The 72,089-nt window shown below is 37.2% G+C and overlaps 1 protein-coding gene across 1 annotated transcript; it reads right to left on the bottom strand.

Moving 5' to 3' along the window:
* Positions 1-38,762: 38,762 nt before the first annotated feature.
* LOC127085259 (transcription factor PIF4) lies at positions 38,763-41,723 on the bottom strand. The gene is made up of 8 exons (XM_051025789.1): positions 41,546-41,723; positions 40,936-41,047; positions 40,048-40,846; positions 39,857-39,955; positions 39,700-39,765; positions 39,554-39,619; positions 39,171-39,467; positions 38,763-39,067 (listed from the first exon to the last, which is right to left on the bottom strand). The coding sequence occupies exons 2-8, from the start codon at positions 41,007-41,009 to the stop codon at positions 38,804-38,806; spliced, it is 1,665 nt and encodes a 554-aa protein (XP_050881746.1). The 5' UTR covers positions 41,010-41,047; positions 41,546-41,723; the 3' UTR covers positions 38,763-38,803.
* Between the last annotated feature and the right edge of the window lie 30,366 nt (positions 41,724-72,089).

The following is a 72,089-nucleotide window of genomic DNA, read 5'->3' as shown; positions in this document are numbered from 1 at the left end:
TTTCCCTTTTAGCTCTCGAATCTCTTCTAGTCTCTTGTTCAGCTCGTACTGATTTTGGAGAAGGGTAACTTCTAGCTGCTTGGTGCGGCTTTGCTCCTCCTTCAACTCTTTCTTGCAAGCTCCTAGCAAACTTTGGAGTTTCTTGGTTTGTTCCATGTGTTCAAGCTCCGCTTTGCTAGCTCGGTATTGAGTCTCGGCTAACTGCTTCTTTTTGGCTATCAGACTGGCATAAATCCCTTTGAGTGTGTCACCCACTTTGAGTCACCTGAATACCTCATCATCTTCTTGACAAACTCTATCTCTCTTCTGATTCAGATTGAACTTCAAGGTTTCTTTCTCCAAAGAGATCTTACCAAGCCTAGATTTGAGATCAGCATTCTCTTTCTCTAGGGTCTTGATAACCTTCTTCAATTCATCGACTTCAGAATTTTGATGGTTCACTGGTTCAAGAGGCTCGACGTTCATGGACGGTTCGGGTGGGAACGACAACAAAATCTCACTGACTCTGTCTTTGACCCAACTGGTGTAAGCTTCCTTGGCGATGTAATTCTTATTACCCATCTATGCTCTTCCTTGAGGACAAATTGCTCCCCAAGCCTTGACAATCTTCTTGATTAGTTCTGGCTCTTCGACCCCTTCATATAAGACAAAACCTTCTACACTCTTGAGATCAGGCTTGTCCACCATAGGGTATCCCAGTTGTCGTAGCGCTAACCTCGGGTTATAGTTGATTCCTCCTTTTGTACCAAGAAGAGGTGCATTAGGAAAATCCCCACATTTGAGTATAAGCTTGACACCGTTGTAGACTCGAGAATACCAAGAAATGTCTTTGGTGTTTAAGGACATGATCCGCTGGGACAACTTCAAGTTGTCTTTGTTCTCAACAAAAGGGCCTTTGCTAGGTAGATGAGAAATAAACCATCTATACAACAAATGGGTACAGCAGACGATAGTCCCTTTCTTCTTCTGAGTCCTTACATGGATGGAGTAGTAAGTATCAGCAAGAAGAGTAGGAATAGGATTCTGAGTCAGGAAGATATGAATAGCAGGCAAGTCTACGAATTCCTCCATATTCGGAAACAATACGATCCCATAGATAAGTAGAGGTAGATTGGCGTTGAAGGTCGTCCAACTCCCAACTTCGGAGAAGGCAATAGCTTTGTCCACTAGAAACTTAGAGGTGAAGCCGTGAATTCCACCCTTAGGCTTCAAGTTCAGTTCTACTTCCTTCTTTTCTATGTGTAGAGCTTTAGAAAGGTCTTGATATTTAGGAAGTTCCTTAGTGAGAATGTAGGGCACTTGGTTCTTGATCCTAATACCCAGAATATGTGAGTACTCTTCCAATGTAGGCACCAACTAGTAATCTTGGAAAGTAAAGCAACTCAGTGGGGGATCGTAGAATTGCACTAGAGTGTGCACAACAGTGATGTTGACTTCAGTGTTTAGAACGCCCAAAAGGTTGCCATAAGCCTCCTTGTAATCATCTTTGTGCCCCAGATCTAAACGTGCCCCAAGTCCTCTCAAGACAGCCAACTGAGGTTCCACAAACTTGTAATTATGGATGTTCTTCCTCTCGGGATTCATGCTTCGCTTTGGATGCTTGGTAAATAAACTGGACTCTTGGATTCCTGGAAAAGACATGCATATGCAAAAATTTGGTCATGACGAATGATAATGTAATGATGAGATGATATAAGTCACATGGATTCAAAACTCTGGTATGTCTTGAACAATCTGTATGTGCCACATCTTGCAAGTTCAAAGGTTCGACGTAACATGAGTATCAAGGTAGGTAGAGTCTATGGTTTCATGCAATAAAACCCATATCCCCCTTACAGGTGTGGACTATGCTCCAAGGTGGTCCCTAGAAGGTCTCCCAGAGTCATCGACTCAAAATAGAAATACCCTGCTGTAGAGAATACTCACAGGACAAAAGTACTTCCAATTGAATCTAGTCTGGGTGTGGTTCTCGTGACAACCCAATGCACGAAACGCAGGCGTACACGACTATCCACGAGTCTAACCTATGTGTATACTAAGCTCGATTACAGAGCTTTCCTCTTATGTAGTCTAGCCCATCCCAACAACAACATAACAAATATGTAATATAAAGCGAGTAAGAAACGCGATAAATAAAAGCGAGTAAATCTATAAAGATGAACACCTAAAACTAGCGAGGGAACCACCTAAACTAGGCTCGACTCCTTTTAGCGACTAGGAAGCACTCCAAGTAGCAAAGTGTCCCCAACAAAGTCGCCAGCTGAACCTAGCAGAAATATACTCGAATGTATGGCACGCTCGAACATACAACAGAGTCGCCATCGAACTTTATTTATCCCCAAAGGGAAGGGAAAACATCGATAAAACCCGAAGGAAAGAGATATACTGGGTAAGGAAGTCGGTTATGTAAGGGGAAGGTATTAGCACCCCTAAACATCCATGGTACTCCATGGGAACCGTTTTGATTGGTCTCGCTCAAATATGTGTTATCTGAAGATTACTCGCAAAAGAATGGGAAAAGGAAGAGAAATAGATAAAGTGCTCGGTGAGGATTAGGGCCCTCATGCCTACGTATCCTCATAGTGCAATGAGGAATTCAGAGCTCCGTAGTTCAAAGAACTAGTGGTGGGAGATGAAAATAATTGTGATCAAGGTATGGTCTGAACCAAAGAATAGTGTTGTTTGAGCTCTAACAAGGGGGGAAAACGTGAACCCAAGAGTAAACAAGTATGAACCAACAAGTGAGGGTCTACAGCGTAATATCATTGTATTGGAACAACCAAAAAATAATAAATTAGGTGTTTGGGTTAAGGTCCAAATAGCTCTTAGTTCACAAGGAGGTACAAGATGGAGCACAAAGGTATATTGTATTTGGCTCAAAGATAAGGGTGTATCACGTGGAGTGAATGAAGGTAGAATATGAGTGTATTATGGAGTGAACGGAATAAAGTGACCGAAGTCACAAAATAGAATATTTGGTGATAAGTGACTGAAGAGGTATTGTTTGAAACCAAAAGGCGAAAGTGTATTGGAATCCATAAGAGAAATGAGATTCTACCATAGAGGGAAACAACTTTAACCGCTACAGGGTGTTAGCTAAAAAGAAGGAATTAAATGTTTGGGTTACGGGCCAAACAACTCTTGATAGAAATGCAGACTATTTGTTAGGCGTCCTAAAAGGGTGTATATGGAATCCCAAAGAAAGTATATTTCAATGTCAAAGAGACAGTATGTCACTGGGTGAATGGTTTATGATCGAATGATAGATAATGAGTAGTGAAAGATATGAATGGTGCCCCAAGGAGAAGGAGGAATAATTAGAAGTATGCTCGCCAAGGATTTGCATCCTCATGCCTACGTATTCTCATTGTGCAATGAGAAAGTCAGAGCAATCGTAGTTCGAAACTACGAGAATAGAGAGAGAGAGAGAGAGAGAGAGAGAGAGAGAGAGAGAGAGAGAGAGAGAGAGAAAGAGAGAGAGATAGAGAGAGAGAGAGAGAGAGAGAGAGAGAGATTTGTCTAAGCAACGGGGACTCACAAGACAAGCACTTTTTTAGGAAGGATTCTAGTACTGGAATAGTATAAGGGATAGCATATCACTTGTTGGGGAATCAACAATTCGAGATCAAATCAGGATAGTATCTTGGATCCAAGAGAAGGATAGACTCTTAATCGAAAAGCAAAGTGGCATCTTAGCAGAAAAAGAATGAATTAAATGTTTGGGTTACGGGCCAAACAACTCTCGATTGATGAGGTGGATTATCCTTTAAGTCGTCCTACAAGGATAGACAAGGAGTCCAAGGAGAAGTATGATCGATCTCAAAAAGATGGTATTGATAGAATGAAAGGAGAATTATTGATTGATAAATAGGGAAGATTGATAAATAGGGTAGCTCACGAAGAAACTGGGTTCTCCTGCCTACGTATCCTTATAGTGCAATAAGGAAATTAGAGCTTTCGTAGTTCAGCCCACTAGGGCTGAAAGCAAATTGATTGGAGGCAAGAAGAGCTGATTGAAATTGTAGTGATTAGAATGGATAGAATGGAGAGTGGATAGTTACTGGATGAGAATCATACTAAAGTTTATGGGTGAAGGTGGATATGATAAGCAACGAGCCAAACGTCTCATACCCAAAGATATCCAGAATGAGTGTAGGGAAGCTCCAGTCTCATTCCTTCTTTACCACTTAAGGCTCGTGGCACGTAACTCTCGTCTTAACTTTCAAGTGGAGAAAGAAGAGTCTTTGTAGTTGTTTCTTGCATAGATGATAAAGACCTTATCAATCACGATTCAAATTGCACTGAAGTCTATGAGTAGAGGTGAATACGATGAGCGCTGGGTCATACGTTCCATGCCCAAAGATACTCAGAATGGGGGTAGGAATACTCCAATCTCACTCTTTCTCCATTACTTAAGGCTCGTATCGTACAACTTGATTCATGATTGATAAGTTGTTGGTGTAGTCCTTTCTTTTTTATTTTTTCTTTGTGAAGAGAGATACTTATCAATCCTATGGTTAGAATTGTGCTAAAGTCTATGAATAGAGGTGAATACGATGAGCGTTGGGTCATACGTCCCATACCCAAAGATACTCAGAATGGGGGGTGGAATACTCCGATCCCACTCCTTCTCTATTACTTAAGGCTCGTGTCGCACTCTTCTAACTTTGATTTAACAAGTTTTTGAAGATGCCACCTTTGATGTGCTTGAATAATCCTCTGCTTTATATGACCGAGGATGCCTTGATTGAAATCTTGTCTTGAGGCCTTGAGCTCCACAACTTAGAATAAAAGTCTTATTAAGTGACCAAGGGTCTTTTGGTCACTCAATTTAGACTGTGGGATTATACAAGTTCAAAGGATTTAATTGATCAAAATTGCTTTTGATCAATTTAATCATGGGTTTTATTTTGGTTTTAGGGAACTAGGTTTGGATCTAATCAAAGTTAGTAATTATTAGAAATTAACCTAAGGGATCATGCATTAGAAATTGATTGAAAATTCTATGTTATAAGTCCTAAGGGAGCATGTACATGTTAGTCAAAAATATTGATTAAAAACCCATGTATTAGTCCTAAAGGGAACCTACAATTGTTAGGAAATGATTAAAGTTCTATATCAAAGTCTAATCCTAACGGGATCATGCCATTCTATCACAAAAATAACAAAATAAGGCCTATAAGGGCAAAATGGTCATTTGTAAAATATGTCAAATTCTATGGTCTAAAGTTGATTAAATCCTAATGTTGATCCTAACCAAATGTTGAGAATGGGGTAATTCTAAATTTAATCAAAGCCTAATTGTTTCTAATTAAACCTAATCAAAATTCCTAATTAAAATTCTAAGGAAAAATCCTAATTAAATTCTAATGAAAATTTTAACATGCTAATGATCAAGATTTAAATTATAATTGTAAATGACTAACCTAATTAAACTAATATTGTGATAATTAACCTAATTAAATTGTAAAAAAAAACAATTAAGAAAATAAAAAGAAAAAAAACAATTAAATCAGGAGGTGTGAAATGGAAAAGGAGGTATAAAGTGAATTTGGCTATGGGCTGCAGGATGAGCCCAATACAACTTTTTTGTGCAGGAAGCAAAATTCCAAAAAAAAAAGTGGGAGTGTGGTGTAAATCTGGAAATGTACATGGGTTGCGTCCAAGCGCAAACAATTCATACATTTCCAGGGGGAGGTGTACACTGAAACACAAGGTGAATTAGTGAAAGGTTAATGGGCTTGGTTAAGCCAAATTATATTTATTTTCAAAGTCCTTGGGAGGTGTATTAGTAATGTCTATGGTATGAAAGGGAAATCAGTGGGCCTAATTGAACTAAGCCCAAACCTCACACCTCTGTTGACTTGTCTAAGTCAACAGACTTCAAATGAATTCAAACGCACACTCAACCTCACCTCTTCGTTCACTATGGTTCGTCGCGCCGGCGTCCGTCGCCGGCGCCGGTAGTAGCCTACAACTAGAATCTCACCACCAATGGGTGCACCAAGACAAGCTAAGCCCGACTATGGGAGTGGAATTGAGAATCGGTCACGGAATTGGTTGAATTGGACGGATAAATAGAAGAACCCTAACCTCCTACAAGTCAAATTAAATGGTGCTCAGTGCAAATCAATCCCTAATACTACGGGGCTTCTATTTCCTACCTCAGATGCTACATCCTGGTGTGCACAAAACAAGAAAATGCCACGGAATGGAAAATGACATACCGGAGAAGATGATGGAAAAATTCACCGGTGAGTTCTTGAGCTTGATTCTTTCTTCTTCTTCTTCTTCTTTTGTCTCCTTCTTCTTCTTCTAAGCTAGAGCAGTGAAAGTAAGGATGCAGTGGCTTAGCTCAAGTGAAATTGAAGCTTCAATGTGAAGCTTCAATGGCTTCTAGGAGAAAATAAAGCTTTGAGTAGGGTGAGGGAAGAGATTGCAATAGAGAGAGAGAGCACAGGTTCAAGCAAAACTCCAAGGGTGCTGAAAATGTGAATGATGAGTTTCTTAAATAGAGGCTAGGCTTGGAACTTGTTAGCTTTGGATTTAGGTATGGAGTTGGTTAAATGTGGTTAGAAGTTAGTTGGACCTGACTCACTGAGTTAACTGAAAACTCAGTTGGTTAGTGGATGCTAACTTAGTTATGTTAGCTTAAGTTGATTAGTGAATGAGTGAAATGAAGTTAGATTGGCTACTGCAAGTTAGGATGAGGTTGAAGTTATGTGGAAATGATTTGTAATGACATGTTGTTCATGTTGCAGGTTGAACTTAAATGGCTTTGGTTTGTACTTTGAAATGATGAATGGTTTATTGTGTGAGTGTTAATCGATTTGGTACACAAACTGGCTGCAGCAGGTAACATACTAAATTAGAAATAGGTAATGAGGTCACTAGATCAAATGTAACCTACTAAACATGTAATTGTTAAATGCAAGTGTGATTTGATTTTGCTACAGGTTGCTCTTACTTAATGTGGAGCCATTGTGCTTGATGACATGCTGAATTGGTAATGCCTTGCTTCACTTGTAGCTGGTCAGTTCCTCTTTGGTTTCCCTTTGTTAGGTTTGTCCATGAAAAGAAACTTGAGTTTCCTCACTTTGATGACATTCTCTCATGTAAACTGCTATACCATAGGGTACACTCACTTTCCTTTTTTTACTCATGATAACCCTTGTTGATGTGCATGGCCGTTGATGGGTTTTGATTATGGAAATTGCAGCTGGTGTGCAGTCACAGGTGAAGCAAGAGAAAGTCATGTGAAGCAAGACATTGGCTCCACAATGCAGATGCCTCATGGCTGCTGTTGATGATGGCGACATGATGAGCTTGATGGTTCCACTACAGGTCAGGACAATGGTATGGAGTTTCCCACTGCAGGGTCTTGCTTACAACAGCTGGCCTGCTCCTTTCACTTCATTCTCTCACTGAACTAATGGCATGATGATAGATGTGGTGTGCTGTTCCAAACTCTAACCTGGCCAATGTTCCTGCAGCAAGTAAGGTATTCCTTGGTTTTTCTTTAAGTATTGCACAACTGAGTTTGCCTTCAGTGGCCAGCCTCAATATGATTTTGTACTTGGTAAGTGAGTCTCATATTTAGCACATGGATGTGGTAGCAGTAGGCATTTGTGGCCTTGGTGTTTGTTACAGCAAGTATGAGAACCATGGTGGTTTGGTTTTGTAAGGTTGTTTACATGATGTTTTTTTGGTATGTCTTGTTGATGACTTGGTCTATTGTTGCTTCCAATATTGTTGTTTGCTGTTGAAAGCAAGTCGACATGCTTAGGTTTCCATTGCCATGTACTTTTGTTGCTTTGATTCTTCTTGAACAGGGTGTAGTTTTGATGCAGGTTTTATGGTCATGTGAGGCATGTCATGAGCTACCACATACAGGTAATGATGTTGTGGCTTACTTGTGGTCTTGGTATTGATACAAAATTCAGTTTGTTAGCTGATGTTGCTTGGGATAGACCTTAGTAACTTGACTTGATGCAGATTGGTGCAGAACACTTGCAAGGTGGTTTCAATGGTCATGTTTTGCACTCAGGTATGTAATTGGATTCATAGCCTTGTTAACCATTCAAATTGATGTGGTTTGGTTTAGATTTATGCCAGTCACCTGTTGTATTGATGTTTGCAGGTTGTTTTGGCCATGGTGTTTAGTGATGATGGCAAGAGTAGGCATAGTGTGATAAGGTTGTTGTAGGTATTTTGACTTACAACAGGTATGAGGACCAAGGTGCATTTATGCTTCTTGGTAAGGCTTGTTGGCATGACGTTAACTAGTTGGTTGTTTTGGACTGTTTGTGCAGGGAGGTTTCCATGCTGCAGCTTTTCATGAGCCTTTATCACTAGTTCCAAGCCTAATGTATGTGTGATCATGTTCCATGTGATTATGGTGCTACTGCAGGCAAAGCAATGGTGTGCTGCAGGGTGTGGAATAGACTGCTACAGCAGCATGGCTATCATGCATTTCCATGGTTTGATGTATTGTTTTTGGTTAGGGCTAAGAGTGATAAGAAAAGGACAATGGTTGGGCTGAGTTAGACCTCTTTGGAAATTGATTATGGACAAGCCAAGGCCAATGGTCATTGGTTCCAAAATGCCAAAATGACATGGTTTGTGCACAATGCTACTTACTTGCAATGGAAGCAACCAAGAGAAAGCACCAACAAATAGGAAGATTGGATGACTCATTACAGCAAAATTCTAGGCCAAGTTTGGATAGCCAAGAGCAAGTGAGAGTTGACTTTGGTCAAAGTTAACCAAGTCAACAAAAATGGTCAAAATTGCATTTTCTTTGTAAATGGACAATGAATTATTGGTTAAGGTGAAATTTTGGGTTTTTGGAATTTTGGGTTGACTTTGGTCAAAGTTGACCAAAAAGTCAACTGTTGACCAAAGTCAACAATTGGTCAAAATGTCAAGACTTGTGTTTTCTTATGTATAATCAAATGTAATGGTTTAAAATGATATGAAATGGATTGAAAAAATGGTTTGAAATTGGTTTATTTGTAACTTGAATGCTTGACTTTGAAAAGAAAATAACTTGACTGGTAATATATGTTAACAAGGCCATGAACTGAGGGCACAAGATTAGGGTTTGAATGAGATATCCATGAATCAATGGGCATGATCAGCAATTGGCTTGTGACACAAAAAGTTTGGTTGTTTGGATGACCAAGACCGTAGATTGTATCCACAATCCCATGAACAACATCATGACCTTGAGACTAAGACCAATGCCCATAGAAGGCCAAAGTAGGGTTGGACCAAGCATATTGCTAATAGGTGAAGGTTGGATGTCATGGATGTTCAACCAGGCCACCAAGTTCATCTGATTCACCATCTCCCTGATTAGGGTTTCCCTGAGGCTTACCCCTCAAGCAAGTTTCTTGGATCAAGCCATATGCCCCAACCATCAGCCTTCCAGTGTGAGAACCTGTATTAAGGTTTTGAAGGCTAAGACAAGGCCTGGGGAAGCTCCATGAGATCATGTTTTGAGTAATTAGGGTTTTTAAGACCCTAGAAGATTGTCTGGACACGTCTTTGTTAAATTCAAGCCTTTACTACCACAATTAGGGTTTCACATCCCCAATGCTGATACTATGGTTAGATCATGCTTTTAAGCCTTGATATCCACACAAACCCTAGCTTCACAAGCCCAAGTTTTTGAATCCATGATGAATGATGCATGTGGATGAACTATGAATGTATGCAGGTGATCTCCTGATCAAGTGGTTGGATGAATAATTAAGAAAAAGGGGAGGGCCAATTTTGGGGTACAACGGTAAGGGATAATCATTCTGAATTTGTGATTCCATCCTCTTGAGAGGGATATAATATGACTGATTACTTAATGGGATAATCATTTTGAACAATGCCTTACATCATTAATATGATTTTATTCAAAAGAATACAAATAGTGATCTTGTACACTTTTATTTGCATCATTCTCTTTTGATTTTGCTTGAGCAACAGTTTGATACTAATAAAATGAAATATGAGTGAACACGAATAGATTTAATCAAAACATGTATGTTTATTTCATTATTATTATCATCTGAAAACTAGACAAGTTTTACAAATGAACAACAAATAATAAACAAGAAAATATTACAAATGAGACATGATTTAACAATATGATATTGCTGACATGACTAGCCTTGATACTCATCCATGGAGGTAACTGAATCTGAGCAATCCCCACCAATAATTGCATCCACTATCTGTACATTATAAAACGGGTTAATCTTGACATTGGGCCCTGCCTTAGAGAAAGCCAAGATCTTCTAATCTATTAACTCTTGTACCCTGGTCTTGAACAACCCATAATATTCGGTTGAGTTCCTTATATAGTCGGTGTGAAACGCGCAAGAAGCATTAGGATTATACTTCGGGCCATAGGGGTAAACAACTGGTGGTATTTCTTTTGGCACAATGGCTCCTTGTTGAACAAGATATGGTAGTAACTGAGTATATGATACATGGATCTGGTCACGCTGAGGATGCTTCTTATCATGACTTCTGCCCTGACCCTGACTCTGGTTTTTGTTCTCTTGTGGAGGTCGCTGATTCTGAGAAACTTGAGCCTATGGAGGCTGATGATACTGAGGTTGGTATGTAGGTTGCTGATATTGGGCAGCGGCAATGTATAGGTAAGGGTAATATGGAACATGAGCCATAGGAGATTGAACTTGAGGGTATACATTTGCTATCACATCACTTTTCTCAACCTCTTTCTTCTTATCAAAACCATAAGACTTCTTAACCACTGTTTGATTATCAACACTAGCAATCTTCCTTATTTTTAGTCCATTCTTAATACGTTCTCCAATGGTTACTATGTCGGCGAATTTGGACGACGAGCTACCAACCATCTTCTCATAGTACATACCTTGGAGAGTGCTCATGAAGATATCAACCAATTCAGCATCTGTCGGCGTAGGTCTAACTCGGGAAGCCATTTCACGCCACCTCTGAGCCCATTCTTTGAATATTCTATTGTTCTTGTAGGCTTGATTTTGCAGTTGTAACCTGGTGGGAGCCATATTGAGGTTATACTTGTATTGCTTGAGAAAGGAGTCAGATAAGTCCTAAGATATGATTTTACTGCATTCCAAGCTCATGTACCAATCCAAGGATGCCCCAGATAGACTGTCTTGGAAGCAATGGATAAGAAGCTCATCATTATCAATGTAGGACGCCATCTTCCTTCAATAAATAATAACATGACTTTTGGGACAGCTTAAACTCTTGTATTTTGGTAGGTCAGGTGCTTTGAACATATGAGGAAGCACCACATTAGGAACTAGGCATAAGTCTTTAGCATCCATACCAAAAGTTGAGAATCCTTAAATGGCCTTTATCCTCTTATCTAGTAATCGATAGTTTTCTCGTTTGTTCTAATCTGAACCAAAAGCAATATGATTAGCAATTTGAAGATTATCTTGATGATTGGGAGTTGAACACCTTGAGAAGTTGCCTCAACAAGGACTGGAGATGAAGCAAACTAGGGATATCTCTGAGGATACATAGTTCCAAATTAACCATCTGACCAACAGTATGACCATATTAACCCTTATGTGGAACATAGGGTGCCTCAGGATACACAAATAAAGGTGCAACAATAGAGGATGCCCTAGGATAAGGAGAAGGTGTCTGAATACCTTGATTCAAATTTTGGATAGTAGATTGAGTAGCCTAAGGAGGAACATGAATATGAAGGCGAGGGCCTTTATACTCATCTTCGTTATCATCATATTTTCAACAACAACTGGAACAAAAGTTTGAAGATACTGTTTTGGGTTGATCTCATAATTGTCAACACCAACCATCTAAGGAGAGTGAGTGGTCATGCCCCAAGGATGAGAAACAACATTCCTCTTGGCAGGATGCACAACAAAAGGTTGATATGGCACAAAAGCATTCCCATTAGCAACTTAGGGAGTAAAGTTTGGAGGCAACCCCCACGGATAGGCAGCAACATGCATACTATGACCTAGATGGCAGATGAGTTGGCTTACCACATGTTGGATCATAGTATCAACATGTTCTCTTTCTGGTTATTAGCTCTTGTGAAGTACTGGTGTCGAAGATTCGTCGTCTTTCTGGCTGAGAAAAGGACAACATGTGCTCTTTCTGGTTGATAGTCATGAGATGCAAATGAATGAATACATATATTGGGGATGGAATGTAAATAATTATGCAACACCCATAGAATCAAAGCATTGATGGTGTAATAACTCAGGTTCAAAACTCCGACATATATACAACAATGCAAAGATGATATGCAATAATGTATGTTAACAACGTAATATTTGCGTACACTTCCGGATGCAGGATCAGAGATCTACGTACACTTCCGGATGCAGGATCAGAGATCCGACGAATCCATGAGAATAAGGTATGTAGAGTCTATGGTTTCCTGCAGAAAAAGCCATATCCCCCTCACAGGTAGGTCCTAGTCTTTAAAAGGTAGTTCCTAGAAGGTTCCCAGAGTCATCGATCCCAAATGAAAATACCCTGCCATAGCGGATTCTCATGGGACAAAAGTTCTTCCAAGTGAATCTAATCTGGGTGTGGTTCTCGCGCCAACCCAATGTGCGAAACACATGTGTATACGACCATCCACGAGTCTATCATGTGTATTTACTCAGCTCGGGTATAAAGCTTCTCTCATGTAACATAACCCATCCTAACAGAGAGTATAACAGATAACATCCAACATATAACAAATATTTAAAACAATACATGATAGGATAAATAAAGCGAGTAAGGCATAAATATAAACACCTAAAGCAATAAAAAACAACCAAAGTTAGGCTTGACTCCTTTTAGCGACTAGGAAGTACTTCAAGTAGCATAGTATGTCCCCAACCGAGTTACTAACTGAAGCTAGCGGAAATATACCAGAACGCATCACACGTTCGAACATACAACAGATTCTCCATTCGAACTTTATTTATTCCCAAGGAAAGGGAAAACATCGATAAAACCTAGGGGAAAAGAGAAAATGGGTAAGGAAGTCGGTTATGCAAGGGTAAGGTATTATCATCCCTTACATCTGTTGTACTCAACGGGAACCGTTTTGATTGTTCTAAGCTAGGATGGGTGCGATATCTAAAGTTACTCACGAAGGGATAAAGGAAAAGGAAAGAGAATAGATAAAATGCTCAGTAAGGATTAGGGCCCCCATGCTTACGTATCCTTATAGTGCAATAAGGAATTCAGATCTCCGTAGTTCATAGAACTAGTGGTGGGGTGAAAAGAAGAGTGATAACAAATATGGTCTGAACCAAAGGATAATGTTGTTTGACTCTAAAAAGGGATGAAATCTGAACCCGAGAGATAAAACTGGCATTAATTGATATGTGGATAGCCTGGAGCATTTTCCACTATATGGTACGGCTGAAAATAAAGAGAATTAAGTGTTTGGTTCCATAGCAAACATCTCTTGGTTCACAAGAAGACACAAGATGAAGCTTAAAGAGATTGTATGTTTGGCTCAAAGATAGTAGTATATCATATGAAGTGAATGAAGGTAGTAGGTATGAATGAATGTAGGGAGTAATGGTCCATGGAGATGAATGGAGGAATAGAGGAAGAATGAATAAATATGGATAAATATGCTCGCAAAGGATTCAAACCCTCGTCGTGCCTACGTATTATCATTGTACAATGAGAAATTCAAAGCTCCTTAGTTCATGGAACTAATGCGTCACAAGGAAAAGATTGATTGGATAGCCCAGAGGCAAAGCAAATTGCTTAAAAAGTAAAAGCGTGGAATTAACCAATGATGGTAATAAACCACAGTGATAAATGAGATATGATTGGCCTACACACAAGAGGATTTATAAGGAAAGAGAGCTTCGTCTAAGCATGAGAGATCTTATAAGATGAGCAATGAATAAGAGGTGATTTTCCAACACACGAGAGGGCTTATAAGGCAAAAGAGCTCAAAGGGTTCACCTAAGCACGAGAGATCTTATAAGGAGGACAATGAATAGGAGATAAGTTGCCACCACACAAGAGGGTTTACAAGGAAAAAGGGCTCAAGAGATTTGTCTAAGCACAAGAGATCTTATAAGATAAATAATGATTGGGGGGTTTGTCAAAGCACAAGAGGACTGATAAGGCAAACAATGATTGAATATAGTGGGACTAAGCACAAAGGGACTGATAAGCCTCACAATGATTGAGGTTTTTCCTAAGCACAAGAGGAATGACAAGGAAAATAGTGATTGAATTAATTGATTAGGATTCAAAGACTTGATCACAGGGGAACTAATCCAAAGGATATATGAATATCAAAGAGAGTATGATTAGTCATCCACTAAGGAGAGAATGATTGATGTTTCACTTGCTCAAGTGTTAAATGAATGATGCTTTCTTGAAGAAGACTCGTCAATTGAATGATTTAAATTGCACTAAAGTCTATGAACAAAGACGAATATCTTGAGCATCTGGGTCATTCGTCCCGTACTCAAAGATATTCTAGACAAGGATAGGAATGCTCCACTCACATCATTCTTTGTTACTTAAGGCTTATGGAATACAACTTGAATAAGAATTCTAATGTTGTTGATAAGAGATCCTGAGTGTTGATCTTGATGATACAATGTTACTTGTTGTAGAAGAAGACTTGATAATCATTTGATTTGAATTATGCTAAAGTCTATGAATAGATGGGAATACGATGAGTAACTGGGTAATTCGTCTCTTATCCAAAGATATTCAGAATGAGTTAATGGAATTCTCCACTCTCATTTATTCTCTATGAATTGTTACTTAAGGCTCATGCCGTAGAATTTGAATTATGGTTGACAAGTGTTGATAACTTTTTTGTGCTTGAGAAGTAGTCCACTTTGTCATTTATGCTTGATTGGTGTTGACTTTGAAGTCTTGATCTTGGATTTGAACCTTGAGGTCTTGAACTCCTGAGATCCAGCATATCCAATACAGCTTAAGCGCAAGGGACTTTCCCTATCAAGTGATCAATGGTCTTTTGATCACTTGAATAGGCTTGGGGATTTAAGCATGACACAAAAGATTTAGTTGACCAAAGTGACCTTTGATCAACACTAATCAGCAGGAATGAAAATGAAATGAATCATGTACACAACATATCTAAAGATTAATCAGTTAATTAGATGATTTACAAGTCCTAAGCTAGGGGAACATGCATTTCAAGATTAAAAACCCTAAGCACTAAGGCTAATGGAGCAATTAGGAACCAAGATCTAAATAAAGCTAAATAACCTAATAATCTAATCATCTAATTATGTTCTAACAATATTAAAAAATCTAATTATCATTAATCTAATTAGAATTCTAAAAAATATTTATCAAGTTCTAAAAATCTAACTAATCTAATTAACTACTAAAATTCTAACCAATTCTAGAAATTCTAAATCAACTTCTAAACTAACCAAGTTCTAAACACCTATTTAATCTAATTAATTACTAAAATTCTAATCAATTCTAGAAATTTAATTCTAAAATTTTAATACTCTAAAATCTAAAATCTAATTAACCAAGAAACTAAATAGCATGAACTTAATTAAATAACATGATTAAAGGAAAACCAGGGGTGCGGGCCCATGAAGCATGTATGCTATGAAATTCTGACTTAGGCTTGAACACAAGCCAAACCCTGAGATCCACTCGGAAAGGGGGGGTATGCGCAACAAATGGAGGGTGTGAACTGAAAAATGTTTGGGCCAGTTATGGCCTCAAGCCCAAGATCTATTCATGAAAGAGGCTTGGCAACAAACGAAACCAGTAACACAATGTATTCTCTTAGCCTACCTATGATCGTGTGTTTTGGAGAGAGAGAGAGAGAGAGAGAGAGAGAGAGAGAGAGAGAGAGAGAGAGAGAGAGAGAGAGAGAGAGAGAGAGAGAGAGAGAGAGAGAGAGAGAGAGAGAATGAGGGATTGCATGAAAAATCTGGAAAAAGATGATGATACTTAAATTGATGATGAGGGATGTATTTATAGAACTCCTCACTTAACAGAGCTTCACTCTGTTAATTCCTCCATGTTGAAATCATTTTATCGTTTTTCACTATGTTAGCTTTGATAATCGTGCTAAGTAGTTATTAGTTATTTCTTGTTAGCTCATCTTTGGGCCAACTGGAAATTCTGTTAAGGATTGAAGATCAGTTAGGTGGTGGAGATTTGATGAAAGGTTAATTCTGTTAATGGTTAGAGTTATTTTACAATTTGAAAAAAAAACAGTTAGAAAATGAGTTATTGCATAGTGGATTTCTACTGAAAAATGTTGGTGAGTTTTGTTGTTATAGAATGCAGTTAGTGAAATGTTAGTAGGTTGAAAATATTCTATTAGATTCAGTTTGGAATTCATGGTTTGTCACATCCCTATTAGATTAACATATTTAATTTAAAGTCAATTTTTCCTATTGCAAATGGTGATGATTCATGCTCTGTTCGATTGGAATCTGGTTTTATGTTAGTGTGGATATGCTTATGCTGTTAAATTCTGTTAAGGTTGGATGGTCACAATTGTGGTTTTGTTCCAGGGATGTTGCTGAAGTTAAAATGTAGGGTTAACATCTTGGTCATGATCTATTGGAACTTTGCAGGTTTTGGTTATGATCAACATGACTCCCAACAATAGGTGCATTGGTTAATCAGTGAAGTCGGCATTAAGTTACTATAAGGAGGAAAGAAATTTGAGTTAATCGGTTAATGGTTATTTGGCTTGAAGAACTTTGGACATGGAGTTTATTTGTAAATTTGTGAATTGAATCAATGTAAATTGTAATGCGATGTGAATTATAAAATTATTTTGAAATGGAAATTTGGGACGAGTTTACAAATTTACGTTGAATGTTATATTGAATCATGAATGTGTATTGATTGTAAAGTTTTATTTGAATGGATACTTGAATAAGTGGCATTGGCTTGTTTATGGAATTAAGTTGTACTTTGAAAGTTTGAATTGTAATTTGTAAATTTGGAAATGGAAACAAAATTGAAATAAAAATTGAAATATCATTTTAAATTGCAAATTGAATTAAAATATATTTTGAATTGGATTGTCAGAAACATTTGGAAAGTTGAAGATTATGAATGTGTTGGTTCTATGTGTTGGCGTCAATTTTGGTAAAACCTAGAGTTATCACAAGTTGTCACGAGTGTTGTCTTGACATGAGATATCAGTTTCCTGTAGGGTGTTTAAATATGGTTGTGTAGGATTTAGCTGAGATGTCAGACCCGATGTTAAGACATGTGTATACAGAACATTCAGTCTGAATGTTATGTAACTTATGATTGCGCTTTTCATGCAAAATCTGTGTGTGATTGATGTGGAGATTGAACGCGTTATTCTGAATTAAAATCAAATTGATTTATTTTCCAAAAAGATATGATCAGTTGTCGTGAATAAGAAGATACGAAAGGAAAATAGTTTTAGGGTTTTATGATGTCCAAGCCCATTCAAAAGCTTATATTTAAAGGGCATGGAAAACCTGGTTTTAACACACACAAGAGAACGAAGAAATCAAGAGAGAGAATGAGGGTTTTAGTCTTGTGTGAGCTTGTGTATTGTGAGCCATTCATTCATCCTATTGATGATTGAATTGGACTGACTTTTGTGTTGTATTTTGTCCACTTTAAGCTTTGAAGCATGAGTGTGTGTTTACTTGGTTGAAGCTTTTAAGCAAGATCAAGTATGTGTTCTTGAAGAGTCTCTTCTTTCTTTGTAATATTTGTTTTTACATCACTGCTGTGATTGAGGGGGAGTGAGTACGGTCTCTTATCTAAGAGTTCTTAGATAGAAGTCACATGGGTAGAGATTAGGTAAAAAGACTGTAACTTGAAGTTGTTTACTGAGAGTCTTTGAACTAATTTTGTTTAGTGGATTTCCTTCCTGGCTTGGTAGCCCCCAGACGTAGGTGACTTTGCACCGAACTGGGTTAACAATTGCTTGTGTCACTTGTACTATTGTTTCTTTATCTTTTATCCTGTTTATATTATTTAGATATTAGTGTTGTGACATTACCTTCGACATCTCATATCTGATACCAGAATTTCAATTGGTATCAGAGCAGGCATCCTGCTCTGGTTCTGGGTGAGATCTTGGGACGTTACTTTCTGGTACTATGGATAGAGACGGAGGATCTGTTCACAGACCACCAATTCTGGATGGATCTAACTATGACTACTGGAAACCTCGACTGGTAGCCTTTCTGAAATCTTTGGATAATAAGGCTTGGAAGGCTGTTCTAACAGGCTGGGAACATCCTGTTATTACTAAGGAAGGAGAAGTTACAACTGATAAGAAGGCTGAGGAAGAATGGACCAAGGAGGAGGATGAACTAGCTCTTGGAAACTCTAAAGCATTGAATGCTATATTCAATGGGGTTGATATGAACATCTTCAGACTGGTGAACAACTATGAGGTGGCTAAAGATGCTTGGAATATTCTCAAAACCACTCATTAAGGCACCTCTAGAGTGAAGATGTCTAGATTGCAGCTGCTTACTACCAAGTTTGAGAATTTGAGGATGAAAGAAGAAGAAAGTATTCATGACTTCCATATGAATATCCTTGAAATTGCTAATGCCTCAGGAGCCCTGGGTGAGAAGATGTCAGATGAAAAACTAGTGAGGAAAATTCTCAGGTCACTTCCCAAGAGATTTGCCATGAAAGTGATAGCCATAGAAGAATCTCAAGACATCTGCAATATGAGAGTGGATGAGCTAATTGGATCCCTCCAAAAATTTGAGTTGGGGATGAGTGATGGATCTAAAAAGAAAGCCAAAAGCATAGCCTTCATGTCAAACACTGAAGAGAAAGAGGAAGAAAGTGGTCAGGATACTGATGAAGATCTGGCAAATGATGTGGCATTACTAGGGATACAGTTCAACAAACTCCTGAAAAGGATGGATGTAAGGTCAAAGTCTAATGTCAAGAACAACTCATTTGACATCAGTAGGTCCAATGATGCTGGAAGAAGAACTAAATCTGAAGAAAAATCCAAACAAGGCAAAGGAGTTCAGTGCCATGAATGTGATTGGTATAGACACGTTAGAGCTGAATGTGGGACCTACCTCAAGAAACAGAAGAATAGTCTTGCTGCTATGTGGTTTGATGAAAGTGAAACAGAAGGAGAGTCTACCAATCTTGTGACTGCCTTGACTGGAAGATGGGGTTCTGATGAAGACTCAAGTGATGATGAAGTAACCTTTGATGAGTTAACCACTACCTACAGAAAGTTGTGTTACAGAAGTGAAGAAGTGTGTCAACAAGTGGAGATTCAGAAGAAATTGATAACCCAACTAGAGGATGAGAAGACAGAACACTTGGAAACCATTTCTAAGTTGAAGATCGAAGCCGTGTTCTTGAACTCCAAACTGGATGAGATGACAAAGTATGTCAGAATGCTAAACAGTGGATCTGACACCTTAGACAAAATCCTCCAGACTGGAAAAATGGCAGGAGACAAGTCTGGCCTTGGGTTCAATGAATCCACTCCTGAGTGTAGTCACACTGGTAGCAAACCAAAGATGTCACATCAGGTGTCACAACATCACAAGGAAAGACAACATAAAAGAAAACACCAAAGATGGAGATGTCATTACTGTGGAAAATTTGACCACATAAAACCATTCTGCTTTAAGTTGTATGGCTATCCTAGTCCTACTCATCATCAACCTAGACCCAAACACCACATCCTCGTCAACAAAAAACAGGGGGTTCCTAGGACTGGTGCTACTAACTTGATAGCTCACACTTCCTTCAGAGTTTCAGCCAAAGAAGACTGGTATTTTGATAGTGGATGCTCCAGACACATGACTGGAAGCAAAAACCTGCTAATTGACCTTCATCCTCATGCCACCAACTATGTGACCTTTGGTGATGGAGAAAAGGTTGAAATCAAGGGGATTGAAAAACTAAACTGCCCTAGAGTCCCTAACCTTGATAATGTGTTACTTGTTAAAGGACTGACTGCAAACCTAATCAGCATCAGTCAACTGTGCGACCAAGGGTTAAATGTGAACTTCACAAAAACTGAATGTCTGATTACTAATAAAAAAATGAAGTGATCATGAAAGGAGTCAGGTTTAAGTATAACTGCTATATGTGGAGTTCTCAAGAAACTGGTTACTCATCAATGTGTACTCTAGCCAAAAAAGAAGAAGTGAAATTATGGCATCAAAAACTAGGGCATCTGCATCTTAAAGGAATGAATAGGATTATATATGTTGAAGCTGTCAAAGGAAACCCAAAATTAAAGATGGATGAAGGAAGAGTTTGTGGGGAGTGTTAGATTGGAAAGCAGACAAAGATGTCACATCAGAAGATCAAACATGACACCACATCTAGAGTGCTGGAACTTCTCCACATGAACTTGATGGGACCTATGCAGGTGGAAAGTCTTGGTGGGAAAAGGTATGCTTATGTGGTGATGGATGACTTCTCCAGATACACCTGGGTGAATTTTATAAGGGAAAAATCTGATGTATTTGAGGTATTCAAAGATCTTTGCCTAAGACTTCAAAGAGAAAAAGAAAGTCAAGTTATCAGAATCAGAAGTGATCATGGGAAAGAATTTGAGAACAGTAAATTTGTTGGATTCTGTTCATCTGAAGGAATTAGTCATGAGTTCTCATCTCCCATTACCCCTCAGCTAAATGGTGTGGTAGAAAGGAAAAATAGAACTCTCCAAGAACCTGCCAGAGCTATGATTCATGCTAAGAAGTTGCCCTACCATTTCTAGGCTGAAGCTATGAACACAACCTGCTATGTTCACAACAGAGTAACCTTGAAGAAAGGGACTCCAACTACTTTATATGAAGTCTGGAAAGGAAGAAGACCTACTGTCAAATACTTCCATGTGTTTGGTAGTAAATGTTATATCCTGACTGATCGTGAACAAAGAAGGAAAATGGATCCCAAGAGTGATGAAGGAATATTTTTGGGTTACTCAACAAACAGCAGAGCATTTAGGGTCTTTAATTCCAGAACAAAAGTAATGATGGAATCTATCAATGTTGTTATTGATGATCAACTGACTGATGTCACAGACGATGTTGAAACATCTCTGAATGATGCCCCAGCTGATCTCCTAGACAAAAGTAATGAGAGTGGACCCACTCAAGCTGAACCTGAAGCTGATAAAATTAATAAGGATCCCTCTATCAGAATTCAGAAGGATCATCCGAAAGATCTCATTATAGGAGACCCAAATAAAGGGGTCGCCACTAGATCAAGGGAAGTGATCTCACATGGATGTTTTGTGTCCAAGATTGAGCCCAAGAATGTCAAAGAAGCTTTAATTGATGAATTCTGGATCAATGCCATGCAGGAAGAGTTAGGCCAATTCAAGAGAAATGAAGTATGGGAATTGGTTCCAAGACCTGAAGGAATAAATGTTATTGGAACAAAGTGGGTTTACAAGAATAAATCTGATGAACAATGGGTGGTTACTACAAATAAAGCAAGATTGGTAGCACAAGGATACACTCAAGTTGAAGGAGTTGACTTTGATGAAACATTTGCTCTTGTAGCTCGTCTGGAGTCCATTAGACTACTGCTCGAAGTGGCATGTATTTTGAAGTTTAAACTGTTCCAAATGGATGTAAAAAGTGCCTTCTTGAATGGTTACTTAAATGAGGAAGTGTATGTTGAACAACCTAAAGGGTTTACAGACCCAAATCTTCCAAAGCATGTGTATAAGTTGAGGAAAACTCTTTATGGTTTGAAACAAGCTCCTAGGGCTTGGTATGATAGACTCACAATGTTTCTCATTGACAATGGATACAGGAAGGGAGGCATTGATAAGACCTTATTTGTCAAAAATGAAGGAGGAAAACTCATGGTGGCTCAGATATATATGGATGATATCGTGTTTGGTGGGATGTCAAATAAGATGGTTGAACATTTTGTTAAACAAATGTAGTCTGAATTTGAAATGAGCCTTGTTGGAGAACTAACCTATTTTCTTGGGCTACAAGTCAAGCAGATGGAAGATTCTATCTTTCTATCTCAAAGCAAATATGCCAAAAATATTGTTAAGAAGTTTGGCATGGAGAATGCAAGTCACAAAAGGACACCTGCTCCTACTCATCTGAAAGTCTCTAAAGATGAAAATGGTGTCAGTGTGGATCAAAGTCTCTACAGAAGCATGATAGAGAGTCTGCTATATCTCACAGCAAGCAGACCTGACATTGCTTTTGCTGTAGGTGTTTGGACTAGATATCAAGATGAACCAAAGGTGAGTCACATAAACCAAGTGAAAAGGATCCTGAAATATGTCAATGGGACTAGTGACTATGGGATGATGTACACTCATGGATCTGGATTTGTGCTGACTGGATACTATGATGTTGATTGGGCTGGAAGTGCTGATGATAGGAAAAGCACATCAGGAGGATGCTTCTTCTTGGGGAACAACTTAATATCATGGTTTAGTAAGAAACAAAATTGTGTGTCTCTGTCCACTGCTGAAGCTGAATACATAGCAGCTGGAAGTAGTTATTCTCAACTGGTATGGATGAAACAGATGCTGATTGAATACAATGTCACGCAAGATGTCATGACATTATACTATGACAACCTGAGTGCTATAAATATTTCTAAGAATCCTATTCATCATAGCAGGACAAAACATATTGATATTTGTCACCATTTTATTAGAGAACTAGTGAAAGATAAAATTGTAGCCCTGGAGCATGTTGCTACTGAGATGCAGTTAGCTGATATTTTTACAAAGGCCTTGGATGCAAATCAATTTGAATTTCTAAGAGGGAAATTAGGGATTTGTATTTATGAGAATTGTAGCAATTAATTTGGAGTGGAAAAGGTAATCATATTATTGTCTGCTTACTTAAAATAAAGCGCCCCATTTATGGTAAATCATCACCTAGTATTGGAAATACCATTTATTACCTTTTCACACGCAACCTCTACTCAAACATTTCCAACTCCCTGTGTCTTCCTCAAACTCCTCTGCTAGGGCAACTGAAATCTTTCCATAAAAACAACAAGATGTCACAACATCAAACACCATCTGGCTCAAAAACTACTAAGCCTACTCACAAGGATAGAACGCCTTCAATAGACTTTCTTGATGAAGAAATTTTGGATGTGATTCCTCTGTTTGTTATTCTAGGCGAAGCTCCAGACTCAAACCATCCCATGGATGCATCTGCTTCTGCATGCCCCACTCAAGGTAACAACTCTAGTATCCCTTCTAGCTCTACTCATGCCACTAGCTCTAAGGACGATATGCACCACACTGATCGTGTCATTAGAAACCTAGTCACTAGAATCCTGAATGAAGGACATTCTGTGAAGGGAGTCTCTACTCCTCTGTCTAGAATGTACCCCTCTCCTGAGGTTGAACCTCATAGTGAGAAGGATGATGATTCCTCTAGATCTGAGAAGGATATGGATGCTGAAGGTTTGTGCTCTTTAGGGAAAATTGTGTCTGGTAAAAAATTTGTGGCATCTACTACTGCCAATGCTTCACAGTCTGAGAAGCATGATGCTGCAAACAATGTGATTGACCTAGAGGATGATATGTCTGATGATCAAGATGATATCTTACTTCACCACTTAAAGCCTAGTGTGGCTAAGCGAATGAAGACTAGAAAAGGTAGATCTGTGGCTGAAATGATGTTAGCCAAAATAGCTAAGAAGACTACTGGTGTAGGTCCCTCAAAATCTTGAAGCAAAGTTGATGTGAATAAGAGGAAGGTGAGAGAAGTTTATGAGTCTGACAAAGATGTTGAATAAGATGTCCCTGACATCTCCTCTGTGAAGAGGACAACTGTGAGGAAGTCCCCTGTAAAGGTTATTGTTGTACATTTGGACAATATCTCTTTCCATCTTGAAGATGGAGCTGCAAAGTGGAAGTTTGTGATCCAAAGAAGGGTGGTTGTAGAGAGAGAGTTAGGCAAGGATGTTGTTGAGGTCAAAGAGGTCATGGACCTAATTAAAAATGTTGGGTTAATGAAGACTGTGGCTGGGTTATCTCAGTGTTATGAAGGATTGGTTAAGGAATTCATTGTCAACATTCCTGAAGATATTGCTGATAAAAACAGCAAGGAATTTTGTAAAGTTTTTGTAAGAGGGAAGTATATCACATTTTCTCCCACTGTGATTAACAAGTTTCTGGGAAGAGGTACAGAAGGTGCATGTGAATTAGAAGCCACAGACAATGAGATCTGTACAGAAATCACAGCAAGACAGGTGAAGGAGTGGCCTAGTGAAAAGCATCTCCCTGCTGGGAAGCTGACTGTTAAGTATGCCATATTGCATAAAATAGGGTCTGCAAATTGGGTGCCTACCAACCACATTTCCACAATTTCAAATGCCCTTGGAAGATTTATCTTTTCTATTGGAACCAAGCTGAAATTTGATTATGGTAGATTTATGTTTGAACAAATTGTCAAGCATGCTTCTACTAATGCAGTAAAGCTGCCTATAGCTTTTCCCTCAATGATTTGTGGGATTATCCTGAGTCAACACCCTGGGATTCTGAGTACCAATGACCTTCCAAGTAGAAGAAAACCTCCTCTATCAGTACACTACAAATTGTTTGAAGGCAGTCACGTCGAAGACATTGTCATGACATCTGCTGTGAAAAAGCCAGCCTCAAAAGGTGGTTTTATTGTTGAGCTGAAGGAAACTTGTAAAGAGTTGGATATAGGGATAAGGGTAGCAACATCCAGGAAAGAAGCGTTGGAGGCTCTGATTGCAAGCTTGGAGCAAGCTGAAAGTGAGAATATTGGACAGGCCAAGGAAGCTGAAGCCCAAACCTCTAGTGAGAGGTCTGCAACTAAAGACAAGACAAGTGGCAATTCTGTTTCTGATGCTGATGAAGATGCAAGCTCAAGCTCCTCTAATTATCCCTTTTTTTTAAGTTGGTCCTCATTCTTTTGATGTGTTTTTTTTTGTTGTGATGGATATTCTAGTTTTTTTTGGTAGTTATGCTGCTTTGATATGTATTTTTCTGGATTGATGGATTTTATCTCAGCTTGTCTAAAGTTGTGTATGTTCTTGGATCTGTAACACTTAACATTCTACTTTGACATTTTGTTTGTTTGACTGAATAGACATTTATTTTGTCTCTTTGGTCTCTTTTGGCTAAAAAGGGGGAGAAGTAGCTAAAGTAGCTATAGCTAAAGTAGTTATGCTATACTATATGCTATAGATGATGTTACAGCTATACTATATGCTATAGATGATGTTACAGGTGATGTTAGAGGGGGAAGTGTTATGTTTGTGTTGAGCAGACTAGTGCTAGCTGGAGGGGGAGGTGGTGTGTTTTGAGCACAAGCGCATATGTGTTTACTAGTTGATATTTTTGCTAGTAATGTGTGTTTGTTTACTTCTGTTGCTGAACTGATACTATGATTATTTTCTTGTGAAACGTATGATCTGATGTATGTTTTAGCCCAAATTTGCCAAAGGGGGAGTTTGTTGGTTCTATGTGTTGGCATCAATTTTGGTAAAACCTAGAGTTATCACAAGTTGTCACGAGTGTTGTCTTGACATGAGATATCAGTTTCCTGCAAGGTGTTTAAATATGGTTGTGCAGGATTTAGCTGAGATGTCAGACCCGATATTAAGACGTGTATATAGAACATTCAGTCTGAATGTTATGTATCTTATGATTGCGCTTTTCATGCAAAATCTGTGTGTGATTGATGTGGAGATTGAACGTGATATTCTAAATTAAAATCAAATTGATTTATTTTCCAAAAAGATATGATCAGTTGTCGTGAATAAGAAGATATGAGAGGAAATTAGTTTTAGGGTTTTATGATGTCCAAGCCCATTCTAAAGCTTCTATTTAAAGGGCATGGAAAACCTGGTTTTAACACACACAAGAGAACGAACGAAATCGTGAGAGAGATCAAGGGTTTTAGTCTTGTGTGAGCTTGTGTATTATGAGTCATTCATTCATCCTATTGATGATTGAATTGGACTGACTTTTGTGTTGTATTTTGTCCACTTTAAGCTTTGAAGCATGAGTGTATGTTTACTTGGTTGAAGCTTTTAAGCAACATTAAGTATGTGTTCTTGAAGAGTGTCTTCTTTCTTTGTAATATTTTTTTTACATCACTGTTGTGATTGAGGGGGAGTGACTAGGGTCTCTTATCTAAGAGTTCTTAGATAGAAGTCACACTGGTAGAGATTAGGTAAAAAGACTGTAACTTGAAGTTGTTTACTGAGAGTCTTTGAAATAATTTTGTTTAGTGGATTTCCTTCCTGGCTTGGTAGCCCCCAGACGTAGGTGAGTTTGCACCGAAATGGGTTAACAATTGCTTGTGTCACTTGTACTATTGTTTCTTTATCTTTTATCCTGTTTATATTGTTCAGATATTAGTGTCATGACATTACCTTCGACATCTCATATCTGATACTAGAATTTCAGAATGGTTAAAAAAATGTTAATTAAAAGTGAATTGAAAATTGTTATAAAAATAATTTCGAAATGGACTTTTAATATAACAATGGTTTGGAAACTTAAATGTTAAATTTAAATTAACATTTGAAATTTGATTGAAGAAATATCAAAATGGAAAGAAAGATCAATGGTTAATGAAGCTCAATGTATAACACGAACCAAATGTGACTTATCAATTTCAAATGGGCTTATGAAATGGATGGTTGACTTTGGTGAATTAGTTGACTTTGGTCAACTGGTTTACCTAAAAGTCAACACTTAACCAAAGTCAACTGTGGGCCATGAATTAGGGTTTTCACGTGATTTCAAACAAGACATGATTCACATGAAACAAAGGCTACTATTTAATCCACAATGAATCAAGACATATGGACCAGTGCTTCTGCCAATACCAAAAGGCCTAGACAATGTTTGAAATATTAACCATGTAGACATGTAGAAGATGAATGATGCATGATATGATATGAATGATATCCAAACATCTTTCCCCAATGAATTAGGGTCTCTACTAAGCACATGGTGACAAATCAAGCCATAAGGCACATTAGGATCATGCCTTCCTTAATTAGGGCTTTGATCCCAAACCAAGGTCAACAAATGAATCACCCATGATGAGCACCCACAATTAGGGTTTTATGGATAAGAGCCACGCACATTAGGGTTTAGGTATGAAAGATCAAGATGCAATCCCACAAGGTCAATTAAACCAAATTATGTTATTCACAAGCTTTGAATCTATGATGTTTGTGAGAATGTGTTAATATGAATGCATGATGCATATGAATGAATGCATGACGCATATGAATGAATTCATATAAATCTTAAGTTATAGTTTAGATCAAATATGAAAATGGGAGGGAGGATTTTGGGGTACGACAGTGGCTAAGAAACTTAAAACGTGCATTAAGAAATCCTCTCGTTTTTTCACAAAAAGAATGAAACCTGAATTCATTTCTCGTATGTTTCTCACTTTCTCTCTTGTTCTTCTCAGTTCTCTCATTAATACAAACCTTAAGATTCATTCAAGACAACAAAAACACCAAATCGAGTTCTAATTCATCCACTAGGTTTCACCCCGCCACCACCATAATCGTTCAGGTAAGTTTCACTCCATTGTGCTTATTCTCTTGCTTCTTCTTATGTCTTCTCTCTCTCTCTCTCTCTCTCTCTCTCTCTCTCTCTCTCTCTCTCTCTCTCTCTATCTATCTCTCTCTCTCTCTCTCTCTCTCTCTCTCTCTCTCTCTCTCTCTCTCTCTCTCTCTCTCTCTCTCTCTCTCGCTCTCTCTCTCTCTCTCTCTCTCTCTCTCTCTCTCTCTCTCTCTCTCTCTCTCTCTCTCTCTCTCTCTCTCTCTCTCTCTCTCTCTCTCTCTCTCTCTCTCCCCTGTCTACTTCTTCTTCTTATATCTTCTCTCTTTTCTGTCTCCTCCTCCTTCTTCTTCTTCTTCTTCTTCTTCTTCTTTTGTATTAGCTCAAAAGTTGATTTGTATACTTTATTTTTAGTATTTTTATTTTTCCTTTCAAACTTTTAATAACTAGTAGAAATCAATAACGAAAGCTAACACTCTTATTCACAAAACTAACTAAACGGTTTCCATTGAGTACAACGGATGTGAGGGGTGCTAATACCTTTCATTGCCATAACCAACTTCCGAACCCGAATTTGGTTACGAGGACCAAATTTTTAAAGGTTTTTATCAATATTTTCTCTTTCCTTTTGGAATAAATAATCTTTGGTGGCATCTCTATTGTTATTTCGAGCGTTCGTTTGACACTACCTTATGCTTGGTTTTTAACAAAGGTTTTCAAGAGATGCATGGTTAATCTTACAAATGAGAACTGTATCAAAATTCATACTATTAAGTATCACATTTCACCAAAATGTCTCAACAGTAAGATGCGAATTAAGAATGTTTCTATTAATAAAAATCATCACTTATCTTGATAAAGAATCGACTGAACCATATGCTCATTCTCTTCCTCAACAACCTAAAGCTACTACACCAACCAACCAGATGGTTATAGACTATATGGCTCAAAAGTTTGATAGTTTGGATCTTCAGTTTGCAAGCATGCAACAATGTAAGGTTTGGCTTTCATCAAGAATGGATCATTTGGAATCCTTTAGTAGGGGAGAAGGACATGAGAACTTAAACCAAGATTGAGGATTTGATTATGTTTACTTGTTTTTGAGACATTATCTATAAATTACTTTGTTTAAAACTTATTTATTATCTTTGTATTTGTTTAGACTTATGTTGGTTTCTTTCTATATCATGCATGTTTGTATATTTATGCTTAAGTTTAATATATTTGATATTTAGTATATATGTTATGTTTGTATACCGTTATTCTTGAAATTCCTCTTATTTTTTGTCCATTTTCCCCTTATTTTTGATAATGTCAAAAGGGGGAGAAGGATGTATACGTTTATGTTTCCTTGCCTCTATTTCATCAAGGTACATCAAGAATTTTCAAAGTAACATTAAGTTAAAAACTCAAAGAATTAATGGATTATAGGGAGACACTCATCCTAGAGGGAGTATTCCTGAAAACTCACAAAAATCAAGTATGGATTTGTCATCATAAAAAAGGGGAGATTGTGAGGTCAAGATTCTAATTGAAGTATATTTTGATGAAGACAAATATGTGAAAAGAAGGAAAAGATTGATCATGCTCAATTTTTCAAAGATAAAGAAGTCAATATATCAATGGTTTGATTGTGTTGAAGATATGGTTTATCAAAGGATTGGAGCTTAATCTAAGGTATAATACGCAATCCATTATTTCTAAGCTTTAGGTGCTCAATCATTTTCATATAAACCATTCCTAATATTTTTTCAATCAACCATTATTAAGTTGCATCTATAGCTTAGTAAATTTTCAAAGTTTTCATTGAAGTAATCGATTGCTCTATGACAACAATTAATTGTTCAATGAATCTGGCAAGCAAATTTTGAAAAAGGACCTAATGATAATCGATTGACATAGTGTATTTTTTGATATTTTTGAACGTTGAAACTACAATAATCGATTGACATGGTAGAGCAATCGATTGACAGTTGTAGGAAATTTAAAAATTATGAATCAATTTAATACCTTTTCATGGCACATGTTCATAACACCTTTTCTAAAACATTGCAAAATAGTTCTAATTATTTCTAAAGCATTTGTTTTCAAATGGTATCTTGTGACATATAAATAGTAGAATTTTTCATGATTAAAATCACCTCTTAAATATGTTGTTATAGGTAGCCATTGCATAGAAATCATCTGGATTAAATGCCATCTAAGTGATTACAGAGTAAATCTCGGAGTTATACCGATAAAATTTGACAACATTACCGCCATAAACCTCACGAAAAATTTGGTACCTTACTCTCTAACTAAATTCATTGAGTTTATGAACCATTTTATAATATATCATGTTGAAAAACGAGATTGCATAATTGAGCATGTGTCTTCATTTAATCACTCATGAATATTTTTACTAAGCCTCTTCTTAAAGAAAATTATTTTTCATAAGAACTAAATTAGGAATATTGAATCAACCATGTATGGATTAATATATCTTAAACGTATTTTATCCTCCTTCTTCTTCTCGTTCTTTATGTGGTATACATGATCTATGTGTTTTCTTTATGTTATGTCCCAGTTTTTTTATTATGCCAATAGGAGAGAAGTATACTCTCATGGGTAGTAGGGTATACTCTCTATATTTGTTAGAGGGAGTATTACCATTCTGATCATTTATCTTTGTTTCCTTATTTGTCAACCTCCGTGAGAGTTACGTTGTCATCACCAAAAAGGGGGATAATGCTAAGTTATGTGCATACCGATATAGTCATTTGAATATAATCTTAGTGGCATATGATCTTTGGTGGTTTTGATGTTGACAACATCTAATGTCAAGCGACATTCAATGGAGTACTTAAGGATCTATGACCAAGCGATATATAATGATGGAATCTATCATAGAATTTATATCAGACCTTATCAGATAGAAGAAGTCAAATACTAGATGAAGTGTTGAATCAGTAATGAGTCAAGCAAGGGATCTCAAAGCTTTCAGGTTGTGAAATAGAGGAAGTGTGAAAGTATATATGGTATCATGTCTTAGTGATCAGCGTATTTTTATAATATAAGAGTATCCTCTAAGATACTAAGGAAAAACTCTCTCTCTCTCTCTCTCTCTCTCTCTCTCTCTCTCTCTCTCTCTCTCTCTCTCTCTCTCTCTCACACACACACACACACACACACACACATATTGAAATTATTTTAAAGCATATCTCATTTTATAAAATTGCTTGAAAATGTTTAATGTTATTACCTAGTTGATTAACGACTTGGTTAAACCTCTAGGAGTGTTATTTATACTAAATTATCACTTAGCACACTAGGTTTAATCGATTATCTCTTTTGTAATGCCTCATAATATTTTAAGAGAGTTTCTAGTTTATTACTGACGACAAATTTGAAAACCTTCCATATTTAGCCTACATAATCAATTAAACCTAGTTCATAATCAATTATGTGCATTAAAAAGCTCATGTATCATTTTCATTTTGAGCTATAATTTACCCTATAAATAAAGGGCTTCTCCTCAATTCAAATCATACAAGAATTGAAGTTTCTACTATCATTTTATTCTTTTCTATTTTACTCTCCTTTTTATTCTCTTTCACTAAAGTTTCCTTAATACCATGTGAGTGAAAAATATTATGATAGTTTTTTGTTGTACCGATGTCCGTGCTTAAGTGTTCTTCATAAAGGGTGCAGTTCTCTTATTTGGTGTCTTTAGTTCTTGAGATTGTCCTAGTAAACCTTTGTTTGGTTCTTGAGCCTATCCTGGTAAAATTTCTATTTGATTCTCAAGATTAGCCGGTAAAATCTCTATTTGGTTCGTGATTTTAGTCATTTTTTTGGACCGACCAAATGCCCAAATGACCAAGGACCAATTTGTCTCAAATCCACTCTACTTGACCCAAAGTATAAAATCAGTTCACATCCTAAGAGCAATGTATAATCTAAGATCTCTATTTTCACTATACTCATCTTGAATCCTGAAATGCCTTGGGTATTGGAGTCACGCCGCCCCACTGTAAAGGAGATCGGAGATCTAATCTCTAACTTACCAGTTCACAACATCCTTAGGTCACCGAATCAAGGACGAATCAACCTCTAATTCACATGTTTTCCACGAATTCGCATTTTCCTTTCAACTCCATTATCCGTAACCTTCTCAGATCTCAATATCGAGAAGTTCTCAAAAGAGAACATGGAGATCTATCATAGTCAATTGCTCAATCACAAATTCCTTTATAACTCCTCGAAATCCAGATCTCAAATTCCCAGGAGAACTCCATAAAATAGAAAAAGGAATAATCTCATATCTAGACCAAGGGTTACGTCGAGGTCTAAAGGATATTTCCATGAAGATCAAGATGGATATTTACAATCCGTCCTCCAATCTAACATTGCACTTATTTCGCTCTGATATCATGGCACTTATCATGGCGACATCATAAGATACCACTAGTTCATAGTTAATGACATCTGGATACCACAAGTTCATATTTAACATCGAACACAAATCCAATATCAAGATGTCTCCCATAGGCACCATTGGATTTCCACTTTATGCACCGATGTATCCTCATGCCAAATAAAATAGTAGAGTTTCGCCGACCATGCTAGAAGAAAGGTACCCGTGACTCCAGTTCAAGGAGATTGTTTGGTAGCAACCTCTGATCGCTGCTCAACATCCTCGTTCCAAAGGAAAGAATGGATATGAAGAGAAATTCTCACTCCTTCTGTGAAATTCGGAGAGGAATGCCTATCAAGGAACGTTGTCAATGCCCAATCATCATACTGGGTCCGGGAGAGGACAATAAATAGGTCGTATTGGCCACACGCAGACCCCTAGCCTCTTATTAGTTACTTGAGGTAGATACCCACTCCGGAATAGGAAATAAGCCAGGGGATCTCGGCCCCAGTGATCAAGAAGCGCTTCATCAAAGAATTGGATAGAGTAATTCGATGAGCCTAAAGTTTCAAAGGTCGCACTCAAGCTACATCCGAGAATCCGACCATCCGGCTTAAAGCATATTTTTTTCATGAATGCATATCGAATACATACTTAACGTATTTATGAGATTATAATATGGATCAAATGAATTGCATGCTTAATCGCGTATCAGATATAGACTTAACGCATTTTTTTTATTCTAATACAACTTAAACACACACCTCGCATTACTCCTCAATCGACACATATTAAATGCATTTTTACGTAGTTCGTGCACCCCATTCTAGTCTCGCCAATCCAAGGGCGTATGTGCTTGAGTCTAGAGATGTCCACCTTGATTCGAGCCCAGCCTCAAGGGAAGAGAAGGGGATCATACCCTTGATCGGGGAATGTTCCTTTGTGACGCATAACACAATACAAAGGTATGATCATATCACATTGATTTCTCCGATCTCAGGCCTTTCCCCGAGGAATGCAAGAGAATTGCCAAATGTGACATACAAATCAATACTCTACTCCAAAAATGCTAAATGCAATAGAAAATACAGAAACAAAAAATGATATCTAACATCATTCTATGTTCTAATTGTAACTATTGAATCATGAGATGTAGAATTTTGAGAATATTATCACAAAGGATAAAGAATTCGATATTTCCACAAATGAAGAACCTCATGAGGAAGGTTCTCCACTGATTGTTGAAAAAATAACCTAAACTTAGAATAAGCAAGAGAGTTCGAAATCCTAAGGATCTAGGACCAAACAAAATCGATAATTTTTTTATTTCTTTTATCTAGTAGAAGGAAATAATGAGAATTTTGTTCATACGATTCCTATTATTCTTCAAGTGAAAGATGATCATAAGATTTACAAGGAAGAAGTAACTTCAAGGGACTTCTCTTGGAATGATGTTATCCAAGATGAAATCGATTCAATAATGTCAAACCATACTTGGAAATATGTTGATCTACCTAAAGGATCAAGAACCATTGAATGCAAGTGGGTGCTTAGAAGGAAGTATCATAGTGATGGTAAACTAAACACCTACAAGGCTAGATTAGTAGACATGGGTTTTAGACATAAATAATGTGTTTATTATTTTAACTCATATGCATCGGTAGTAAGGACAATGACAATTAAAGTATTATTTGCATTAGTTTATTCGCATGACCTTATAGTTCATTAAATGGATGTCAAAACGACATTGCAAAATGGAGATCTCGATGAGGATATTTACATGAAGCAACCATAAGGTTATGTGCTTCTTGGTAATGAACAAAATATGTGGAAGCTTGTCAAATATTTGTATGGATTAAAACAAGCATCGAAACAATGACATCAAAAATTTGAATCTGTCATTGCAAGATTCATCAATTAATGGGGAGACACACAATTTAGGGGAATACTTTTCAATCTTATCAAAACACAAATTCAAAGAGTTTATCATCATCAAAAGGGGGAGATTGTGAAGAATACATCTTATATTTAGTTTAGTTTTGATGAAGATAAAGATTATCAAAGAAGGAAGGGATCAAAAGTGTCATGCACATCAATGATGAAATTGATCAAGAAGGTTGAACATAGAAATTCAAGTGAAGATTTGAAACAAGTGAACATAACTAAGGTACTCATTGCAATTCATACTACATTACTTTAAATTGCTCAGAATTTCATCTATCACTTTATCTAAAAACCTTCTTGCACCATCATGCATGATTATCTAAAAACCTTCTTCATCTAATTCTTGTGATAAGTGTCTGTACACAAAGTTGTGTGACAACATTGTGATATTTCTTTGTCTCTATATTGATTATATATTGATCATTAGCAATGTGATGAATAGAATTTTAGAAAAAAAGATGTTTCTAACTTCCACATTCAAGATGAATGATCTTTGACTACTTGACACACTTTTAATTGGATCAAAGTAAAGCGAAATAGTGGAGGTTATGAACTTAGTCAAACACATTATGTTGAGAAAATACTTGACAGTTCAAACACTTATATTTCAAGAAAATGAGTACTCCATTTGATCTTAGTGTCAAACTTCAAAAATTGATGAAAGAGTTGTGGCTCAATTGGAATATGCAAGTGCATATTATGTACTAGACCCGACATAGCATTTGCAATTAGTAAAATGAGTAAATTTTACTAGCAATCTAAATGGTGAGCACTAGAAGGTCATCATTAGGATTTTCAAATATCTTATGAAAACCAAAAATCTTGGTCTCCATTATGGTAGATTTCCTTCCATATTAAAAGGATATACCAATGCGATTTGAATATCAAGTGTTGAATATCCTAAATCTGCATTTGGATGGATATTTATACTAGCCATGGGTGCAATTTTTTGAAAGAGCAAGAAACAAATGTGGACTACTCTCTCAATCATAGAATCAGAGTTTGAGGCTCTTAGATTCTACTGGTGAAGAAGTGGAATGGTTGAGGGACCTTATGTTGGAAGTTCCATTGGCTAGAGATAATGTTTCAAAGGTATTGATACATTACGGTAGTCAAGCCACTTTAGCTAGAGCATACAAAAAGTGTATAACAGAAAGTTTAGGCAAGTATGAATTAGACATTCTTTCGTGAGAAAATTGATTAAGGATGTAATCATTTCATTCACATATATACGATCGGGTTATAATTTGCTTGACCCATTTACTAAAAAAATAGTCAGATATTTAGTAAAGATTACCTCGAGAGGTATGGCATTGAAACTCCTTGAATAAAGGTTTCAACAACGGTAGCAACCCAATCTAAAAACTTTAACCTAAGATTCAATGGGTAACAACAAGCTGTTGATTTGGATGTTCGTACAACATTATGTGACAATGTTGACTATTACATATTGAGGGTTGAATTTTTTCAAACTCTTAATGAAGTTCTATATCGAGGATATGTATTTCAATAAATAGATGCAAAATGAACTTCACCTATGTGAATTTTGAGATGGAGTTGTCTCAAAGTGGGAGTTGGAGTTTCTCTCATGAAAAATTCACGAAAACAGAAAAAGCACATAACCATAAATAGTGTTAGGCGAGAGATGTAGGCAAAGAACCATTAAAGAATGTGTGTAAGGTAATGCCGGTATAATCACAAGGAATAACGGTTCAAAGCATATCTACTTAATGTTTCGATTAAACTTTGTGTTATCCTTACTAAGGTTAAGTTCAAATCAAAAGATACTTAACTGTATTAACACTTTTTTCCTCTCTTTTTTTGGAATTCGTCATATCATTATTAGAACAAGTGGGGGATTGTTGTAAATTATTAACAATTAATAATCTTGAGTGTGTTTCAAAGTGACAAGAAAATATTCAAATGAAGATTAATTTTTGAATTCAGAAATAGACAACACTTGTGAAGTTTAATAGTAGGTTTGAATTCAGAAATAGGCAACACTTGTGAAGTGTTGTAGTAGGTTTGAATTCGGAAATATGCAACACTTCGTGAAGTGTTGCAGAATGCGAAATAGTACAACCTTTGAAAACTATTGTTGTATACGAAACAGTGCAACATTTGGTAAAAGTGTTATTGTAGACAAAACAGTGCAACGTTTGAAAAATGTTGTTGTAGGCGAAACAATGCAACATTTAGCAAAAGTGTTGTTGAAAGTGTGTGTTTCATCAAGGATCGCAACCTTATGAAACAACACCATTTTGGCTTATAAATTGAGCATTCTGGATTTAGAAAAACACAATAGAAAAGTTTATCCTCTTCACACAAAATTTTGGATTTTATCTTTTCTATATTCGAGTTTTCATCGATCTTGTGCAAACTCGAGTATAACCTGAATTATCCTGGGTATTCCTACATAGAAATTCTAAGACACTTTGAGAGTGCTTGAAATATTATAAGAAAATTGATTTGTTCACGATTCTAATCCCGTTTTATTTGATTTAAATTAATTTTCTAACAACCCACACTCACTTACTTTTGAAGAGGAGAAATTTCAAGCTTTTATAGAATTTTTTAAAAATATATTAAATGTAATGAGAATTCTAACATAAAATAGAGGTGACTCATTTGTAAAGAAAATAATAAATCCGGTTTAGCAATTAGATATCAAATTTCTATCTCTATCAAATCTATAAGCTTCCAGTCTTTTCTAACTTCATGCTAACTCTACTTCAAATTTATCCTACTAGCTCGAATGGTGAACTACATAACAAGTAGCCCTAGAGATAAAGAAGAAGTCTTAATAGAGCCATGTTTACATGTTTGTACGTGTTAATGTAGGTTGTTTGTATATGTAAGAGAGAAATAATTGACATGAATTGTTTCTAGAAAAAGAGACAGCAGACACAACATATAAGTCTCTAGATTTCATTTAATAGTTTATGTCATGGCGCAAAATAATAATTGTACTAATGATACATTCAAACAAAAACCTTTGCCTATTTGAGCAAAAAATAATTAGCTTATCATGTTATTTTCATTGATCTACAAAACATTGAATAATAATGCTAAATACATGATGGGACATAAGAGCTAAGAACAAAACTGGCCCATAAAGAAAAACTTGTCTACTAAAATTTCTCAATCTTAGACAACAAATTATAGATTAGATACAAATTGCATGACCACCAAACTACACAAAATTTGTGACACTTTCTCAAGGATTGATTCCACCAACAAAAAACCATTCCATTAAGGATGTTTCATGTAGTGATTCTATTTAGTGAAGAAGGAACATAGTAAAATTGTTGGGTATTAGTATTATTGCAAATGGAATCATCAACTATATATGGATTATGATATGTAACAAAATTATGACCAATTGTTTTAAAGTGTAAGTGGCTTATGTTTTGATTTTTCATTGGTTACATTAATGTTCTAAAGGGACCACAATTGAAGCAATAAGTGATGGATTGTGCTATTTATAATAATGTCTTGTTTTTGAGGTCCCATATGAAAAGATGGCAACTTTGTACAAATTCATGGCATCTAAATTTTAGTAGTTAGTTGATAGTCTTTAATTTTGACATAGGGACCACTTCAATTAGCATTTATTTGCATATTGACTATAGATAAGGTATCACACACAAAGTGGAGGGTACATATTCAATTTTTCATGACATTGATATAGGATGATAAAAAGTTTGAAAAAAAAAGTTAAAGGTTCAAAATTCACCTGGTAATAATTACAATCAGACGACAAGAGAAAAATGTTGTGGAAGTCATTTATAGTTGAGAGAGAAGATAATAAAATTAATCATGAATAACATTTTTTTTCAAACTTATGCATGCTCATAACACTTCTTGCTTTTTGGTAAAATTTGGGTGCTTTTGTCATATTGCAAGCATTCTAGGAAGCTAGGGACATACTACTTTTGTAAGGAATATATATATATATATATATATATATATATATATATATATATATATATATATATATATATATATATATATATATATATATATATATATATATATATATATATATATATATATATTAATTAGACTTTCTTATTTATTTTACATGTAGCTAGTTTTACAAAAAATCAATTTCTCTATTATTTATTGTTATAGAATTTCAAAGAAGGTATTAATCCTTCTTTTTATTTCCATTTAAACACTATTAAATTTTGTTTTGACCGAAATTTAATTTTATAAGAGGAAAGATGTCGTCCATTTATAAATACATTTATAAATTATATCTTATCTAATATAGGGTTCTCAATCCAAAAAAATAAGTCACTTGTATATGAACCAAGTGGACTATATATACATTATAATTTATAGTTGAGCATAATATGAAAACATGCTATATATGTCTTCATTCATCTTGCAACTTTGTTGTTAGTTACACCATAGATTCCTCTAGGCATGCTTCTAAACTAATTAACCTGTAAACAATGAGAAATAAAAATATCAACAAGTTATAGTATGAATACATAATAAATTTAATAAAACTTTTATAGGTTAATGATAGTTTTTGTTCATCGAAATCTAGTTTCAGTCTCTGCAATTATTTAAAGAATATGTTTATTAAATTTCATATTCTTTCAACTTTTTTGACGTAGAGATGATGTCGGGAGCTTAAAAAGGAGAAATTTCAAATTTCAAAAAAAACTTTAACAAAATTGTAGAAGACTAAAACTGAATAGACACTGGATTCTATTCGAAGATTCTAGTTTCAGTCTCTCCAATTACTTTAAGAATATGTTTCTAAATTTTCAAAAAAATAATTGCAGAGATTAAAACCAGATTCTTCTCGTTTGTCACATGAATGAAAAGTGCTAGGAACCAAGTTTTAATGAAGTTTCTACATCTGACATGGAAATATGAAAATAACAGCACAAGATGAAATCAATTTTTTCAGAAAATCACTGTTTGAGGCTATGACGAAAATAGTATAAATACATAATGATGTGCCTATATCTGGCATTTAGTATAAGAACAATTTTTGCAGAAAACAACTGTTTGATGCTATGACAATAGAGAACTATGTATATTGGCCTACCAATTTTGCCACTCACATTATCATTAATGTTTGCTGCTCCACTCATTGATCCACTGTTATTGCTGGTTGGAATCATTGTTTGACTCTTTTGTACAGTTTGGGGACCGTATCGGTACATATTCATCGGCTACAATATAAACAGACAATAACTAAGCGCTTAAGATATAAGTTGTTTTCATAAACTATCTTCAAAAATATATAAAAATAAGCTAAAAACAGATAATAAGTACCTGAGACGCGTTTTGCATAAGATGATAGTTCATGTATCGAGCATATTGCTCTGAAAGAGCTGGATTTTGCATCTGATTTTGGTAGTTAAAGGCACCGAAAAGAGGATTTTGACATGTTAATGTTGGATTTGGTGTCTGAGACGTCGATACGGACGGATCAAATTGCGTTCTCGGTAATTGCAACGGATTTGGAAGCGGGGGAAATGAACGTGTAGGCATTGACATGCTCATTTGTGTCATGTAGTGCTGAAATCCAGGGTGCATCATTGGAGCCATGCCAGATCCCATCCACATTACCTAGCGAAACGATTTTAAAAAAATTCATTTTGGTTCGAAATTAGCAATGTGAGACGGTTTTCATACGCGAGATACTATTTATATACCTGAAGTTGTAACTGAAGTGATTTCAAGTATTCAATTGCCTCTTCTAACATTGAGGCTTTGTCTGTCTGCACATTCGTCGCGTACTTAGTTTTTAAGCCACTGTGATTATATCATATAAAACGGAGAATCTGTTTCGATAACAAACCTTACTACTGTGAGGTATGAGTTGTTGCAGTGCTTTCATCTTCTCATTAATCCTATCTCTTCGTCTCTGCATCGATAAAATATTAACGCTTCTTGTAAGTGCAATTTAAAAAAAAAAAATAGTCTAACTAGAGAGGCGTAACACGTAAGGCCCTTACCCTTTCTGAAAGATTATGCACTTCAGCAGCCCGATTCCTTCGACCCGACCCTGACCTCTGCGACACCTTGTTCGACAAAGCTGATTTAAGTTCTGTGTCCTATTAACACAAACCGTAAAACGATAACTAATTGTGTCGAAGAATCAAAACAAAATTAATCATGAAAGAAAAATCGATAGATGAAGCTTCACCTCACTTTGTTCTACCGAATCTTCAACATCTATCATCCCTTTTCTCTTTTGTCCATGACTTCTTGTAGATAACGAACATGTTTTTCCAAGACTACTTCCCGAACCACCGGAAGATGAAGTAAATGCCGGTTCCAACATCTCCGATTTCCCTTTGTCATGCCAATGAATTGTTGTTCTCTGAACATCCTCTTTCACTTGCTGAGGCTCGGCCGATATAGTATTCGTCCAAACACCATCGCTTGATACCTTACTTACATCCGGATCTTGTTGGACTTGGTTGCTACCGCAATAACTTAAACCAACTGTCATCGCCGAGCTCTCTCTAATATCACATTGCGACAGATTGCCCGTAACTTTGTCTCTTAAATCTCCATCGCCGTTATTACATGCTAAAGAAACATTAGGAAGTCTTGAGAAGTGCGAAAAGTTTACGACCTTGTTCGATCCGCACAAATCATTGTTTTTTTGCGACGAATCGGGAACATGATGATGAAACCTAGGAATTGAGAATTCCTCGACAAAAGAAGGTTTCGTATTAGTCGGTTGTGAATTGTAAGAGTCGACATGACAAGGTGCAAGTTCGGATAAAAGATTCGAACACAATTCTTGTCCAATCGGATCCTCAAAAGGGTATTGTTGGATCCATGAAACAGTTTCATCATCTTGAATCAAGTTGCTTAATGTTGTTGACTGAAGATTCTTATGAACATGTCTTGAATTCATTGGTTTCTTATTTGTTTGGCTATGCAATACTACTTGACCATTCTCCCATAGAAGCTCCACAAGTTCATGATCCAGCCTATAATATTGTTATTAACTACATGATTAATAGTTAATCATAAATTAAGCAAATTTAATTTAGATAATAACATTATTCACATAACATACCCCATAGATTGCTTCTTTTGATTGGTGACAAAAGTATCACTCCCAAAACTCCAATTAGGAACAGTGTTGTTCATCGTAACCGAATCAAACCGAACCGAACCAAATCAACTTCCTGTTTGCACCAAAAGGAGAGAAATTTAGAATTTTGAATAGAAAATTGAAAAACCCTTTTAAGCAGGATGATTAAACATAATTTTATATTGATTAAAAAAGGAATAAAAAATTAAAGGGTTTACAAATTTGAATCATGTGTGAAATTTAACTAGTTTTTGCTATTCTGAACCATGAATTTGAATTCCAAGAGTCACAAAATTAGAAAACTTTAGTCTCAATTATTGTTTTAAAGTACATGTGCATTCACAAAACCCAGAAGAGAAAAACAAGAAAATAAAATTTATAACAAAAACATTAAACACAACAAATTGGGCAAAATTTGAGACAGACAGATTTTTCAGACACACACAAACAGAAAAACAACTTATAAAAAAAGCAAAAAAAAAAAACAAAGAAATGATTCACAAATCACATAAAATGAAAAATATGAAATTTTATGATGATTGTGTATAATAATAATCACATTTACATGAGGAGCATAAAAGAAGAAGATCACCTCAAGTGAGAAGAAAACAGTTTTTTTTTCTGATTTTTGAAGTAGAAAGTAGGTGGAAGCTTGAGACAGAAGCTCCTTCTTGTTTGTTCCTGCTTTTTCACCTGTCTTTAGTTCTCTTTGAGTGTGTCCTTGTGCTTTGGGAACTGTGAACATGAGTTTTTATTTTAACAACAATAAAGACATGACATCAGCATATTTAGATAGAGAAACCTAAAATCCATGGTAAATTTTTTATTTGTAAATTGGATTTGAGATTCAACAGTTTCATAGTTTTATTAGTTCAATTGATATCATTATGATTATGGTTTAAAACAAACAAATAATTGACTTACATGAGCATTATGATAATTATTGATGTTCTAAAACCATAGTCAAATGTGATGATAAATAAATAATTATTGTTAAAAAAATAAACAAATGCAAAAAAATAAACAAATAATTGTGTTCAGTTCGATTTAAATGAATATCATACAACAAAAGTTAAACTATTTAGTAACTAAATCAATTCTGAGTTGAATCGATTAAGATTAGGATTGTATTTAACTTGGGTAATTCAATCATTTTTTACTAATTCAACCGAATCAAATCATAAAAATTGATTTGAGTCAAATGAATTTGTAGTGACAATTTTTTAAATAATAAAATTTCTGACTTACATAAGCTATTTGATTGGATCATATTTTATAAAATCATAAATGTTTTGGGTTTTCCAACAATCCGCGGTTACTTCAAAGTGTTTGACGTTCTACTACACAGATAATCCTCTCTCACATTGTACTGAACAAAAGCATGTTTCACATTCATTATGAGTTAAACGATCTTCATCCAATGTTCACTTAAACTCAACGTCAAACAATCTGAAGACAATTAAACGATCTCTCGTATATAAGTGTGACCTGAAGTTATACGCAGGTACAATTCAACTCACACTTGCAAAGTTGCAGCTCAATCTTATACTGACTTGAGTGTCAGAGTGTTAACATTTTTTTTCAGGTACTCCCTTTCTCCCACTCTTTTGTTCAACGAATAACCATCTCAGTCACATCGAAAACCTTCCATTGTGATTGTTAATGGTAAAATCGATTGTAGTAGTTGTGACAACAAACATTCACAAAGTGTGAAAGAAATCATTAAATCCACAAAGATTGTCGTTAACTTCACAAGGTTAAGACTATTGTACTTGTTATCGTAAACACAAAAATCAAAGTTGTAACGGGGGTGGATGAGCGCGCTTGATTGAGTTGTGTGTTAATTATACAACTAATAAACTATGATAATGATGAAGAAATATAATGATAAAAACAATAAAGTCCCTCCTTCATATATTATACCTTTTTATGTGATTAATCTAAGTTTGATCCTAAATGGATCTTTCTAGATGATGATTCTTTTACAAAGCACATTTACTCAACGAATTGATCGTCAAGTAACTCACTTCGTCTATTTCAACATCCAAGAGCTCCGAAGAGAATATAACTGCATCCTACAAGTATCTTGGTAAATAATTAAGTGTGGTTTTAACCAAGGTTTCGGCCTCAATCCACTTGGTGAAGTAGTCGAGAATAACTATAAGGAACTTCAACTTCATTAGGGTTAGTGGGAAGGTCCCTATTGTGTCCATGTGCCACTAGAAGAAATGTCATGGAGTAGTTAGAGTGTTGAGCTCAGTGGGAGGGGCTATGTGATTATATCCATGCTTCTAGAATCTTTCACATTTTATCATATATTGTTTGGCATCCTAGACCATGGTGGGCCGATAATGGTCTACCTTGAGGACTTTCTTGGCCAATTCACATTCTCTCCTAAATGTATTATGGATATAACCTTATGGACTTTAGCGAGGGTGTATACGACTTCTACATGCTCTAAATAATTGAGAAGGGGTTGCGAAAACCTCTCTTGTATATTTTTTCCCCTATGATCTAGGTGAGCATTCTTTTAGTTTAAACAGACCAATCTGAGATGGGTCTAATGACAAGATCTTGTGCTCTTTATAGGTCATGATCAAAATGATACATGATTGTTTTGTGTACCTATTGTCAAAACGGCCAATGGGACCGGTGTGAATAAATAGAGTATTTCAAGTGTCTCTTAAATAAAATAATGTTTAATGCCACTAATTCTTGTGGTTTCTAGCTTTGACAAGATATCCCCTTTGTGTTAGCTCCGTATTATAAGACTCTTTCTCCGGACGTGTTCAAACAGGTGTATTATGAGAAACGAGAGTAAGGTCCCTTATTCCTTTCCTTGTCTCTATCTTAGAGATGCTTGATGTCCTCGGTTTCCCTATATATTTTATTCTTCTCAATTTCTTCAGTTAATAGTTTCTCTTAATAGTTAATGTATGTTTAATCCTATGTGAGTGGTTCACTTATGCTCTAGCCTCAAACCTTTCTCAAAGATTCAATATTTCAAATTATTATTTTCCCCTTTAAATTTTATGACTTCTCTAACAAACATGTCAATGTATTCCCCCAAGGTCTCATTCTTCCTCTACACAATGGCGTTGAAAACGACCATTGTCTTCGATTGACGCTTTCAGGAGGTGAAATAATAAGTGACTCTTTTTAAAGTGTCTTCTAAGTATTGATAGAATTATCCTCTAAACCTTTTAAGCAAGTCATAATGGCTCCCTTCAATGTGAGAAAAAAATTGCATTTTACTATGCTCATGGTCCGATGGTAATCTAAAATATTGTCTACGTTTCGTTAAGGTCTCATGATCCATCATCCAAAGACCTAGGGTGATGCATGATGTGATTATATTTGTGAACAAACTATGTCGATGACTAATGGCAGATTGTTTAAGTAAGTTTTACTCATGTCTCCTTCGTGGACAATAGGGTGAAAAAATTCCTCCTTGGATAACGACCAACAGAATGCATGTGGCTACTACCTCTGAAATTAGACCCACGCATAGGGGAAGGACTGTCCTGTAAAGGAGACGATGGCCTCTTTGGGGGTTCTTGAATTCTTGACGACTACATACCATTGTTGGCAGGTGCATTCACAAGAATACCTTAAGTTTGGTTGTGTTGCAAGACCTAGATTTGCATTGCAATCTTAGTAGGAAAGTTTTTACAACTCTCTCATTGATGATCATGGTATCTTGTTGTTTTAGTTGGTCGTAGAAGAGAATTCTATGATGCCAAACTGCCTAGTCAGGAAAGCGTAGAAATATCATTCTAATTTAAGTCAATAGTATCACATTTGTGGGATTCAGTAATACCTATATGCAGTATTTCGATCATATCTAAAGTTATGTAAGTCCGATTGAAGTGAACTAGCAAAAAAGTGAAATCTAACATTCAGAGAAACAACTTTCATGAAGAAGTCAAAGTCTAATCCAAACTACAAAAGGAAGGAAAATAACGAGTAAAATTAATGTTGGTATAATATTAAATGGTAAATGTTGGGCTATTCTCTCAACCATCAAAGCCCATTACCATTCCTATTTAATGAGAATCAAGACAAAGATTTCAATTGTTTAATTTTTTCCATAATTTTTGTACCAAATGGATCCAACTATAAAAGAGACATATTCTAGAGCTAAATAGAAACAGAAACGAAAACTAACATTAGAGAATCATCTCTAATCATTAGTAAGTTTATTATTTAATTTCCTATTGTAATTTTCATTAATTTCTTAAGAACGTGCAACTAGTTCTCTTAAATTAGACCCCCTAGATGGATTTTCCCTAACCATGTGAACTTTATAACCCTTATTTATTTGCATTTTATAGCGAACATGTTTTGATAATTATTCAATGTTATTTCGAGTTTAATTCTTTTTGTTGTCTATGGAATTAAGATGATTGATCTACATGACAATTGAGAACTAAGAGTAAATTTGCACATCATAGTTAAACAATATGGCGAGGCTATTATGATTACAAGTAATTGGAAATAACTAGCCATAACATTAGGTGTACATGCCATAAAATCTTCATAGGTTTCTATTATATTTCCTTAGGAACGTTGGGAGGTCACGAAAAACGAAGCAGATTATTTGGTGATCAATTTGTTGAGTAACCATTTTTTTATAAAATAGTTTGATTTTTCATAAAATTATAGGAGCTGGGAATCGAATCTCAAACCCTGAGCATATATTTATGTCAGTTTTTCATAAAACCGAGGTAACAAATTGATTTTTATAAAATTAAAACAAGGCACTCCCGTTACATACTGTCATACGGTGAACTGACTTGGGGTGTTTTGCTTTTTATCGCAATGTCGCGGATAGCAAGAGTCGCCACCGACTTTTCTTTTATCCAATAAGGAAAGGTGGAAAAGAACAGGAAAGACCTCAATAGATTTTGGGTTCGGGAGGTACATTATACAAAGGGAAGGTGTTAGCACCCTTTGTATCCATGGTTATCCATGGGCTCTTAATTGCTGGATCACTTATATTTTTGTCTGAAAAGTGTTCGTGAATTGTTTGAGACATGTTTCGGAAAGAGAGTTAACTTTGTAATGATTCTCGTATGAATGTATACAAAGTATTTATCTCGTTTGATTTTGAAAACGGTTTAGAAAAATGTAACTTGGTAATGATTCTAGTATGAATGTATACCAAGTGGTGATTTTCTAGGATTTGCAAAGTGTGAGGGGTGGAAAATGTTTTAGGTTATGATCCAGCAATTGAGAGTTATACCTTCCTAAGGTCGTTATGAACGTTTCCTATCCTTATGAGGGTAAAACTGTCCTTACTATTGAGAAGTAAGTAATTTTACCCTTTGGATGTTTAAGGGTCACCGTAGGGTCATCGATAGGTCATTGAAGGCAACAGTTGTAAGGGTACCTTAGCATTCGAAGGGACAATCATCATTTAACCGTAGGCTACACCGAAGGGTCATCGAGGGACAAAATCGTATTTTCGAAGGCAACATCCGAGGGACCATGATTTATTTTATGATGATTTAACCGAAGGGTCTTTGCTAAGTGTATCCCTACATTCGCGGGACATGACTGTTATACCGTAATGTCGTAAGGCAAAAGAGAGGTCCAAGATCACATATTTAAAGGCCATATTTTAAAGTTAATTAGGTGATTAGGGTGAATCTCCACATTAAAATCAATACATTAAAATTAATACATTAAAATTAATACATTAAAATTAACACATTAAAATTAACACATTAAAATTAATTAAGCAATTTAGGGTGAGTCTCCCCAAGGGTATCCCACAAATAAAGTGGAAGACCTAAACGGCGATCTTCTTTCTGGGACATATGAACCTTTGCAAAATTCAACAAACGGGTTAGCATACCAAATCCGGGTGCAATCGAGGATTACACCGTAAAAGAAAAACAGCAGCAAGAAAACAGCGTATAATTAACATAGAATCGACCAGATACGCATAAGACATAACAAACAAAATATTAGCGACTGTCCCGTTCGCCTCTGCCTCGCCTAGCGAGGGCCTAGCGAATACTCGCTACATGCTCGCTTAGCGATGTGCTAGCGAGCGGCTGCGGGTTTTGAATTTCAGAACAGTATGACTTCAACCTGCGGCATGGCTTATGGCATCCAACACATAATTATACGGTTCAGCATTCACAATATTCAGGCACACTTAAATTCACATGCAAAACCTCAAATATGTTTATGAATTCAATTATAATATCACATGCAAGTTAAGAACATAAAGCGGTATCACATGCAAATTAAGAAAATAAAGCGATAATAGTAATGCAAACCTGTTTGCAATCGAATTGCAACCTTGAATTGGCGAGCCGGATTGAGTTGGGCGGCGGTAGCTTCGGGGTTTTCGTCTGTCTCCCTCTGTTTTTCGTCCTCCTTTTTCATTACTGAAGTGCTGGTATTTATAATGCCTTTTTCATGACCTAATGGGCTCAGAACGAAGCCCGAAATTTTTTGTTGTCTGTCAGCTTCGCTAGGCGAGCGCGTAGCGAACAGGCCAGTTTGGGCCATTTTCTGGATTGGGCCATTCGTGAGCTGGGCCTTGGTTCCTTTAAGAGCAGTGTCATAAAAATGAGTAGGAATGCCTTGAAAAAATGTCTTGAAATATTAATGGGCAAATTTTGGGGTATGACAGCTGCCCCTGTTCAATATTCTTGAACCGAGAGAGTTAGAATGGTGTGTACGCCATTCGTGGTCTGGAGGTGGAAGATTATTGAACACTAGAATGCCCCAAAAATTTGCTCTTGCTAATCACAGGTTAGTCTTGATGGAGATGGGCTTAAAGATGCCATCCAGAGAATTTGATGATGAGAGCTTCCAGATTGTGTCGTACGTTAGACGATGTCTGAAGACATGGATGTCATACCGGGTCATACGCTAGACCGTATAGTGAATCATCCATCATGCTGTTGACTTCGTTGGGGAGTCAGAGTATGCTATATACTGCTGGGGATAAGGGATCAGAATGGATCATATACTGGACCATATCTGAGTACCAGAGTGAGCTGTTCGTTAGACGGATGACTTTGATGGGGATGAAAGATCAGAATGGATCGTACGCTAGATCGTTTCTGAGTTGCAGAATGAGCCGTCCGTTAGGCTGAATCTGCTTGAAGAGGGAGTAGTCGTATACCAGACTACCATTCAGAAATGTACCTGTCCGAAGGTAGCATCTGAGTAAAGGGGGTAACCGTATACCAGACTACCATTCAGGAATGTACCTGTCCGAAGTTAGCACCTGAGCAAGGGGAGTAGCCGTATACCAGACTACCATTCAGGAATGTACCTGTCCGAAGGTAGCACCTGAGCAAGGGGAGTAGCCGTATACCGGACTACCATTCAGGAATGTACCTGTCCGAAGGTAGCACCTGAGCAAGGGAAATAGCCGTATACCAGACTACCATTCAGGAATGTACCTGTCCGAAGGTAGCACCTGAGCAAGGGAAGTAGCCGTATACCAGACTACCATTCAGGAATGTACCTGTCCGAAGGTAGCACCTGAGCAAGGGGAGTAGCCGTATACCGGACTACCATTCAGGAATGTACCTGTCCGAAGGTAGCATCTGAGCAAGGGGAGTAGCCGTATACCAGACTACCATTCAGGAATGTACCTGTCCGAAGGTAGCACCTGAGCAAGGGAAGTAGCCGTATACCAGACTACCATTCAGGAATGTACCTGTCCGAAGGTAGCACCTGAGCAAGGGAAGTAGCCGTATACCAGACTACCATTCAGGAATGTACCTGTCCGAAGGTAGCACCTGAGCAAGGGAAGTAGCCGTATACCAGACTACCATTCAGGAATGTACCTGTCCGAAGGTAGCACCTGAGCAAGGGGAGTAGCCGTATACCAGACTACCATTCAGGAATGTACCTGTCCGAAGGTAGCACCTGAGCAAGGGAAGTAGCCGTATACCAGACTACCATTCAGGAATGTACCTGTCCGAAGGTAGCACCTGAGCAAGGGAAGTAGCCGTATACCAGACTACCATTCAGGAATGTACCTGTCCGAAGGTAGCACCTGAGCAAGGGAAGTAGCCGTATACCAGACTACCATTCAGGAATGTACCTGTCCGAAGGTAGCATCTGAGTAAGGGAGTAGCCGTATACTAGACTACCATTCAGAAATGTACCTGTCCGAAGGTAGCATCTGAGTAAGGGAGTAGCCGTATACTAGACTATCATTCAGAAATGTACCTGTCCGAAGGTAGCATCTGAGTAAGGGAGTAGCCGTATACTAGACTACCATTCAGAAATGTACCTGTCCGAAGGTAGCATCTGAGTAAGGGAGTAGCCGTATACTAGACTACCATTCAGAAATGTACCTGTCCGAAGGTAGCATCTGAGTAAGGGAGTAGCCGTATACTAGACTACCATTCAGAAATGTACCTGTCCGAAGGTAGCATCTGAGGAGATAAAGGTCTAACTTGGTCGTACATTAAACCTTATCTGAGTTGTCCGAGGACTTGACGGTCTAACTTGGTCGTACACTAGACTGTCACTGAGCAGAATCTGGTCTAACTTGGTCGTACATTAGACTGTATCTGGGCAGAATCCGACCTGAAGGTCTAACTTGGTCGTACATTAGACTGTATCTGGGCAGAATCCGACTTGAAGGTCTAACTTGGTCGTACATTAGACTGTATTTGAGTGGTATTTGAAGATTTGAAGGTCTAACTTGGTCGTACATTAGACTGTCTTTGAGTTATTGAAGGTCAGAATGGATCGTACGCTAGATCGTATCTGAGTTGAAGGAGTCATGTGTTGAGATGAATCAGGATGGACCGTATGCTAGGCAGTACCTGAGAAGTGAAGGTCCAACTGGGTCGTACATTAGACCGTGTTGGGATAGTTGAAGATCAGAATGGATCGTCCGTTAGATCGTATCTGAGTGGAAGGAGTCATATGTTGGGCTGAATCAGAACGAACCGTACGCTAGGCTATATCTGCTAGTATTTGTATATGTTGTATTTGCAATGAATATTTGGGATGGGCTTATAGATGCCATCGTTAGGAGGATGTCAGAATGAATGTTGACATGGAGTATATCTGAAAGATGTATCTGAAGAAGAAAGTAGTCGTACGCTGGACTACACCTCGGAATGTACCGTACGCTAGGCAGTATCTGAGGGATATAGTTAAATCTTGAGTGTAATTGATAAAGATGTCCGTCTGAATGGACCTTTGTTTTGACTGTGTCAGGAGGATGATTAACCTGAAAAGTAAAGTTAGCTTCATGCCATGTCATGATGCATGAGATGCAAATGTTGTATGCATGCGTGTGTTGTGAAATGATGTAATGAGTGAATTATGCGTCTGGAATAAATGAGAGCATTGTATACATGTGCATGTTATGAAATGATGTAATGTATATGATGCGGAATGAAAATTGTATGTAGGTATGTGATGTGAAATGATGTAATGAATGCACTATGTGTCTGAAACGTTCTTCCAGGGGACTCTACTGGGGAAACAAATCTCAGTCTTCGGGTCGGAGATATTTGTATTGATGACCCTGTCTCAGCTGGGGGATACTTGATTTCTGTCTGACGATGGAAACACTCAACAGAGCCTGGCTGGGGATGGAAGAGATGACCTGTCGGTCTGATGGCAAGTTCTTCTGGGGAATAACTGGCTTAGCCGGGGAATAGAATTGGCAACGGATTCATTGGAAAGCATGGTTAGACCTTCTCCTTGGTCCTGAAGTCTTGTAGTAATCGCTATTTCTATTTTAGGCATGTATTTTTGTAAACATTGATCATATTCAAATGCATAAATCAATTCAAAGTAAATCAATAGACATTTACGCAAACAAAACAGAAAAGGTAAAACAAAAGCATCTTTTTGGAAATGACATTGTATTGATTTTGAAAGAGGGCCTGTAAACAGGCAATTTGTGTACAAGGAGACAGAAATCCTAGTAAGAGGAAATCGTCAAGAAAACAAAGAGAAAGCTATGCAGAAAAGGTCTTATTGATTTTAATTCCACTACTGTCATTATGTCTTCAAGCATCTCATCTCCTGCTGTCGGATAGAAGTGATTGGCTTGTTCAGTCCTTGGAACTTGGTTGAAGCTGACAGAGAACGGGACATAGTCATACGCTTTAATCCCTAATTTTTTCCTGGACCGCCTTTTCAGGTTTTCAGTCCACCGGGATACCCTTTTTTGCCCAAGCCGCCTTTTCAGGTTTTCGACTTGCCGGGTGTACGTCTTTATATGTTTATCCCTAATTTTTGCCCGAACCCTTTTGGTTCGCCGGGATGCCCTTACTTTTGCCTAGGTACATCGACCTAGCGGGTCTCTTTTATGCGTAGTATTTTTTAACTATGTCAGCGTCCACAGGATGCGGGAACTCTTCGCCGTCCATTGTAGCAAGCATCATGGCTCCACCAGAGAATACCTTCTTAACTACAAATGGCCCTTCGTATGTGGGAGTCCATTTGCCCCTGGGATCACCTTGTGGTAGAATGATACGCTTGATAACTAAGTCGCCGATTTGGTACACTCGTCTCTTGACCTTTTTGTTGAATGCATGGGTCATGCGCTTCTGACATATCTGCCCATGACAAACAGCCGCAAGTCTCTTTTCATCAATCAGATTTATCTGATCGAGTCGAGTTTGAATCCACTCATCCTCATCTAAGCCTGCATCTTTCACAATTCTTAGAGAGGGAATCTGAACTTCCACTAGTAAAATGGCTTCCATTCCATAGACTAAAGAGAAAGGGGTTGCCCCTGTCGAAGTGCGGTAACCATGAAGAGCAAAAGGTAACATCTCATGCCAGTCTTTGTATGTTACTGTTATATTCTTGATATTGTTAGCAGCCTCCACGGCGCCGTTCGTCTTTGGCCGGTACGGAGAAGAGTTATGGTGCTTTATTTTGAACTGCGTGTAGAGTTCAGTTTAGTACCATTATCAGTGATAACTCTCTCAGGAGACAGCAGGTTTCTCAAGTAGATATTTGATAGAATCCATCTTAGAAATCAATAAAGTGGTATGATTCAACATATACTGTCTTAGTCGGCGAGCAGCCTAGGCCAAAGCGTAGCAAGCTTTCTCGAGCCGTGAGTATCTTGTTTCACAGTCGGTACCTTTTGCTAAGGCAGTGTATGGCATGCTCTTTTCGACCAGACTCGTCATGTTGCCCCAGCACACCCTATTGAATTTTCTAACACGGTCAAATACATGATTAGAGGTCTTCCTTCAACTGGTAGCATTAGAATTGGAGGTTCTTGGAGATATTTCTTGATTTTGTCATTCATCATTCCATACCATCTCTTGATTTTTCTTTTTTGGTAATTTGAAGATGGGTTTGCAGGTAGCAGTCAAATGTGGGATGAATCGGGCAATGTAATTCGAGTGCCCCAAGAAACCTCTGACTTCTTTCTTGTCTATTTCAGTACCCATTGCAATTTCAATTGATTCCTCCTGCGGCTGTATGGTCTTTTCTTCTTGTAGTAACAGTCTGACAAGTTCACCAGGGACTTCACAATCTTCCTCGCTTCCATCCTCGGCTTGGTAGATCGGATTTTCAAAGTCATAATGAACAGTAGCAGAACTATTATCAACAGGATCCAGAGTGGATATGGATCGGAAAACTGTTACGTGCGTGTGTGCAAGAAAACATAGCTTGTTTTGAAAAAAATGACAGGAAAGATAAAGAGCGCAATATTTGAATGCAAAAAGTCCATTGATTTATTGAATATGAATATGCTTATGAAATGACAAAACCCTTGAAAAATTAGCTATTATGCCCCGGGTATAGACACAATGCTTTGAAACACAAAAATAGCAATAACAATTACTCCTGACTAAAGGAAATCGGGATAGTGTCTTCAGCCTTCCAATTATTGGGTCCGTCACCAATTGTTGGGAAAATCCAGCTATCCAAGTCATAATCGTTATCAGTATCTTCCACAGCATTGACAGTCTCGTCATGATTAGGCAGAGGGGCAGTGATGCCATTAGGAGTCTCTGGAGGATCAAAGATAGTCGCCTGTATCTTCCCACTTCGAATGCCACTTTCAACATGTTCACCTGTTAATATAAGTTCAGTGAAACCCAATGAGGAACTCCTCAATAGATGGCTGTAGAATGGGCCAGTCAGTGTGCTCATGAACATGTCCACTAATTCTCGATCAGTCATAGGGGGTTTGACTCTGCCAGCCAAATCTCTCCACTTTTGAGCATATTCTTTGAAACTTTCTTTAGATCCCATAGTCATATTCTGCAGCTGTAGCCGAGTAGGCGCTAGTTTAGAATTATACTGATAGTGCTTGTAGAAAGCTGTCGCTAAATCAGTCCAGGTGCGGATGTTAGAGCTCTCGAGCTGATAGTACCATTCCAACTGTGTGCCAGCCAGACTCTCTTGGAAGAAATGGATCCAGAGCTTCTTATTAGTGGTATACGGCTGAATCTTTCTCACGTAAGCTCTCAGATGCATCTAAGGACAAGATGCCCCATCATACTGAGTGAAAGCGGGGACCTTGAATTTGCGAGGAATGATCACATCGGAGACTAGACCCAAACTTTCAAAATCCAGACCGGGCGCCTTCTGACCTTCCATAGCTAGCATGCGTTCTTCCAGCAACTTGTACTTGCCATCTTTTGGAGAGTACTGTTCATTCTCGTAATCTTCATCGTCATCCTCAGTGTTGAAAGGATCAGCATTCTCATCTTCTGAATCTGTCTCTGTTTCCTCTTCTTGATCCTTCGGAATTCTGATTTTGATTCCCGCAGCCTGTCTTTTAAGCCTTCTTCCCGGGTTAATGTAACTCACAGCTTTCTTGTCTTTCTTTTTCTCGAGCAAGAGAGCTTTCAGTTCCTCCTACCCCCTGGATAAGTTCAAGATCATCTCCTGGAGTTGAGCATTCTGAGCATGGAGATCCTTGACAGTTTGTTCGAGGTCCATTTTTCTGTTTGGAGGAAAACCGTGAGAACACTGATCCCTTTAGAGTACCTGTTATGCTATGTTATGCTATGCAATGCATGAAATGTTTTCAAGGCCTTTTGGAATTTAACTTTGCATAAACTACCGGAAAGGGAAACTTTTTTTTGTTTTTTTTTTTTTTTTTTTTCATACAAAACAGAGCAAAGTTAAATCCCTAAGTCCTTGAAATGGTTAGTTCAATGTTATGATGTCATGATGTTATGATGTTATGATGTTATGAGGTTAAATAAATAACAAGCACAAGCAAGTCACACAACCATCATTCCTAGGTTTTAAGGCTTGCATGAGTTCCATAGGTAAGTACCCTCCCCACTGAAGTTTAGTTGGTTCAACCTGTCCTAGAATAGTAACCGGGTTCTAAAAGGATCTCCAATCATTGACCTTCCTTCAAGTCCACTTCAGTGCAACACCAAGTGGTTGACCGAAGCTTCCCTAAAGTCCAATCTCAAAGAGTGTAGTATCGAGTCTCAACCAACCCCAGTCGGAACCGAAGTCAGTTATCTCACTACTTTCTAATGGCTAGGATGAGTCAATTAGGGTTCTAAAGGTCTGGTTAATGCTTTGATGACACCACGCAGATGCCAAATTTTTCCTCAAGTAAACATGAGGAACATCAGGACATCCAAAGTGTCACATTAACCGTAGCCATCATTTTAACCATTCCAGTATACGCCGGATAGTCGCGATGATCTATTGCTACTTACCTAAGGTACACTAGATCCGGGTGTAGGATCTTTCACTCAAGCATAGGATACCCAAGCAATCCCTTAAAAGTAAATCAAACAATTCAAATAAGTGATCTTGTTTTAAGGTAACCTCTCTTTTTAAGGTCCCCAGCAGAGTCGCCAGTTCTGTCATACGGTGAACTGACTTGGGGTGTTTTGCTTTTTATCGCAATGTCGTGGATAGCAAGAGTCGCCACCGACTTTTCTTTTATCCAATAAGGAAAGGTGGAAAAGAACAGGAAAGACCTCAATAGATTTTGGGTTCGGGAGGTACATTATACAAAGGGAAGGTGTTAGCACCCTTTGTATCCATGGTTATCCATGGGCTCTTAATTGCTGGATCACTTATATTTTTGTCTGAAAAGTGTTCGTGAATTGTTTGAGACATGTTTCGGAAAGAGAGTTAACTTTGTAATGATTCTCGTATGAATGTATACAAAGTATTTATCTCGTTTGATTTTGAAAACGGTTTAGAAAAATGTAACTTGGTAATGATTCTAGTATGAATGTATACCAAGTGGTGATTTTCTAGGATTTGCAAAGTGTGAGGGGTGGAAAATGTTTTAGGTTATGATCCAGCAATTGAGAGTTATACCTTCCTAAGGTCGTTATGAACGTTTCCTATCCTTATGAGGGTAAAACTGTCCTTACTATTGAGAAGTAAGTAATTTTACCCTTTGGATGTTTAAGGGTCACCGTAGGGTCATCGATAGGTCATTGAAGGCAACAGTTGTAAGGGTACCTTAGCATTCGAAGGGACAATCATCATTTAACCGTAGGCTACACCGAAGGGTCATCGAGGGACAAAATCGTATTTTCGAAGGCAACATCCGAGGGACCATGATTTATTTTATGATGATTTAACCGAAGGGTCTTTGCTAAGTGTATCCCTACATTCGCGGGACATGACTGTTATACCGTAATGTCGTAAGGCAAAAGAGAGGTCCAAGATCACATATTTAAAGGCCATATTTTAAAGTTAATTAGGTGATTAGGGTGAATCTCCACATTAAAATCAATACATTAAAATTAATACATTAAAATTAATACATTAAAATTAACACATTAAAATTAACACATTAAAATTAATTAAGCAATTTAGGGTGAGTCTCCCCAAGGGTATCCCACAAATAAAGTGGAAGACCTAAACGGCGATCTTCTTTCTGGGACATATGAACCTTTGCAAAATTCAACAAACGGGTTAGCATACCAAATCCGGGTGCAATCGAGGATTACACCGTAAAAGAAAAACAGCAGCAAGAAAACAGCGTATAATTAACATAGAATCGACCAGATACGCATAAGACATAACAAACAAAATATTAGCGACTGTCCCGTTCGCCTCTGCCTCGCCTAGCGAGGGCCTAGCGAATACTCGCTACATGCTCGCTTAGCGATGTGCTAGCGAGCGGCTGCGGGTTTTGAATTTCAGAACAGTATGACTTCAACCTGCGGCATGGCTTATGGCATCCAACACATAATTATACGGTTCAGCATTCACAATATTCAGGCACACTTAAATTCACATGCAAAACCTCAAATATGTTTATGAATTCAATTATAATATCACATGCAAGTTAAGAACATAAAGCGGTATCACATGCAAATTAAGAAAATAAAGCGATAATAGTAATGCAAACCTGTTTGCAATCGAATTGCAACCTTGAATTGGCGAGCCGGATTGAGTTGGGCGGCGGTAGCTTCGGGGCGGAGGAGCGGCCTTCAGGGTTTCTAAAGTAGCCTCCAGGGTTTTTGTGCCAGGGTTTTCGTCTGTCTCCCTCTGTTTTTCGTCCTCCTTTTTCATTACTGAAGTGCTGGTATTTATAATGCCTTTTTCATGACCTAATGGGCTCAGAACGAAGCCCGAAATTTTTTGTTGTCTGTCAGCTTCGCTAGGCGAGCGTGTAGCGAACGTAACGTTCGCTAGGCGAGCGCGTAGCGAACGTAACGTTCGCTAGGCGAGCGCGTAGCGAACAGGCCAGTTTGGGCCATTTTCTGGATTGGGCCATTCGTGAGCTGGGCCTTGGTTCCTTTAAGAGCAGTGTCATAAAAATGAGTAGGAATGCCTTGAAAAAATGTCTTGAAATATTAATGGGCAAATTTTGGGGTATGACACATACACCCTAGATTTTATATTATTTGTGGTGAAACCTTCGTTATTAAAAGCATTATTTGTTGTAGTGACAATAATATTTTTATGTCTTTGATCTTGGAGGAGTTGATATCATTCTAGGAATGGATTGGTTGGGTTAGTTAGACAAAAGTCCAACAAAAGAGGGTTGTCATGTGTTACAAGGAGATCCTACGTTAGAAAAAGCAGCCATTTTATGGAAGACACTCGTTTATGAGTTGCACCGGGAAAATGAGGGATGTGTACTAACATGTTACGTACTTTCTTCATCTTTAGAACCAGGACAACAATTGTTAGCATGGTTGTATACTATTATGGACAACTATCTATAAGTCTCTACGGGCTTCCAAGGATTTTCCCCCACAAAGATTTCATGATCACTCAATTATTTTGAAAGAAGGGTGACCATTTCCAACTCGAGGCCTTATATATACCCTCATTATCAGAAGACAGAAATTTAAAAGTTGGTGAATGATATGCTACAATCGAGGATTTTACGTCCAAGTGTAAATCCATATTCTATCCCTATCATTCTTGTGAAGAAATATGGCAATTGGCCCAGTTAGGCAAAATTCGGGAGAATTCTGGTGAACTAACTCTCCAAATTCCAACAAAAGAGGGTTATCATGTATTATGGGAGATCCTACATTATCCAGAGCAACCATTTCATTAAAGACACTCGTTCAGGAGTTGCACTGGGAAAATGAGGGCTTTGTACTAACATGTTATATACTTTCTTCGTCTTTGGAACCGGGACAACCATTGCTAGCATGGCTGCAGACTATTATGGACAGATATCTGAAATTCTTAACAGACATCCAAGGACTTCCCCCACAAAGAGTTCATGATCATTCAGTTGTTTTGAAATAAGGGGCGGTTATTTCCAACTTGAGGCCTTATTATCAGAAGACATAAATTAAAAAGTTGGTGCATGATATGCTAGAATCAGGGACTCTACGTCCAAGTGTAAGTTTGTATTCTAGCCTTATCATTCTTATGAAGAGTTATGGTAAGTTAACAAGGTCTCTCACCTAATTACTTAGGAAAGATCATTTTTATTAGGATGAAGAGGAGCATACTGCATTTTCTGTTTTTAAGACAACAATGACCGAATTGTCGGTGCTCACAGTTCCAAATTTCAGTTTGCCATTTTTTATAGAAATAAATGCTTCTAATAAAGTTTTAGGTGTTTTTTTAATGCAAAATGGTCGATCAGTGGATTTCTTGAGTCAACCATTGTCTGATTATGCTCAACAAAAGTCAGTTTATAAAAAATAATTAGTGGCCATTGTGATGGAAGTACAAAAATGGCGTCATTACTTGATGGGACAACATTTCATTGTGCAAACGGACCAAAAAAGTTTGTAGCTTTTGATAGACCAACGTGTTTTGGGAGAGAAGTAATTTAAATGGACTTCCAAACTCATGGGCTTTGATTTTGGTATTGTTTACAAACCATGATGTGATAATGGGGTTGCACATGAGTTTTCATGTAAAATGACTTTTTGTGCTCTCTCCATGATTCATTTCTCAGAATTAGAAGAGTGGGAAATTGAGGTGCAGGCTGACCCAAGGCTTCATCGTATAATCTGAGATTTTATTAAGCGTTCTCAGTCCCTAAGACGTCGCATTGATCCTCTTGGAAGAGAATTCTATTAAGCCTTTAAACAAGACTTAAGACTGGGTCTTTTTGGAAAGACTTCAGTCGCACCTCTTGGGAGAGATTTATATGTCTTGGTCTTGCCCGAGGAAACTCTAAGTGCCTCAAGTAAGGAGTTGGATAACCTGGGGATCTTAGTCCCTCAGAAGAAGTTATGTGATTCCTGGATAATGAGACAGTAAGTCCCTCAGGCAGGGCATTGACCCTCTTGGGCGGGATTCCTATCAAGCCCTCATACAAGACTTAATACAATTTCTTATACAAGACTTCAGTCACGCCTCTTAGGCGAGATTTACATATAATGGTCCCTCTCGAAGAAACTCTAAGTCCCTTGGGTAAGGAGTCAGATATGTTACTCATATTACCCTGAGGGGCGGAAAGGATCTTTGCATGTAGTGCAACATACAAATATTTCCTCGTGGGGCGACAAGGATCTTCGCCATGAAGTCCATCATATAAAATATTTCCTTAAGAGGCGGCAATGATCTTCACCATGAAGTCCAACATACAAAGTATTTCCTTAAGAGGTGGCAAGGATCTTCGCCATGAATTCCAGCATACAAGGTATATCCTTAAGAGGCGGTAAGGATCTTCACCATAAAATGCAACGTACAAAGTAATTCCTTAAGAGGTAGTAAGTATCTTCACCATGAAGTCCAACATACAAAGTATTAGCTTAAAAGGCGACAAGGATCTTCTCCATGAATTCCAATATACAAATGATATCCTTAAGAGGCAGAGGGATCTTTGCCATGAAGTCCAATGTACAAAGTATTGCCTTAAGAGGCAACAAAGATCTTCTCCCTGAAGTCATGCATAGAAATATTGCATTAAGAGGTGACAATGACCTTTGCCATGGTATCCAGTATACAAAGTATTTCCTTAAGAGGCGGTAAGGATATTCACCATGAAGTCCAACGTATATACGATAAGTGCTAAATTGTGGTAATTGTGTGTGTGAATAATTGGCACTTATTGACTTATTTCAATTGAGTTTCATGCATAAACCTAAAATTTTGTGTATATATTGTATAGTTTATGTTATAATGTAAATATTGCTTAGTTTGATAGTTTTCATCTTTTTTTATAGGTTTTCATGCATAATTGAAGCACTGGAATCAAAGGAAAAAGCATGGTTCCAAGCAAGAATTAAAATAACATTTTTGGTGATTCCAAGTTTTCCTTCTAGGGCTTAGCACGGTCCTAGCGTGCTTAGAGAAAGAGGTACGGGAGGAAATTTCACTTATCGTATGGGGAGCATGCTTTGAGCGCGCTAAGTGTGCTTGTGCTAGGAGCGGGCTAAGCACATCCCTAGCACGAGTTATGGCGGTTTGCTATTTTTCATCATGGTCTCGCTAATCGCGCTTTTCACTGGCTTAGCGGGATTCCACTTATTCAGGCCCTACTTATTCATTTTTACATAGATTTTTAGGGATGATTTTGGGAAATTTTAACCCCAATTCCATCAGAACCAATTTTTGTAGTTGGGAAAGATAGATACTTAGAAAATAACAAGTTAGGATATTTCTTGAAGATCCAAAGTTAGATTTTCCTCTATCGTTGGGAAATCGCGATGGATGTTTATTCGTCTTCATTCTTCTCCTTGTAATCTCTTTCTTGTTTGGTTTGTATGTAAGTTCAGTTTTATAGTATGTATTTTTATTAATCATGGTGTTGTGTGTGATTTGGACCGTTATTGAGAAATACTCTTTGGATCTAGATCTAGGATAATCATCTGTTAGATGTTAAACTCTGTACATAGATCTAGGTTTGACATTCGTGTGAGTATAGAATCTTAATGCTCCGTATTGTTTGATAGGCTGAGAGATCGTCGATTAAACAATACGGTAGAACTCTCGTTGGTGTTACAGACATGAACAATATTGTGAGAGATACATGATGGTATTGATGAATGTTTAGATTGTGCATAACTAGTTGATAAATCACGTGTTCGTATGATGGATGAAATACAATCCTGTAAAGCTCTCAGATCTCTATGAAGCTTTATTTATTTATTCATTCGTTTTACATAGTTTAGCTTTTAAATTCAATTCTTAAAAAATCACAAGCTTAGAAACGTAGAGACCGTTGAACGGAATTTGATGTCGCACTAATCCCTATGGAGACGATAAAAACAAAATACTTACTTTTGCTTGCTGCTTTACCGCAACCAATAAAATGGCGTTGTTGTCAGGGATTGGTGTTTAGATATTGAAAGCACCACAATAGTTTCTATCTTTTTAAGCTTTGTGCATTGGTATATAGTATATAGATACTTGTATATAAACTTCTCTATATTGTATAGGTACTTTATTTGTACTTGTTTGTCACACTTGTTTATATTGTATATATTTTTGTTTCCCTTTACGTTTGCTCAAGTGTTGGTTAGGGTTGGATTTTCAGTGAACAGCTAGCCACGCAAAAGAGGCAACATGGAGGAGTGTCTAATAAATAAAGGCGTCGAGCTAACGACATAAAACAAGCGCTTGTTAGGAGGCAACCCAACCTTTTAATCTTTAATAGCTTTTCATTTAGTAGTATAGTTATTAAAGAGTGAGTGTGGATGGAAAACTTGAAAAAAAGTTGGCATTTTTGAAAAACCTTATTTTGCTGATACTGTTTAGCGCAACCAGAGGGCGCTTAGCACGCTTTGCTGCACATGGAAAAATTTCTCAGCCATTTATCCACTTTCACCCAGGTCTTTTTATCCATTTTGAACTTATTTTGTTTTATGTTTAGTAGTAATTTAATTTAAAGTTGTTAAGTTGTTAGAAAATTGTTTCGTGTTTGTCCAAGAAGCTTGTCTTTGATTAGCTTGAGGAAACATAAAGTGATTGTTTCAAGTTTGAATGCATCAACAAGAAAATGTTATGATAATGATAAAAGTTTGAAAGGATGGTACATTGTTAAGGTACATGTTTGATGCTTTCTACAACATAGCATAAATATGAAACTTATGCTTTGTACAAATATTATGACATTCATTCTTTTGCAATATTTGTTCATGTTTGAATCATTTTAGATCATAGCCAAATGTGAGGAGCAACTCCATTGTTTACTATATGCACAGGATACCAACAATTCTTGTTTTAACTCGTTTGAATTATGTTTAATCTTTCACTTGTGTTGAATTGTATGAAGTCATGAAAATGATCAAGGCATTTTGTTTGGTTTTGAGTACAACCACTTGACGAAAAAGTAGCCTACCTTGTGAGTGAGTAAGAATTTGCTTACCCCCTTTGAGCCTTTTGTCAGGATCCATTTTGATGTCAAATTTTGGAACTTGTACATGACTAATTAGCTCATTTTTTATTTTAGAATGGATTCTGAACTTTTTTCTTGAACTTTTAACCATAAATTATGGTTTGAATTTTTACCCTTGCCTTGAAAAGTTTGGGAGAATTCACATTACAATGATTGGTTGCATTCAAGTTGGGGAGAAAAGGTTGGTTTCTATGAGGTTGAGAAAGAAAAAGAAAAATAAAATGCATTGAAAAAGAAAAGAAAAGAATTAAAAAAGCAAATAAATTGTGCTAATAAGTGTGTGAAAAAGTGTAACGATTGTGCAATGAGAAAAAGGTGAATAAAATTTGTGAAAGCTTGAGATTGTGAGAAGTGATCACTCCCATATGATTAGGAAATTTTTTTGTTTCAATTGCCTTGAGATATGACCCTTCTTTATTAACCAAGCCACATTACAATCCTTGAAAGTCCTTTGCGATTTGTTCTTTTATGCTTTCAATATGAGTTTTATTAGATGAATGCATAATTTGATCATGATGTTAGCAAGATTGTTGGGTGTGAGTCAAGTCCCTCATATTTATTCTTCATTCATTGATGAAGTTGTGTGTAGGTGTGATTAATCTTTGAAAATGTATTGCTTTAGAATTTTGATATGATTTTTGTGCTTAGAATTGATTTCATAGTCATTGTATCGTTATAGTATAGTGGTAAGCATTAATTTGCTTGTACTTTTAAATTTGTACCATGCATTTGTTTCCATTTGTAAAAACTTGTTGATTTTGATTGCTTGGTAATTGCTTTTGTTTTCTTTAGGGCGATTGATTCTTGTTTGAGGACAAACAAGTTCTAAGTTGGGGAAAGTTTGATAACTGCTAAATTATGGTAATTGTGTGTGTGAATTATTGGAACTTATTGACTTGTTTCAATTGAGTTTCATGCATAAACCTCAACTTTTGCATATATATTGTATAGTTTATGTTATCGTATAAATATTGCTTAGTTTGATAGTTTTCATCTTTTTTTGTAGGTTTTCATGCATAATTGAAGCATTGGAATCAAAGGAAAAAGCATGGTTTTAAGCAAGACCGAAAATAACATTTTTGGCGATTCCAAGTTTTCCTGCTATGGCTTAGCGCGGTCCTAGTGCGCTTAGAGAAAGAGGGATAGTAGGAAATTTCACTTTTTGTGCCAAGAGCATGCTTTGAGCGTGCTAAGCATGCTTTGAGCGTGCTAAGCGCGCTTGTGCTAGGAGCGGGCTAAGTGTGGTTCTAGCACGAGTTATGGAGGTTTGTTATTTTTCATCGTGGTCGCACTAAACGAGCTTTACACGAGCTTAGTGCAATTCCACTTATTCAGCCCATATTTATTCATTTTTACACAAATTTTTAGGGATGGTTTTGGGAAATTTAACTCCAATTTTATCAGAACCAATTTTTGTAGTTATGAGAGATATATACTTAGAAAATAATAAGTTAGGATGCTTCTTGAAGATCCAAAGTTGGATTTTCCTATATCATTGGGAAATCACAGTGGATGTTTGTTCATCTTCATTCTTCTCCTTGTAATCTCTTTCTTGTTGGGTTTGTATGTAAGTTCACTTTTATAGTATATATTTTTATTAATCACGATGTTATGTTTGATTTATTCACGAATCTATATCGATTTTATCCTTATTTACTTGTTTATCTATTGATTTGAACCATTATTGAGAAATACTCTTTGAATCTAGATCTAGGGTAATCATTTATTAGACGTTAAACTCTAGACATAGATTTAAGTTTAACATTTGCATGAGTATTGAATCTTAATGCTCTGTATTGTTTGATAGGCTGAGAGATCGTCGATTAAATAATACGGTAGAACTCTCGTCGGTGTTGCAGACATGAACACTATTGTGAGAGATACGTGATGATATTGATGAATGTTTAGATTGTGAATAAATAGTTGGTAAATTATGTGTTCTTATGATGGATTAAATACAATCCTGTAAAGCTATCAGATCTCTCTGAATCTTTATTTATTTATTTATTTATTCATTTTACATAGTTTAGCTTTTAAATTCAATTCTTAGAAAATCACAAGCTTAGAAACGTAGAGACCGTTGAACGGAATTTGATGTCGCATTAATCCATGTGGATACGATAAAAACAAAATACTTACTTTTGCTTACAGCTTTATCGCAACCAATAATAGAGTATTGCCTAAAGAGGCAGAAAGGATATTCACCATGAAGTCCAGCATACAATATTATACCTTAAGATGCGGCAAGGATCTTCGCCATGAAGTCCAACATATAAATATTTCCTTAAGAGGCAACAAGGATCTTCACCATGAAGTCCAACATGAAGGAGAATTGCAATCCAAAACGCAACGGAAATTAAAATTTTCTTCTTTAGAGATCCTTACGAATGGTCATGATCAGTGATAGAATATTTACCTCTTGTGACGATTGAAACCTTTGATGCAGATCTCTTGTGACGATTGACACCTTTGATGCAGATCTACGGAGCGATCACGAACGTTGAACGATGACAACGTCTCTACTCAGTCCACATGAACGGATTCCTTCAATCTCAGTGCTAGCTGGTACGAATGAAGGCTTTGAGTGAGAGAGAGAGAGAGAGAAAGAGAAAGAGAGAAAATGAAAATAATGCAACCGCAATGAATGCTTCTACACAAGGGTTCTATTTATAGAACCACTTGTGTGGGCTTCAAGCTAAAAAGCCCACTTAAGTGTATTTGGCCCATATCTTATAATATGCCCAAAATCACTTAAGCCCATGGTACCTTACCATATTTCGTATTCTACTTAAGTACACCGTACCTTACGATATTCTACAACTCACTTAAGGGCACCGTACCTTACGGTGTTCCTTAGTTACTCTATCTCTCATCAATCCATCCTTTGTGTGTGACCCTGTAGGTTTTCGCGACATTGGCAATTATATTAAATCATGCATTTAACATAATAAACAGTGAGCGGTATCTAGCAACACATCACTGCTACCCAAGACACGAAAATGTCATGTGATCTGACAAATCCTTCTGTGATAATACTTATGTGTAAAATTACCATTTTGCCCTTATATCTATATTAAACACAAGGCATAGACCGTGTCATCCTTGTCCAGTTTAATATTGGGCCCATATACATTTATCCTGTTATACAGGATGGGCAAATTCCATCTAGGTCACTCATGTCCCTCAGCATGCTTTGTGGAGTACCCATCAACTGTCTTTATGGTTATCCAGTTACGGAGAACGTTTGATCAGCAATAAAGCACTCGACTCTGCATCTAGGGTCCATAGTGGTTTTAGGTTGAAGAGTGGTATACACCATTATCACCATGAGAATAACTTATGACACTTTGCATAACATTCTATATAGTATTCTCATAGAGGGTCAATCCAGTATAAATATTACTCTTAATATTCATACCTATGTTTAAGACTTGATAACTCCTTATCCATGATCCATGAGATGTGATCATCAGTCTATATACATAATAGTCTTAATGCTTTAGTGTTATCCTATTTCACAATAAAGCTCAACTACGGATACTTTAAGAATAGTGTCCTTATGTTTAATGTGATCTCATGAACAAGTCACACTTGATACATTAAACGGACTAGCTATCCTAGGGACTTTATTAAACAAACATAATAAAGAAAAAGCCTTTTATTATTAATAAATAATTCGATACAAGTACCAAAAGTATTGGCCTCTAGGGCTTACACCAAAAATCTCCCACTAGCACCAGAGCCAATTAGGCATACCCTTAATACCCATAGATCTAGTATGGCCATCATGCTTCTGCTGTGCAAGAGGCTTTGTCAGTGGGTCAGCAATATTGTCAAGTGTAGGTACTCTGCATATTTTCAAATCTCCTCTATCTGTTATCTCTCGAATGAGGTGATAACGCCTAAGTATGTGTTTGGATCGTTGGTGAGATCTAGGCTCCTTAGCTTGTGCGATAGCACCATTGTTATCACAATAGAGACCAATGGGATCCATAATGCTAGGAACTATGTCAAGTTCACTAATGAACTTTTTGATCCAAACAGCTTCCTTCGCTGCACTTGAGGCAACAATATACTCGGCCTCGGTTGTAGAATCAGCAACCGTATCTTGCTTTGAACCTTTCCAACTCACAGCGCCACCGTTTAAGCAAAACACATAACCATTGGAATCATGCATATTAAAGTGTCTCGAAACTTTGTCCATGTATGTACTCTAACTTAGGCCAAGCAGTTTTTGTGATCTATCTCTATAGATTCTGATTCCTAATATATAGGTTGCTTCACCTAGGTCCTTCATAGAAAAGCATTTCCCCAACCAAGACTTTACTTGCTGCAGGGTAGGGACATCGTTTCCAATGAGTAATATGTCATCTACATATAATACCAGGAAAACGATCATGCTCCGACTAACCTTCTTGTAGACACAAGGCTCATCTTCGTTCTTGATCCATGAGTAACACATCACCTTGATCAGTTATGATATATCCATATCTCTCAGGTAGGTGACGTATCCTGCCTGACCTACGCTGGTCTTGTTCTACTTGAGCAGGTTGCTCTTCCATAACTACTTGTGTTTCCTGCTCTAATTCCTCCATAGGTGTATCAATGCTTTATGATTCTTGAATTTCTTCAAGCTCACTTTCCTCCCACTAATTCCTTTGGAAATAAAATCCTTTTCTAAGAAAACTCCAGTTCGAGCGACACTTTGCCCTCACAAGGATTGTAGAAGTAATACCCTCTTGTTTCTTTAGAATACCCCACAAATAAGCATTTTTCAGATTTGGGCTCAAGCTTAGTTGAAACTTGTCGTTTCACATAAACTTCGCAACCCCAAATCTTCATGTAAGACATATGTGGTTTCTTACCACTCCATATCTCATATGGTGTCTTCTCTACCTTTTTGGATGGAACACGGTTAAGTGTATAAGCTGTTGTCAATAGTGCATGTCCCCAAAAGGAGTTTGGAAGATCGACGTGACTCATCATGGATCAGACCATGTTAAATAGGGTTCGATTTCTTCTCTTAGATACACCATTCCATTGGGGTGTTCCAGGAGGAGTAAGTTGGGATAGGATCCCACACTCTTTCAGATGGTCATCAAATTCTAGGCTTAAATACTCACCACCTCGATCTGATCGAAAAGTTTTAATATTCTTACCTAGTTGGTTTTAACTCTTTTAGTATTAATGTTATAAATAGGCATTTCGAGATCAAGGACATATAGTCCATTGCTCATTTGTGCAGTAGCATAGAATATATCATTCAAATAAATTGAGCAACAATTTTTCTTTATTATAAATGAAAAACCAAACTTGTCCAAACAAGAAATGGAAATAATATTCCTGCTAATTGCAGGTACATAATAACAGTTCTCTAACTGAATTATTAAACCACTAGGTAAAGTCAATACATAAGTTCCTACGGCTAAAGCAGCAACCTTTGCTCCATTGCCAACTCGTAGGTCAACTTCACCTTTTGCCAAATCTCTACTCCTTTTCAGCCCCTGCACATTTGTACAAATGTGAGAACCGCATCCAATATCTAGTACCCATGATGCAGAAGTAGATAAATTTATTTTAATAACAAAAAATACCTGAAGTTGAAGTCTCTACTCCATTCTTCGTATCTTCCAGGTACTTTGGGCAGTTTCTCTTCTTGTGTCCGGTCGTACCGCAATGGAAGCAGGTGCCTTCTTTTGTTATGCCTCCACTAGGCTTCAAAGCAGCAACAATGGGTTTGGGTTTGGCAACTTCCTTGCCTTTCCCTTTATCACCCTGCTTGGTGGGCCTTTTGTTTTGTCTCTTTCCATTTCCGATCATCAGAATGGACTTCCTTTTTTACTTTAGATTCTGCTCAGCAGTTCTTAACATGGCTAGCAGTTCATGAAGAGATTTGTCCATATTATTCATATTGAAATTTAGGACAAATTGACTGAATCTATCTGGCAATGATTGCAAGATCACATCAGTCCCAAGTTCCTTTCCGAGGGGAAAACCCAACCTTTCAAGGTTTTCCACGTACCCAATCATCTTGAGCACATGGGGACTTACAGGGGCTCCCTCAGCTAACTTGCCTTGAAAAAGGGCTTTTGAAACTTCAAACCTTTCATGCCTTGCTTGCTCTTGATAGAGCATATTCAGGTGTTCGATCATATCGAACGCTGTCATGTTCTCATGTTGCTTTTGCAATTCTGAGTTCATGGTAGCTAGCATGAGACAAGCAGTTTCATTGGCATCATCGACATGCTTCTTATAAGCATCTCTTTCTGCCTTAGGTGCAGAACTAGGAGGTTCCTCTTCAGGAACAGGTTTCTCCAAGACATATAGCTTTTTATCATGTTTGAGGACAATCCTCAGATTTCGGTGTCAATCCAGAAAATTTGTCCCAGATAATTTTTCCTTGTCAAGGATTGATCGCAAAATGTTATTAGAGGTGTTTGCTGTCATGGTAATCTACATAAGAATTAATGAAAATATAAGTATCATTAACATATTTAATTAGGCCTTTAATTAAATACACTCCCACTATTTTACTCAAAACAAATGACCCTCATCATTTGATTCGGAAAATCCCGTTGGAAGATTTTCTAGTGGGTCGAGATCCATATTTCACTTTGTTCTAAGTTCGCGTAGGAGGATTACACAAAACTAGGTTATTTAGGTAGGAACTCCTTCCAATTGTATCTCATACAACTCTCGAAAATTTCAGTTGGGTGAATAACTCCTTATTCCAATCCATCATATGGATCATTCCCAACTCTTGCTTTTAAACATATATAATATTATTATAATTTGTTAAGTTTGACCCATTGTCTTAGCAGTTGGATATTACAATTATCCCATGACACCTTACTAATATAGAACATGCACCTCGCGTAGGCGAAACCTACATTATCTGATACTAGTCTTGATGAATGCTAAAACTTGGAAAGCAAACATATATAATATTATCATAATTTGTTTAGTTAAGTTTGACCCATTGTTTTAGCAGTTGGATATTACAATTATCCCATCGCACCTTACTAATATAGAACATGCACCTTGCGTAGGAGAAACCTACATTATCTGTTACTAGTCTTGATGAGTGCTAAAACTTGGAAAGCATAAACTTAATATTTAATTTTGAGGGAATTGTAATTGTTATGATCTCACCGGCTTATTTATCATATAAATCGTCTCTCACATGCATCAAAATATATTCACATGCATCAACATACATTCACATGCATCAACATACATAATGAAACAGTTATGGCCCCTAGCGCAATTGTTCTCCCAAGCCAATGAGAGAACCTAAGCTAACCTAATAACGATCTAAGCTTCTCCAAGCAAGATCTTCAAGGTTGTCCTCCTTTGATATTGAATTCTTTTCTTTCTTCATAACATTGTCCTCCTTTGACATTGAATTCTTCTCTTTCTTCATAACATTGTCCTCCTTTGACATTGAATTCTTCTCTTTCTTCATAACATTACATTACAGAAGGAACTCGTTTTACATACGAGGGATTGAGATGAGAAAAGAAGTTACATTAAGAGATTAAAAGGAGAGGCACGACACGCAGGTCGTATTTTAAAACCCAAAACAAAATAAAGGATAACTAAGGCCATAACTGATCACCACAAGACAATAATAATAAACACATTATTATTATTAATTTTAATTCCTTTAATTAATTAAAACCAAATTAAATTTTGGCGACCGATCACACTACGCAGAGTTAGCCGGGGGTCCGCTGCCCGGTCAGCGGGAACGGGGTTTCCGCTGCCCGATCAGCGGACGGGGTCAAGGGGGCAGCGCCCCTTGCGGGGTTGTAGGGGAAGCGCCCCTGTCCGAAATTTTTGATGAACAATTCATTTGAAATCGGCGTCGTTTTGCATCAACACAACTCTTGCGCAGTCACAAAACGGAAAACCCCAAGAATTTTGACTCTGTGAATGTGACGACCATCACAAGCATGTTACAGCCGTTACGTTCAGCTTGTTACGACCGTCACAGGACCATGACGAACGTCACACGGCCAAAAATAGAAACACATAGAATTATGGATCTGTGAATGTGACGACTATCACAAAGCATGTGCGACAGTCACGTCCAGCTTGTTACGATTGTCACAGGTCCATAACGATCGTCACACGGCCAAAAACCAACGCTTTGAAACAGTCAACAGACGTGTTCCAACAAGCCCTAAATTCACAACTCCTTGACGGCACAACCCTTGCGCTGTCACTGACCCTAATGTACCAATTTCAGACCGTCAAATCGATTGTTGATTCAGTATGATTGATCAACAGGTCATTGCTTCACCATACTAATGTTGGATTCCGAAGCAAATGACCATTGATCGCTCAAAGGGAAACAACCATTCAGTGTTTGAATGAACGAAACATAAACAGTATATCATATATACCGTACTTTGCATTAGGATTACTTATATCATATATAAGTTGATCGGTCTCAATTGCGTAACCTATGGACGATCGATGTATCGCTGCTTCACCATACTAATGTCGGTTCCGAAGCATAGTCAACATCAATCATCCAACTCGTACACTCATGATGCCAAATTTAATTACTCATTTAATTAATTGATTCATTCTGTCTTTTAATCATATTAATACAGAAAATAAACAGCTATCCGATTCATGGTTTCGTAAGTGGCTCTAGTACCACTGAAAGGAGAATTGCGATCCAAAACGCAGCGGAAATTAAAATTTTCTCCTATAGAGATCCTTACGAATGGTCATGATCAGTGATAGAATATTTACCTCTTGTGACGATTGAAACCTTTGGTGCAGATCTCTTATGACGATTGACACCTTTGATGCAGATCTACGGAGCGATCACGAACATTGAACGATGACAACGTCTCTACTCAGTCCACACGAACAGATTTCTTCAATCTCAGTGCTAGCTGGTACGAATGAAGGCTTTGAGTGAGTGAGTGAGTGAGAGAGAGAGAGAGAGAGAAAGAGAGAGAGAGAGAGAAAACGAAAATAATGCAACCGCAATGAATGCTTCTGTACAAGGGTTCTATTTATAGAACCACTTGTGTGGGCTTCAAGCTAAAAAGCCCACTTAAGTGTATTTGTCCCATATCTTATAATATGCCCAAAATCACTTAAGCCCATGGTACCTTACCATATTTCGTATTCTACTTAAGTACAACGTACCTTACTATGTTCTACAACTCACGTAAGGGCACTGTACCTTACGGTGTTCCTTAGTTACTCTATCTCTCATCAATCTGTCCTTTGTGTGTGACCCTGTAGGTTTTCACGGCATTGGCAATTATATTAAATCATGCATTTAATATAATAAACAATGAGTGATATCTAGCAACACATCACTGCTACCCAAGACACGAAAATGTCATGTGATCTGACAAATCCTTCTGTGATAATACTTATGTGTAGAATTACCCTTTTGCCCTTATGTTTATATTGAACACAAGGCATAGACCGTGTCATCCTTGTCCAGTTCAATATTGGGCCCATAGACATTTATCCTGTTATGCAGGATGTTCAAATTCCATCTAGGTCACTCATGTCCCTCAGCATGCTTCGTGGAGTACCCATCAACTGTCTTTATGATTATCCAGTTACGGACAATGTTTGATCAGCAATAAAGCACTCGACTCTACATCTAGGGTCCATAGTGGTTTCAGGTCGAAGAGTGGTATACACCATTATCACCATGAGAATAACTTATGACACTTTGCATAACATTCTATATAGTATTCTCATAGCGGGTCAATCTAGTATAAATATTACTCTTAATATTCATACCTATGTTTAAGACTTGATAACTCTTTATCCATGATCCATGAGATATGATCATCAGTCTATATACACAATAGCCTTAATGCTTTAGTGTTATCCCATTTCACAATAAAGCTCGACTACGGATACTTTAAGAATAGTGTCCTTATGTTTAATGTGATCTCATGAACAAGTCACACTTGATACATTAAACGGACTAGCTATCCTAGGGACTTTATTAAATAAACATAATAACGAAAAAGCATTTTATTATTAATAAATAATTCGATACAAGTACCAAAAGTATTGGCCTCTAGGGCTTACACCAAGACAACATATAAAATATTTCTTTTAGAGGCGACAAATATCTTCTCCATGAAGTCCAGCATACAAATATTAAAATATTTCCTTATTGGTCATAAATATTCTGAAAAGTAATCAAAGATAAATGATCATGTCTCCTAAGAAATTACAATAGTCTAATTGTAATAATACATAAGATGGAGAGTGTTCCAGGTTCTAAGTAAGAGTTGTCCATCCAATTTGTACAACTTGTACGTCCCGTGAGGGAGCTTCTGGTATATACGATATTGCCCTTCCTAGTTGAGTTGTAGCTTTCCCTATTATGTGGGCA

The sequence above is a fragment of the Lathyrus oleraceus genome, chromosome 5 (assembly GCF_024323335.1).
Source record: "Lathyrus oleraceus cultivar Zhongwan6 chromosome 5, CAAS_Psat_ZW6_1.0, whole genome shotgun sequence".
Lineage (NCBI taxonomy): Eukaryota > Viridiplantae > Streptophyta > Magnoliopsida > Fabales > Fabaceae > Lathyrus > Lathyrus oleraceus.
This window is presented reverse-complemented; position numbering and strand designations above follow the sequence as displayed.

Bases quoted from the DNA above. Each gene is read 5' to 3' on its own strand.
- LOC127085259 (XM_051025789.1), bottom strand. From the start codon at position 41,009: ATGAACAACACTGTTCCTAATTGGAGTTTTGGGAGTGATACTTTTGTC. The intron at 39,956-40,047 runs GTGAAGCTTCAT...TTGTGTTAATAG, and splicing joins ATTCGGTAGAACAAAGTGAG to GACACAGAACTTAAATCAGC. The intron at 39,766-39,856 runs GTAAGGGCCTTA...TTATCGATGCAG, and splicing joins TGCATAATCTTTCAGAAAGG to AGACGAAGAGATAGGATTAA.